At 35.9% G+C, this 60,948-nt stretch overlaps 1 protein-coding gene across 1 annotated transcript; it reads right to left on the bottom strand.

Moving 5' to 3' along the window:
* Positions 1-218: 218 nt before the first annotated feature.
* On the bottom strand, positions 219-46,491 carry COL3A1 (collagen type III alpha 1 chain). Its single transcript, XM_026033716.1, has 51 exons — positions 46,283-46,491; positions 31,064-31,275; positions 30,009-30,047; positions 29,323-29,439; positions 27,723-27,794; positions 24,189-24,254; positions 23,481-23,534; positions 23,247-23,300; positions 22,466-22,519; positions 22,272-22,325; positions 21,577-21,630; positions 20,994-21,038; positions 20,741-20,794; positions 20,016-20,060; positions 19,300-19,353; positions 18,737-18,835; positions 18,577-18,621; positions 18,361-18,459; positions 17,552-17,605; positions 17,304-17,411; positions 16,298-16,351; positions 16,092-16,190; positions 15,579-15,632; positions 15,131-15,229; positions 14,916-14,969; positions 14,751-14,804; positions 14,174-14,227; positions 13,767-13,820; positions 13,450-13,494; positions 13,263-13,361; positions 13,064-13,171; positions 12,506-12,559; positions 11,572-11,625; positions 11,405-11,458; positions 10,729-10,782; positions 10,299-10,406; positions 10,091-10,144; positions 9,519-9,572; positions 8,476-8,637; positions 8,252-8,359; positions 7,841-7,948; positions 7,394-7,447; positions 7,103-7,210; positions 6,362-6,415; positions 6,138-6,245; positions 4,827-4,880; positions 4,462-4,569; positions 3,508-3,790; positions 2,851-3,038; positions 2,415-2,657; positions 219-1,340 (listed from the first exon to the last, which is right to left on the bottom strand). The coding sequence occupies exons 1-51, from the start codon at positions 46,359-46,361 to the stop codon at positions 1,194-1,196; spliced, it is 4,389 nt and encodes a 1,462-aa protein (XP_025889501.1). The 5' UTR covers positions 46,362-46,491; the 3' UTR covers positions 219-1,193.
* Between the last annotated feature and the right edge of the window lie 14,457 nt (positions 46,492-60,948).

Below are 60,948 nucleotides of genomic sequence, written 5' to 3'. Positions count from 1 at the left end.
AAGATGCTGGAGGCAGAGGAGCAGGTAAGACAGTTTTATTATCTGGTGCCAACTTCAAGTCAAAGTAGAAAACTCAGTGCCAGTTTGATTGTCTGCCATATATAGAGCAAAGAAATACAAAGAGCTTTTTTTTGAAAAAAAATGAAAAAAAAAAAGTCAACAAGGAGTTTTTAAAAGATATTTTATTATGTGTCTCTGTAAGGAATAGACCAACAACCATATAAAAGCTTACAAGGATGGTTAACCTTCAACACTACAAATGTGTTAACGTGACAAAAAAATTTCACAATTTTGCACCTTTATTGACTTTTACAGAGTGAAGGGACAAAGTTCTCAAATATGACATGCCAATAACAAGCTATGACAGGAGACATTTATAATTGCTGTTAATCCTTTATTTTTTAAAGCAAGTCAATAACCCTGACTTGCAGAGTTAGGAGTGAAAAATATATTTAGCACCATCATGTTACTCTTTTATACTTCCCTAATTTTAGTGGTCTTGACCAGCAATGACAGGAAAGTAGAGAAGCACCTTTGATAACAGAATACAATCCAACAATAAAATTATGGTGACTGTTAACATTAAGGTATTAAATTCTTAAAATACACTGTACTTTTTCACAGCTAATTAGTACAGAAATATGTAATTTTGTACCGAATGATTCCACTAACCAATAGGTCCAATTTGTTTTGACTGATTTGTTTGATTGTTTTTTTTTTTTTTTTGGTGTGAATCATCAGACACATCCCAGTTTCTGTCCATGTTGAGGTAGTTGAAACAGGGAAGTCTTTCTAGCTATATGGACTGTATCTTAGAAAAGAGGGTAAACTTTGGTACAGGGAGCAATCAGTGCCTTGTAAATTGGCTAACATTCAACTAATAGAACACAGTGTTGTTTTGAGTGTTGAAGTTTTATTATAGCACCACGGAGACATGTTTTGAAGGTGGAATTTGGTTAAAAAAATACAGCAAAAGCATTTTTTATTGTACTTTGTGTAATAGCAAAAAAAAAAAAAAAAAAAAAAAAAAAAAATAACCCTCGATATCAAATTATTTTTTCCCCCAGAAATTTTGTTAATAAATAACTGGGATACAGATGGTCACCTGTACTAGCTGACAAGGTTAAAACAAAGGAGCACAGTTGAAGTGTGAATTTGTTTGCTGGGATATCAGAAAGAGCAAGATCTTTGATTTATAAGAAGCAGACTGGGCCAACGTCCACACCAAATTCCTGATCAGGACCACCAATATCTAAGGGTGCAATATCAATCACAGGCAACCTCATTGTCTTGCGTGTTCTGTATTCAAAGACTGTTTTACCCCATTCACCAGTGTGTTTCTGTGAAATTAAAGAGAAAAATAAAACATGTCATAAAGCACCATAGACCCATATGCAAGTTAATGTACAGTTTACAGGATTCTATACATTCCTTATTATCTTTTATGCCCATTAGTTCCTTAGGAAAGAAAATGTTTATAACTATTCTTCATTTCCAGTCAGCCAATGGACCTTTTATGWGAGGCATTATGGGGTTCTAGCTCCCTGCTGCCCAGAAAAGATGTGTCCATTGACAGCAGAGTACCTGGGAGCAGTGCCAGCACTCAATATAGGACTGAAACAGACTTTATTCTGGGAAATGGTTATTTTCTTTGCACTGCTGTTTTTCCTCTCAGGAAGAAGTATTAGCAGTAATGAGATAAAATTTCATGTTCATATTAAAGAAATGTCTACAAAGTCTACAACTGTCTGCAAAGCATTCAAGCATCTGAAAATGCAGTTCTTGCAATATATGTCAGTGACTGTTATGCTTTTTAAGCTTGTACAACACAATCCCTGCTTCCTGCRGTTTATTTTTTTAAACAAAAACGTTTGCAGATGCTTCTTGACAAGCAAACTTTTAGGTCTTACTGTTCCTGTTCAGTATTTTCTGCTGCTATAAGCAAGGCACACGGACTAGAAATGTTCAGGGCTGAAAAATTACTATTTTTGCCCCTTCCCATAATCATCACCCATGTGAGTGGTTTGAATCAGCTAGCTTTGATTTTTTTTTTTTTTTTCTTTTTTTTCCATACAGGAGGGATTAGTTACCTCCTACTGCGCTTATTTCTCTTAGCTGAGATGGGGTTAGGATCAAAAACTGGTCACTGACTTCACTGTAGGCCTCTAACTGACTTGGACTCCAAAGAGTGGCGATAACTATAAAGCACAGAATTAAATAAAAGCTTGTCTCATGTTCTACACTTGCTACAAGAGCCACACTTTTGCTGTAACAAATCTAAATGCCCTCAATTAGATGCAACTCTGCCCTTCCTTTACTCAGGTCATGCAAAGCGCTCTCATCCATTATTCAGGGTTTAGTACCCTAGGAGGAATTAGTTTTTAGATTATCATTCTAAAATCTTGTTTACTTACAGTACAGCCGTCTTCCAGAACAGCATATGTGAATTTGCTGTTTCCTTCAGCCTTGATCTCACTTTCCACAGAGCTCATTAATTTCAGGGCCTTTTTGACGTTTCCACTGGCTTGATCCATGTAGGCAATGCTGTTCCTGCAGTGGTAAGTGATGTTCTGGGAGGCCCGGCTAGAGAGTATCCTGAGGAATGCCAGCTGAACTTCTGAGACGTCCTCTGGGAGCTCAGGATCTCCATAGCTGAACTGTGAAGTATAAGATGTGAGATCTTTAATGTAGTCATGTCTGGGGACTCCTAGGGTAGTAAATATTTCACCTACTAAATATTAGCATGATTTGATTCCAGAATATTGCTTATTTCTGGGTAAATTACAGTGTATGCAAGTACAGTATATGCACTACCCTTTGGGCTGATTACTGTGGTGCTGTGGACCTTACCTGGAAGCCTCCATTCATAGATTCACCAAACCAAACATGTTTCCTTTCATTGCTTGAAGTGGTCCACCAGTTCTTCCTTGGCACAGTGCTGGGGTTAGCACTGAGGCATGTCTCACCCGTTTCCATATTACAGTATACTTTAATAGCATCCATCTTGCAGCCTTGGTTGGGATCAATCCAATACTCTCCTATGGGTGGACAAAACATTGAAAGGCTTGTTATATGTATAAATTTCTCTCCAAATACAATGTGAGGCCTGTCTCTTTTACAGATTATTGATCCAAGTTAGGAAGCATGTTATTTTTGACAGAAAAGATGCTACAAAAACGCTAAGATGATACACAAATAAACAAATATAATCAGTCGAGTAAGGTGACTGACACTTGAAATAAATGATTTCTACTTTTTATAGTTCTTATCCAGAAAAAAAAAATTAGACATATATTTGCTTATAAGCACATAAGGGGTAGTGTGCATATCCTTTGGTATGCATAGTCACTTTTTCACTTAAAATGGTTATTATGCCTTTAATTGATATCATAACATTTTCAAAAAACCAAAACTTTTTAATAGCAAGTCCCTACATTCTAATACTTAGAGAGCATTCAGCAAAAATCAAGTTCTTCTGCCATTGATATAAGTAAAAACCTAACATACCGCTCTTGAGCTCAGGATGGCAGAATTTCAGATCTCTGCAGTTACGAGCTGGGTTCTTCCGTGACCCATCAGGACTAATTATGTTTTCAATCTGATTGTTAAGTGATTTCATTGAAGACATGATGTCAGCCATGTTGATCTCATTTTCTCTTGGCTCATCTCGATATTCATACCCATAGCCCACTGGACCTTTTTCACCAGCACCAAGGGCAGCTACACCACCACCACAACATGGACCAGGAGGACCAGAAGGACCAGGGAGACCAGGTTGGCCTGGTGGACCCTGAAAAATAAAGAACATGATATTGAGTAAAGATCACAAGTTCAAATTAACAGCCTCGTGGACCCTAATAATAAAACAAATAAGAATTTGCACAGAAATATTTATCTTACTTACTACAGATAAGTAAGGACTTATTAGGCCACTTATTAGGTAAGGACTATTGTTAGAGAACCTGTCTTCCTAAGCTTGGAATTTTCTTTTCCTTATTTTTTTCAAACTGTGACTGGAAGAAACTTTTTCACCAAATTCCAGAGAATGGTCATTTTTTTGGCATTAAAAGTAGTACCATGAACTATGCTAATGACCTTTGCAGTGTTAGTTTCCCTAGAGGAGTATGAAAAACTACATCCCCGTTCTGTGACTTGTGAGACAAAATGGGAATCTGTGGTCTTACGTTGCTTAAGGAACTTAAGAGTTTCTACTTTCCTATTTTACATGTGAAAGGCCAATGATTACATATAACTAGCATAAATTTGAGTAAATCAATAGTTAACATTGACCTATGACTGATTTGTATTTTTGGGGCTTGGACACAATGGGGAGATAACTCCTACTACAGACTTGATCTCTGAGTACAGCATACTTGGAGGGAGATATTTAAGTGGGAGAGAGTCCTACTRTTAGAGGACAAACAAGTATTTGTTTAAGTGAAGTGTACAAAATTTACTTACCGCAGGGCCACTTTCACCTCTGTTACCACGCGGGCCAGGAGGACCAATAGGACCTGGGTAACCACTTGTACCATCTTTTCCAGGGGGGCCAGCTGGTCCTGGGGGACCCTAGAACAGTGGTGAACACATACAATATGATCAAAAAAAAACTTAATTAATGCTTAATTAATTATATAMGTGTAAAATTAATGCTTAATTAAGCTTAATTAATCATTAAAAATGATTTGTGATAGATTCCAAACATTTCTGTATAATTTATCAGGTGTTTCCTTTTTCTTCAGAACTTGCCTGCTAAAATGACCATATTTTTGTGTGTGCAGTCATTCCCAATCTTACAGTTACACCAAGTAGAGAATTTTTCTTACCCTTGCACCTGAAGCTCCTGGACTTCCAATTGCACCTTGTGGACCCAGAGGTCCCTGTGAAGAAAAGATAAGTCATATACTTCTCAGTTTGCTAGTTTGAAACTAGCTGGATGCACCTTAAATAAAGACAATGAAAATATCTTTAAAATTACATAAACTACATAGTTGTAAAAGACTGGATCAGATATAAGGAAGAATGATTGCTATTCTCTAACCAGAAAAATTACCAAATGTTCTCTAAATGAAAAGTATTAATGATGGTTCTCATGCAAAAAGTAAGAAAGTCAACTGACTTCAGCAAGCTTTGGATGAAATATAATCTTCAGAAGAATACATAGCCACAGTCCGAAAATGCTGCCAGTTTTATCATAATGCCCTCAAAGCTATTTAAAGAATTTGGCAAGCCATTAATAATGTTCAAAGTGCACTAAAAATTGCTGTTTATTCATAAATGTATGCACCAYTAAAAAAACTAAAATGCTTAATCATATTACTTTCATGATGTAAATGAAGAAAATTTATCATATTGCATTTTATTCATGATACAGATAAGACAACAAGGTATGTTGAGTTGTTTAATAGGTAAGTTTTACAGTTAACACTTCTTGTCTTTTTGGCTTCACCAATAGAGTACTAGAAGAATTTTGGTTTCTTGGTTCTCATTTACTTATATAAGGAGAAGCTATGCCATCATAATTCTTTTCAATATAAATCACTCTTTAAATTTTGACTTGTCATAACTACCCATGATGTACCTATCAGTTATTTTAGCTATTAAGAGTACACCTTTAAATTATTTTAGCTATTAARGATTGTCCTAAAATGGCAATGACTGTTTATAATTCAGCTGTTCAATTTTTTGTTTTCAATTTCATATCCATTCTGTCCTAATTTTAATTATCAAAAGGTATGCAATAAAAAAAAATAAATATTTGGATTCTGAGTAGGTTTTTCATACATTTAGATACTTACCTAGTATAAATTTCTCATGGAGATAGATCTTTCAACCCCTATTTCTTAGACAATTTTATCAGAAATATCTTATGAAAATGAATTTAAAAGAATACTTCTTGTAGTTAAAGGCAGAAACATATTTCAAAAGGACCCTAGCAAAACTAGCTTTAGCTCCTAGCAGTCTTTTTTATTCATCCTATTTAGGTTGATTCAGGGAACCTGATCTTCTGAATACATTGGAGAGTCAAAATACATATATTTCTCAGTAAATTAGCTAAGGTTAATTRGGTACCTGGAACCCAAACAACAGAAGCTAAGAACACAACCGTAATCCACCCAATTATGCCAAATACTCACAGGAGGACCGGGGAGGCCAGGGGTACCAGGAAATCCTCTGTGTCCCTTTATGCCATTGCTACCTCGTTCACCAGTTTCGCCTTTATCACCACGAGGACCTTGGGGACCCTATAGGAATAAATTTGTAATAAAAGCAGTATGTAAAGAAATAAGAAAAAAAATAAAGCCCCAATAGCAGGAAAGAGTGAATATGCTATATCATAAATACTTTAAATAGAACTTACAGCAGGACCACGAGCACCAGCAGGACCAGCAGAGCCAGGAGGGCCAGGTGGACCCTGTGAAATGATAAGGATAAGATGGTACGGATAAGTTGCCTTTATCTAGATCACTTTATTTTTTATTTTCACATAAGCAGTATGGTCAAAATCCACAGCTGTTCAGAGATGAGAGGGCACTTGAAGCACTAATTAGTCAGCACGAACTTTGGACAGGTCATGGTTTTTTAATCATGTTTTTTAATTGTTAACCTTTTTTAAAAAACGTTCATTTTACTGAGCTGTTTTATGCTCTAAAACACACCTCAGTTGCATTGCACCTCATTCTTTCTGTGAGGTGCTCACTGTTCAGGTTGTGCTCATGTCAGCATTCCTTCAAAATAACTTGAAGTTATTTTGTGCTTAATTATAAAGTGCTTAATTCCCTTAATTACATAATACAGCTTGTGCTGCATGGGCATCAAATGGGATGGAATTTAAGATAAGGCCTTGTGGAATTATGTCTTTTTTGGCATCCTAAATAGSATGTGGGGTTTGAGCTTAATCTACATATAGCAGCAATAAAATTGTGACATCTTTTCCGTTAGTTCCCCTTAGTAATCTTGTAAGAGAGATCCTCAGTGCCAAGAAATTGTGACAGTAACAAATGATGGTAGCTGACTATTTCAAAGCAACTCCTACTACATAAATGGATTGCACAGATTAAAGATAAGCAAATAAGTGGTTAGCCATTTGCTTTGATCCTACCTGAAATCCTCTTTCGCCAGCTTTTCCAGGTGCACCGTTGTTACCTGCAGGCCCAGGGTGACCAGGAGGCCCGGGAGGACCAGGAGAGCCATTTTCACCACGGTCACCCTGCAGATGGAGTCACATTGAAAGGAATWTAATATTTTATTGACCTACAGGATTAAAATGTACACTGAGTGGATCTCAAGAGATGCAAGGAACAAGTCACATGGCACAGAATTATTTACATATCTACATATCTCTTTGTAAGATTTATTAGTCAATATTAAGATATTATTTATGGTTTCTTACTTTGGTTCCTGGGGATCCATCACGTCCAGGTGAGCCTTCTGAGCCAGGATTACCCTTGAAAAAGAGGATAATACAGTTAATTTGTAGGATGAATTATGGATAGATAGCATGTTTGCCAATAAGCTGAAATAATGCTAATCAAAACAAGAGAGTTTTCAAGAGGGAAGAGTTCAAGGAGTATGAGGAGACATCTATATATCACTCTCCTGGTATTTTGTAGGTATTTGGGAAGGGCAGTCTCTTGCTCAGTTCCAAGAGAAACAGTGTCATGGTTCACAGGTTGTAAAAGGCATAGCAGAGAGAGCAGGCTACACCATCTTACATGAGAATGTAGGCCCTCGTTCACCGTGYATTTCAGGGCAACCTGATGAACCTTAAAGCATATTTACTCCCTGAGTCCTCTATATAATTTGTAAGAAAGAAGGAAGATCCAAGATATCCACTCACATCTCTACCAGGTTCTCCAGGTAGACCTCTTTGTCCCATAGGACCCTGTGGTCCGGGAGCACCACGTTCTCCTGGGACACCATTGACGCCTGGTTTACCATCTTCACCCTGAACAAAAAGGGAAAGGATTTCATTGCCGATAATGTGTTTATATGCATGCTATTACACTACACAGCTCTAGTTAAACAGCAAGGATCACAAAGGACTCCCAGTATTATGAAGGGACAGTGTGCCATAATAGTTCAGAAGAGCGATCAATTTTGTACTTATATACATCTTAAAGAAAGATTATAAGCATTAATGAAGTGCTGCACATGCATTACATTTTGTAMCTCCAGACCATTTCTAACGGCAGAATTAGATTTGTTGAATTAGTTTTGAAGATGATTACTTCAACAAAGGTGCTCTCACCTTTGCACCTGCCATACCCGCTGGACCAGCTGGGCCACGCAGGCCTGGTAAACCTGTGTTACCACGTCCACCGACGATGCCTTGAGGACCTGGTTCACCTGGTGCTCCCTGTTTAAGAAAATATCACTTCTATCAATAGTCAGCTGAGCCTCTTACATTCACGTTCTTGACAAACATGCTCACACTCTACTGATACGATGGTTACTGGATAGATGTGTACATACCCTTTCTCCTCGTGCACCTGGTGGGCCTTTTTCTCCTGGGGCACCAGGCTCGCCTCTTATTCCAGCAGGTCCAGGACTGCCAGGAGAACCAGAACTGCCAGGGGGTCCAGGAGGCCCATCCTTACCTGCAGGTCCTGCATTGCCAGGTGGACCTGGATTACCCTAAATTAAAAAAAAAAAAAAAAAAAATAGAGTGAACAATATCATCTGAATCAGTATCATTCACTGGTGTTGATCTTCCCCATGAGAGTCAGCCAGACCAGACTTGATTCATTGACTAAAGGTGCATTTAGGACCCAGCCTTTATGCACTCAAATCTGATTCGGTTTTGTATGAAGAATTAATCTTTTCACATATTGTTTTTAAACTCCTTTTAAATCAGATCAGAATTATTATTATTATTGTTATTTTTTTTCTTCCTAGTGTCTGGATTATGGTTTTCATAACACAACAAATGCACATTTGGGATGCCCAATGTTTGTAATTTCTCCACTCAGGGAAAATTCATTATCCAGGGTTCTGACAAATAAACTTCAAATAGTAGAAGTTCCAGATGATTTCTGAAGTCATTCATGTTGTATACTCCTATTTAACCAAGACACACTTTTAGGGTTGTGTCTTAGAAGTGTGGAAGAACATAGACAATGAAAAGCTTTTCATTAAAACTCTTTGCTTTKCCAGTCAATGGAAAGGCTGCAATGAATTTAATGTTACCTTAAATAATAATTTTCTTATTGTTCATCAGTATTCTAAATTTGCATCTTATGGTCTGTGACCATAAGACAGAAAAATATACTGTTTATTCAAATCTGAAATAATTTTCATGGACTTTGGAAAGCTAATCCTGAGAGAAAAAGATTTACCAAGATGGTAAGTGAAAGATTTGCTGTTCCAGACAAGATCCGCCTTCACATTTTTCTTCCCTACAACCAAGTATACTTAGGATATTCTTGCTTGTATTGCACATAGAGCTTTTTACATTTTAATAGATATGTTTAAATGGATCTGTAAGGTAAGAATAGAAGAATGCCAAGACRACTTACATTGTTACCAGGGGGACCAGGCAGACCTCGAGCACCAGGGAAACCAGCAGCACCCTGCAACATATCAGTGTTATTAGCTGTCAGGTTCTGAAGCTTAGGAAAAGACAAGTAACTTGTACGAATTCATCTCTATACAAAAGTTAACTGTACGTTATATTTAGTTGTTTTGCATAAAACCTGAATTGCATTTCTTGGAACTGAATATGAAATTCAAAACTGTATTTTTTTTTTTTCAAAAGAAGGTTTTATACATCCCTCAACGTGAACTAATGGGCTCAGGAAAACTGGCAAGGATGGCACATAAATCTAATAACACACATTGAGATAAGCCATTTTGTAACTTCAGGTCATTATCACAAAAGCTATTTTGGCACCTCACTTGTGTTTAAACCAGTGGAAGCGAGATCACTAAATACCTCAACCTTAATTACTCCTTGTGGAATACTTTGATTATTCTCAAACACTTGAATTACTCTTGATTAAAGTCACTCAAGCTCTTGTGCTTCATTCACAGCCTGTTGGCTGTACTAAACAGAACCATATATCAATGACTAAGTTACAGAGATACTCACAGGTCCTCCAGGAGATCCACGTTCTCCTTTCGTGCCTTGAGGACCAGGTGGGCCCTATACAAATTCAGGCAGAAAAAGTAACATGACTTGAAAAACAGATTATTTTAGAAATTACAGAATTATAAAAATGTCTTTAAGTTTCAGGTAGTTCAAATGCTTGTACTCAGGCATGGCAGTGACCTGAGAGAGGACTAAAACAAAGACTTACTGGTGCACCAGGACCACCTTGGGGACCTGCAGCTCCAGGAGGTCCAGCCTCTCCTCTTAGACCAGTTGGGCCTCTTTCTCCTTTCCCACCAGGTTCTCCATTTTGGCCCTGTCAAAAAATGAAAACACATACAGGTTATAGCCTATTAAAAGTCTAGTGAGATTATGCTATCTTCTTTTAATCACCTATTGTGACTCAAAAAATGCAACAATATCACTATGATGAGAAAACATGTTCACTCTTCTCACATTTGATCATAGCATTAAATCTGAATGAAAGAAGAGAAAGAACTGCAAATGTTGTGAATGTATGTAGTAAATATGTAAGTTAAAGTATGTTACAGACAATCTTTCTAAGATGGAACTGAATCTAAGAGAAATGAAATACAACCAACAATTATAATTACTGGTCTTTAAGTATTCTTACTTACAGGAGCTCCKGGGAAGCCAGCAGGTCCTGGGAGACCTTGTTCTCCTCGCTCACCCTATAGAAAGCAATACACCAATGATGGAAAATGTTAGAAGAACAATTTTTGCTTATGAAGTCTGAGTGCATTCTCATTCATATTTCTTGGTCATTTYTGTCTTTGGAGGAAAAAAAGGAATAGTTGCTCCTGAGCTCTATAATTATCAAATAATTACTGAACAGATTATCTAGCATGTGACAAACTAACCTCAATTATAATTGTTTAAGGTCTCATTACAATGTATAGTGTTTCCCATATACAACTCAGATTGCTGTTTTACCAGTCTAAAGAATAAATATAGTAGTATGATATTTTAAAAGCTGAATTAACTGTAAGACAGAAATGAAACAAAAGATATATCTCTGCTCTSTCTGTGAACTACTATCTCCAATTCTTGCCTTTTACTGTCATTTCAGCCCACTGTCCCCTTTACAACATTAAAAGCATTGATTTTCTCATGTTCTTAACACCTGTAAAACTCAAGAGTGAACAAGAATAGCATGTGCTTTGTCTGTCTTGAACATATGTTCTTGTTAGGAAAACATATGTTCTTGATAGGAATAATTTAGGAATAAATAACACTGTGCCAGGCTAGAGGAGCTGTAGTAAGATATGATGGAACAAAAGCACTCTTACTTACAGGACCACCACGGGCACCCACTGGACCTGGGGCGCCTGCTGGGCCAGTCTCTCCCTGCAAGAAACACATATGCTTACTACACGTTCCTTCACCGCTATCTCTTCCAAGGAGACAGCCACCAATGCAATTGTTTACAGCATCATACATTACTATAGAAGATACTTTACCTTGTCTCCAGGTGGACCAGCAGGACCAGGAGGGCCGATGGGCCCTACATTACCCTATACAAATAGAAAATGACATATTTTGCATCARTTATGACAATGTTGCTTCATCTATTTGCTCAGTTGAACATGYTGCTAGAGAAATTTAAAGGAAAGCAACACAGTGCCACTGTGTTATTCCACTCTGTGTTTTGGATTGTCACTTTGAGATCCACCATTTTGCCATGTGAGATCTCTCTGATTGATTTCTCATTCTTTTTTCCCCCCATACAAAGCTGACTCAAAACCATCTTATGTTATATTAGGTCTCTTTCAATGAGACAATGGAAGTCATTCATTGCCCTAACTTTTTATACATACATTATACATTTTTATTTATTAATTTATTAAAAACATGCTCTGCATTTCTTCAGGATGGTTTTGACATTTCTTCACTAACCCTCTGATTTTTTTCCTTGAAAATTTAATATGCATCTTATACTTTGAAACACATTTCTTTTCCTTCAACTCAAACAAGCTGCYTTTTTATATTTGTTGTCCCTAAATATTTCAGTGCAATTCCAGATACTTAGTTGCATGTACTTGTTGGATATCTGTCATTACAATCAGCATTTTCTTCTTCAGTCACCTAGATTAAGGAAACTTGGAGCATCTTTCCCATTTTTATGCTGATGTTTTCTCTCCAAAACACTTTCCCACTGTATTGTAGCCTTCTACTTTCAAAAATTTTRTCTTCTCAGACAGATAAAATGATGAAAACTAGTATTAAATTTGTTTTGGTTTGCAAAATCAAATTGGCACTCCTGGATTGAAAGATGCTGGAACTAGTTCTTTACATGACCTAGATAATATTTATTYACTGCAAGTTTACCCGTATTGTAAATGTGTAGCATATGAAACCAATTCCTGAATTGTTAGACCTTGAAAAACTACTCACTCTCTCTCCTCTTGCACCAGGAAGGCCATCAGCCCCTTTGCCACCAGGTTCTCCCTATCAAGCATAAGACAAAGAAAGAATTAAAACAATGCAGAGGAAAGTATCCTAAGAGTATCACAATAACTAGAGTTTCTTATTGTGATCGTGCAGATCTAAAATTGAGRATGACATTCTTCACAGTATTCAGTGTCATATACCCATTATTTTTAAAAAATCATAAAGATATCCTTACCATGGACAAATAGTATGACCTAACCTATTCTTGCTGTTTATTAACTTCTTTAGAAGTGTTTTGATTTACCCCCGCAAAAGATATAGGATAGCAAAGATGTAGCATAGCTTTTTAAATCTGGGTTAATATGTGCTTTTGAACATATATAGCCCATGCATCACTGCTAAACCAGTGATACATCTGCATAATGAGCACTTCTGAAATCTGACCAAAAGAAAAACTTAACAGATTTGGTGCATTTTGGGAGGCTAAAATAGAGAAAGCATAAAATGAGCAGCATGTGTGTGTCTGTGTACGCACATGAATGTGTGCATGAGGGTTGTTACCTTGTCCCCTTTTGGTCCAGGACTTCCAGAAGCTCCCCTTTCTCCTGGCATTCCTTGTAGGCCAGGGAGTCCTGTGCCTCCAGGAGCTCCAGGAGGTCCAGGGGGACCCTAAGGAGTGACAAAAAATAATTAGGAATTCCCTCCAAAAAACAGAAAATGAACCYGAATGCTGCAGAAAAGTATGCATGTCTGTTGGTACCTTGGCACCTTCTGAGCCAGCAGGACCTGGCCCACCTCTTGCTCCAGGAGGTCCTGGAGGCCCCTGTGCACCGCGTTCTCCTGGAATACCGTTTTCACCCTGCAGTAATAAAACACATTACACTCTGTTCTCAGGTTCTTAGTTTATTAATGCATGCACAGATTTATAGAAATGTTGCATAAATTACCTTAGGGCCTGGGAATCCAGGTCCTCCAATTTCACCTTTTGGCCCCTATTTATAAAAAAAAAAAGAAAAGCAATCCATCTATGCACTTCACATCATAATAAAATTGCACTGTAGTTGGCACCCTGTTCCTCTCTTATCCCTAAGAGTTCTCTGCTGTCTGCTCTGCAGAGTGCTGACTGCTGTCTGAACCTGGAAAGCCAATCTGGGAAGAGCTGTCTTCCAGGTGTTTCTACTTCTCTCTCTCTTTTTTCTTTTTTCTTTTTTCTTTTTTCTTTTTTTTCTTTTATTTTGTGGTGTAGAAGAGATGTACTACTTACTGGCTCTCCAGGCTTTCCATTCTCTCCAGCTGGTCCTGGTCCACCAGGTAATCCCTATATGAAGGAACATACCATCTTGTAAAGGTTTATGACATATGGATAAAATACGTATTTTCCTAACCAACTTTTCTTTTTCTTTGCCCCCTTTGGTCAGAAGTGTGTATCTAATTCAATCTAAATCCTTTACAATGGAGAAGACTAATTTGATAGCCAGAGATTTATGCGAAATAAACCATTGAGCCAGTTCTTAATAGTAACTATAAAATACTGGGTGATCAATTTTGACAATTGATTCACCTGTCTTACTTCAAAATGGACAGCATGGGGTCCCAATTAGACTTTTTTTTTTTCATTAGTTCATTAAAAAAAAAAAAGTCAGAAAGCAGTAAACAACAAACACAAAGTACCTGGAGGCCAGGTGAACCTGAGGGTCCTGGTTCTCCTCTCTCCCCAGACGCACCCTACGAGGAAACAAAAGATTTAAAAAAAAAAAAAAAAAGCTGTTTGACCCTTCAGCTGTTCCTCTGAACTTGCTCTGTGTTCACATTTCCATGTCACTTGCATCTGAAGGCTTCTTATCTCAAATGGGAGACAACATTTCACAATCCTAATGTGTCTTGGTGTAGTGGCATATGCTTTTACTCTATCCATTAGATGTAATTCAGCCAAGACATTTATCTCACAGGAATATTTGACACTAGTCTGAACTGCTAGCTCTGACAAAGTTGAAAGGAAGCACTATATATCTCAATTTGAGAAGCTGTGAACTGACATTTCACTTCAGCTTACACCAGGTATATCTATGYCCAGGCTTTTTCATAACAAGCTAGCAAGTATTTATCAAAAAATGAGGARTATCTCTTCTATTTCTATCCTCATAAAAAGATATTTCTTTATATCAGAAAAAAACACCATAATTCACAGTCCGTTTTCATAAGTGATAGACCAGGTGGGCAATAACTAATGTTTGAATCCATCACTTACAGGAGGTCCAGGAGGACCTGGCAGTCCAACATCACCATTCTTCCCAGCAGGACCCTAGAAAAAGTCAAAAATAGACTCTAGTTATGGTGTGGTATCATTTTTATGACAGTGACTAAAAAAGATATTTTGCAATATTATTGAAAAGAAATGACTAATGGAACTTACAGGTGCTCCTGGTGGTCCACCAGGGCCTCTTTCTCCATTCTTACCTGGTGCACCCTTAGAAAAGAGAAAGATCATATTCAAAATACTTGTTGTAGTCAAGATACAGTATTTTAAAGCTGCTACACCATATTATCCCTTTGTACAGCTACAAGAGCTTATTTTAACAATTGTTAAATCAAAGGTAAGCACAAAGTAAGTGGAGAAATCATACCAACCTCATTCCCCTTAGGACCTGGGAAACCCATTACRCCTGGCTGACCACGTGGACCTGCTGGGCCAGGTGGACCAGCACGGCCAGAGTCTCCCTGTGAACCCTGGGATAAGCAGGAAAGAAATGAAGACAGAGCATCCATTAGGCAAAGTAAATGAATACACAAGCCTCAGTGAGCTAAGAAAGGTCAGGCTAGCAGTACTTCCATTCAGAACTAATTACGTGTTTTGGATTTCAATTAAGCTCTTTTATATACMTCATATTTCAAAGAATATTAAATGACAAGATTTACACGATGCTAGTGCAATGAGAAAGCATATAAAGATCTTTGATAATTAAAACAAAAAAAAAGAGACAACAAAACTGACTGTAAGCTCATGGGGGTTGCTGGGGGATCAAGGGGGATCAAGGTCATTAGAAGGAGCAGGATAAAATATTTGCACTGTACATACTGGAGGGCCAGGTTTCCCATCACTTCCGGGGCTTCCTGGAATTCCAGGCAAACCCTGCAATTGAAGAAAAAAAATTATTAATTATAAAATGCATGTTATTATTATATTATAATTATATGTCTAGGTTAAAGCTCTTCAATAAAATCCTCATATCTGGAGGGAAAAATGGAGAAAGCTAGTAAAATCATTTATTAGAAGTTCTTTCCCTTCTCTTAGATTCATTGTAGATGTTCAAGGCATAGGTCACCAATCAAAACAAAACTATTCCTTCATTATTTAAGAAGATAACTCATTTTATATGGTAAAATCAAGAATGAAGCAATCTTCATTGTCCTTTTAGCATCCTTATCACTGCATGGTTATTTATTATGCTATGAACATATGCACTTTACTTAAAGACGGCAATACTATCACTAGAAMAGAAAAATCTTGTCTGATGTATCTGTTGTATTAGCTCACACGAGGAATCTCTAGTCGAATTTATCAGACTTTCTTGGTTAAACTATTTCTTACTCTCATTCCTGGAAGACCTGGGCCTCCGTCTTGTCCACGCTCTCCTGGAGTTCCACTTGGGCCAGGAGGTCCTGGGCTACCACGTTCACCTGCAGGACCCTAAAAAACATGCAAGTAAACAAACATCATATTGAAAGTGAAATTGTTCATTCAATTTAACATGGATTCCACAGAAATTTARTATGGTTTTAGAGAAAGACTCATACCTTTTCACCTGGAAGTCCATTGCTGCCTGGTAAGCCACGGAAACCAGGGGAGCCCTGAAAAAATAAAATAAATAAATATTATTAAAAAATATGCCTTAGTTAATGGCAACTATTTTTTCTAAACTAATTTACTTCAGACATATGCTATGAGTAATGTTATGATGTAACTTTATGAGTTTATGATGTAAATTTATGAGAATTAATGAAAGAAATGCAGGGAAATGAGGTTTCATGTTGGTAAGAAAGTTTAAAGACCTGCTTTTATTTTTGGATATAACTCTTCTGCTGAAATCATAGATAGTCCTTCATTTTATTTCAGCCAGCACTGTCTTAGTAACTTGATGCATAAGTGGTCTTAAAATTCATACCAAAAGCAAATGAAAAAATTCAGTCTTGAAGAATTATTTTCTTCTAATACGAAAAATAGCCATGTAGTATTATTTTGCTAATTATATTTATTATGTTAATTGCTAAAAAGTAATCTTAATAATAAAATTTAATTTACAGACCACTGCTAATATTTATATTACAGTACAGTATACAGCATTGTATATTTAAGATTATTTATTTGTTTACTGTGCATCTCTGCATTCCTATTAGCTTCTACAAATAAAGCAACCGATTATTAAATTAGGAGTTATGAATAAGCCAGTTCTATTTCATTTGGCTCAGATGGGAGCAAAAAATTAAAATTCTAATGAGGTTTTTGCTATTTATCTTGTTCAATACATCAATTTAAAAATAATTTATGATAACACTCCATGCAACCTTATTGAATCCACCAGCCAAAAATGGTTGACAGTAAAGATGATATTGCTATAGAAGACTATTGACTGTCAAAAAACTTGGACTTTTTCCCAATTTAGTAAAGCAGTTTCACATCTGAAGTTTGTCCAGAACATATATAGAGCTAATTTTTCCTTTCAGTGCTTTGAATATCAGATTTTGATATCTCCCTGTTAATTCAAAATATATCTATTGTGCAGCATCCTCCATAGCGGCTCACCCTTTCTCCAGGTGTACCAGGTACGCCGTTCTGCCCGGGTTCACCATTTGCACCCCTTTTGCCTTCTTCACCGGGGGGTCCAGGAGCACCTGGGGTGCCATTTTCTCCCTGGCAACAACATCAAAAACAAACCAAGTCAGAAGTCTTCAAAACTAAGCTCTTGGTTTTGCACAGAGGAGTGATAGGAGTGATCGAGGATTCAGATTGCCTGGGAAGGAGTTTTTGATTACATTTTAAAAATCACTTACACGCTCTCCTTTTGGTCCAGGATCTCCTTTTGCACCGTTCTTACCAGGTTCTCCCTTAACAAGAGAAAAATCACATGAAAATTATGGATTCCATCAGAACATTATTGTAAGATTATTATAAAGTGCTCATATACCAAGAAGGCAATACAATATCTTTTGAAGCGTCAACTCATTTTTATTATTTTTCTATCTCCTACAGAATTAGTAGGCTTTAGTTTAACCTGGTTGTGGAATGTATTGGGATCTTTAAAAATCTGGTCTAGAAAAGAAAGGATGAGAGCTTAAATGTGACTATATTGACTGAGTAATTGACCAAGTAATTGACCTTAGGTATGGTTTTGGGGGGTTTCAGGAACTGATGTGACTTTTTCTTGAAGTCACTGAGTGTTTCTCTGAGAAGGAACTTCATGCAGTGTAAAGTTGCCAGAATAGAGCAAAGTGGGGTAAACAGCAGTACAGCAATATTTACAACTCACTAGGTGTAGCAGGCTATAGGCTCAGGCCTATGGGAATTTACAAATTGAAATAGTTGAAAATGGGATTTAAAAATAACAGACTGTATTTAAAGCAGATATTTTGGATGAGTTAGAGTTTTGATTTTTTTTATTTATTAGGTAACAGAGGAAAGAAAAAAAAATTGCCCTAGGTGAAAGTATGCTATATGTTCATAAAAACAACTGCATATTATTATAAAATAATTTATTAGACCATCTCAAATGAATAGGAGATGCAATAGTATTTCTTAAGGGTACCTGAACTTCTTCCAGTGTATCTGTTTGTACAAACACATAATGATATTTGTGACTCACCGGAGTGCCTTTTGCTCCAGGATTTCCACTTGTACCTGGAGGACCAGGAAGACCACGACCTCCAGGCAAGCCAGGAGCACCAGGAATACCAGAAGGTCCCTGCAGGGAACCAAAAGACATTGAGACGAACAGAGTTCATTGTTGAATTTTGCTTGCTCAGGATCGTAACCCTGATGTGATGTCAACATAAAAGGCAGTGATGCAAAAGGTACCCACCATTTCACCTTTGTTGCCAGGGCTTCCAGCTCGTCCAGGAGGACCCTGAAAAATGAAGGAGTAAAAACTTGATGCTGCTAACCTAATGCCCTTAAACCAAAGGAGTCATAATTCTTTGGGAAGGGCAAGCTGACCAAGGTCTCAAGCAGTGTTTACACACCTGAGGCCCAGGTGGCCCAGCATGACCTTGGGGACCAGGTTCTCCTCTCTCTCCAGGAGCACCACTAGCACCTGCAGGACCAGGAGGACCAGCTTCACCCTAARGGAAAACGAGAATAAATGCATTTTAATCTTGTCTCCAGGGCAAACAATGTTAGCTTCGTTGCTTCTTCTTCTCCTGGGATATCTTTGGATGCTTCAGGAAAAGGACTGTTACTACCATCATCTGAATGCAARGATCAAACTTGCATGACACTGAGGTACATGATCCTAATGCATGATGCGTGTTTCCTCTAATTGCTGAAAGTTTAGTTGAGCTCCTCCCATGATGTGACTTAAAGCCTGGGATCTACCACTTAATTGTGTTTTGGGATGGCTGCCCATGAAGGTCATGAAGATAAGTTTTGTCTAATGTCACACAGGAAGATACATCAGTTCTAGCCTTGCAAGCACTGCAATCATAACCTGAAAAAAATTCATCTACTTAAGATGTATAGTATCTTAATCTGGCTAACTAGAGAAAGGAGCAAACCCAATATTAGTACACATATTTAGCTTGAATACCTTAAAACCTGGAGAGCCTGGAAATCCTGCAGTTCCAGGGGGACCCGCGGGACCCTTAAAAAGTGAAGGAAATACTATTAATATAAGAGGTAAAAGCCATATGGAATTAATCTTATTATGAGTTTTTTTTTTTTCTGAATATGGAAGCACGTGGTAAAATAGCAAATATAAATCACTCTGTAGAATAAGAAGTTTGGCTAGTCTTAACATATCACACCTGCAAATTAGCTACTTTTATGTGTTCAGTTAAATTTAAATTTTTAAAACACGAAAAATATCATTAAAAATATAAAGTTAGGAAAAAATAATCAAAAGTTGATTTTTATATTAAAAAAATCACAGTAGAAAAAAGAAAAGCCAATAGAGCTGTTACAAAGATACATGGACATACTCATGTCTCTGGGCACCTAGAATATTAAATCTTTTGTCCATCTCAGACAGGTGCCTAATAAGCCCATCCAAAAATGTTACCATAGATAATACCTATTCTCTTCATCAGTAAGTTCTCTGAAAATGACTTATGCATTTATTAATTTTCTGATTTATACTGTTGACACTTTTATTTTCCTGGAAAGATTCAAGTATCTTTGCAACATAGCATTGCAAAATATAATTTAGGAAAATGCTTATTCCTAAACCAAAGCATATCAAGTCTCAGGTTTGCTGACATTAAAGAGTACCAGCTAGAAATAAATAGTCAAAAAAGTTAGTCTTACAGGTGGGCCAGCTGCTCCTGGAGCACCATCTTTGCCATGAGCACCCTATGGAAAGAACACAAGTTCAGAGCACTCCCCTTGGACTTTTTAATGCCCCTGACTCTCATGCTTTTGAATGTGGACATTCCAACTTACTTTACAAAGTCATAAGGATTCTTGAACTATGAAATTCTAAATAATAATTAACTAAATATTACTGAAGGAATGTCCATCACCTTAGATTTCTTACACTGTAATGATGAGACAGCATGACATAAAAGCATATCCATATCAGGTTTCTTAAGTAAATAATGGCTACAAAGCCACACCCGGGTGATCATTTCCTGAAGTTTAATATGTAAGATACAAATAGATGCTGCATCTTAATCCTTGTCAATACATACTTTTATCCTCCAAATTAATTTAGAAGTTCTCCCTGTTTCTCTAGGCCTTTCCTTAAATCTTGAACTTTCACTCAAATTGTAATTCATTCATGTAAATAGAAAAYAGAGAATAAAATGGTGAACAAATTGTGACATTAAAATGGGTATATCATGTGCTATCTACTGCCATGTGTAACTGTGGCTAATAAGTTTTCACATGTGATTTTATATATAATCTATGGTTTTCTAATCCTCTGCATAGACTACAACTGTTTTAGGGCATAAATTGTATGAGCAAGAGAATTCTCAACATATTTAAATATATGCTGCTTTTTAATTACAACAACAGTTGCAGTTACTTACAGGTCCCCCAGGATTCCCAGGTCTTCCTCTTTCACCAGATGGACCTCTTGGCCCCTACAAAACACAAGAAAACTAATTTGTAGTATGGCTGCCTAAATACATAAGGTTTAGTAAACAGACRTTGCTCCCATTTGCATTGGTCAGTATTGTTCATTGTTTATAGTCTGGTAATTAAAGGAAAAATGAGCAAGTGTGTTAACAGGAAAGTACCATTGACACTTCCGTTTAAATAGTACAAAATATGTATATTTACCGGTTGGCCTGGTGATCCATTTGCGCCAGGAAGACCAGTTTCACCCTGTAGCATAAAGAAAACACCAAACAATGAGAGAACAATCTTTGCTGAGAGTGTTTTTTGGTTTATTCATGAGGATGATCTACAGAAAAAATATGTCCCAATTCTTTGGGCTTTATGTCTGCTAGTTAGTGCACTCAGTGTGTATTGAGGTCAGTAAGATCTGAGAAATCTGAAAAAAAAGCCAGAACAAAATATGTACATTGAAAAAAGAAAGCCAAGAGGACTTAGTCTTTTTTTTTTTTTTTTTTTTTTTTTTTTTTTTTTCTACTATGCAATAAAGTCAAATGATTAGGACATTCTTTTCATTGAAGAATCTTACATTTGTTGCAATTAGAAAAAAGAGGATGAGATATTGTTCTCACAGTTTAATACCTTTGGTTCTACAGATTCTTTATATGAGACTTATTGTATGAAATGTAAATTAATTTTTGTTAAGAGATTTTTATAATATTGTAATACATAAAGCATAGCTATATAACAAACAATTTACTTCTGATTCTATCTCCTACAAAGATTATACTATTAACGGTTATTTTACCTTTGGACCAGGAGCACCGGTGTCACCTTTTGCACCATCTTTTCCATCAAAACCCTGTGGGATACAAAAAATGTATCTCTGATTACTATTTTTCCTCACACTCTTGATTCCCCATGGCAATTCCCCAAGTTAAAGGGAATCATTTCTTATTCTTAGCTTACATATGAACAATTACAAATGCTTTTAAACTGTAGGAAGATATTTTATGTGTTTTTTTACAGAACTGCAGAAGGAAGTCATGATTGTTTAACAGTGTTACAAGACTAAAGTAGTAACAAAAGATTATTGTGTGTTTTGGCTAAATTGTGAGCTCCTGTCCACACAGCCAAGAAAATAGTAATCAGGATTTCAGCTCCATTTTTCTAGCTCTCTAATCTCTCTTTTCTATAGTAGAAGTAGAAATAGTGATTTTAGAGCACCTTCTCTGGGTGCTACCAGGTAGTAGAATACTTTTTCAAAGAAAATGGTGAATCCTCCATCTCTTTCTGTTAGGGCTGGATGCTTTTCTGGGAGGTGTGTTTTAATCTAGCATTTGGCATGGGGGTCTACAGTTGAGCTAACTAGATGGAATTCAACAGTTTGTGCTGTGGGAGGTCTGACTACGTAGTCCAGAAATTGACCTCTAATTTTTTGATTCTCTCCAATCCCACTCCAATTCAAGTGACAGATTCAGTTATGGTTTTATCAATACTTACTCTTTGACCCTTCATTCCAGGCATCCCAGGCATTCCAGGGTGTCCTTTATGGCCCTAAATATACAAACATAGGAAGGTGCATAAATAACACAAGGGCACAAACCAATGTGCCTTACATGTTCATTTAACTAGCTTAAACTTGGAAAACAAAACTTTCCATGTTTTTTTCATTGTTACTGGGAGCTTTTTCATACCGGCAATCCAGGAATTCCTCTGTCTCCATTTCTACCTGGTCTTCCTGGTTCTCCCTGTGGAAAGAAAGTAAATTTGTTGACCATTAAAGGTGAATTGGAAGAAGTAGGTTAGACCCTCACAACTAGACAATGGGGAAAATTATATTAAAGACAATTTCACTACATTTTCATTTAGTGGTTTTGAAAAGTACCTCCTTATATAAAGTACATTCACTACTTTTGAAAAACATTTGTCACAATTTATATATTAAGTCTATTTTTAATAAGATTTCAGTAACTTTAACATATTTCAAGTCAATATTTAGAAGAAAAAATAGCAACACAGAAAACTGATTTTTCATGGTGAAACACCAATAAGAGATAGGGAGAGTGCCTGTTCTTCAGAACACTCATCTGTGACTTAAAAGATGGTTTTGATAAACAAATTTACAGAGCAAGACTTAAAGGGAGCAGAGAACCACTACTACTATCTGTTTACCTTTTTAATTACTGATTAAATTTGTGCCAGGTCAAAAGCTTACATTTAATACATAGATTTTCCTTAGGAAAAAAAAAGTTTAAATTAAATTGCCAGCTAAAATTGAAGCTATTTTGGAGTGGACATTTACATCTAGTTTAAGCGAAATCCAGTTTCTTATGATCATTTAGGCAAATCTAGAAATCAGAAAACATTAAAAACTCTTTTAAGTGGAACAGTATAAAATCACTGTTGGTATTTTATCATGTAATCAACTTTCACTCTATCCATTCATTACCACTGGGTGAACAGTAGTGAACTTACATCTTTTCCTGGTGGACCAGATGGGCCTATCAGTCCAGGAGGGCCTGGAGGTCCCTTTAAAAAAGTAACAAATTTTAATTTTCTTGAACTTTATTAAAATTAAAAACATATTAGATATTTAAAAGTATTAGAACATTTGATGCACACTGTAATTAACAGACAGGATGAATTGTCAAATTCATATCTGAAAGATCAAGCCTTTGACATATATAATGGCATATAATGTATACATACAGTAGGGCCAGGTTGTCCTGGTTCTCCAGGGGAGCCTTGGTATCCATTAGCACCCTATAAYGCAGAAAGAAACAGCTTATATATAWCCGATTCCATGCATCAATCTGTGGTGCTACCACATCTCATAATGATTTCATAATTATAAGGAAAAATTATTCAGAGCTGTCACRAAATGATCAAAAGATGAAATAGTCAGAATCAAAGTTTTATGAAAAAAATAGAGAATTAAAATCACTTCTCTAATAGGGGATGGGCATCAAAAAACCTCAAACTCTATGTGCTCTTAGATTGTGTACTGGGATTTTCATTTTCCTTCACCAGCTTCCCTTTGCCATTTTGGTGTGAATATACATTTACGTATATTTATTTTGGTATGAATATATATTTATGATTTTTAACAGAATCTCATAAACAGCAGTATACTTTAAGGATTTCTAAGGGCAAAGTTTAGCCTCAGCTGATCCCAAGTGAGCTCAGTGGAGCTGAGGGACACAGGGACATGTGCTTATATAGCGTATGGCCTTAAGTCATTGATTCTTGGTGATACATAGATAGTACAGCTCCAAAACAGAACATGATATTTAACCACACAGTTCTTGTTCACAGTATCTAGATTTTGGAGTTGAAAATGCATCTAGCATTTATGAAAAAGAAAAGGAGAAGTTCTTAAAAAAGGAATGAGATACTAAAAGAATTGATTTTACTTACAGGTGGACCTGCATGACCAGGGGGACCAGGAGGACCACTGGGGCCAGGGGGTCCTGGAAAACCACTCTGTATTGTAGATTAAAAAAACAGTTACTATATTAGTGTACTATGTATATGATGCTTAAATTAACTGCAACAATCACCAGTAATCTTGAAATATAATTTTTAATGTAAATGCTTATGAGTGCAGAGAAAAATCCACAAGGAYACATACTTGGTGTAGTAAAAAGTCCAAAGAGCTCATATATATTGTTACATATATTGTCTATTACTTACAGTCCTTTTGTAAATAGAGTGGTATAAATAAATCAATATAGATACAAATATAAATAGACCATTGAGTTTCTTTTTGCAATATCATACAACTTGCTACTCCAAAAGGAGACGTTTTCAAAGTTGCAAATTTTATTTTTGCTCACTGTTACACTTCTCTAGACCTGGGAAAAGCTAYTTGCAGCTGGGATCTTCAGCAAGCTTAACTGACAGAACAGATATCTGGAAACCTTAATAGGTTAAGCAGAGTAATGAAGTCCTGTTTCCTCGCCATGGAACCATTACCCTAACCCTCCACCCTCAGTGGTGTCKTTAAAGCGTGTTGGTAAAACTCCGTGCTCGTGTACTGATACCAGATGCTGGTTTCTAAACCAATTAAAAATTTTCTCATGTGCATTTAGGAGTTACATTACATATACATGTACAAGTCATTAAAAAAAAAAAAAAATCTGTCGAAAAAGTGAGCCTTTTGGCTTMCTGTAGCCGTAATAGTTTCCCCTTTTAGAGAAAGATGTGTCTTGGCAACATTTCCTGTAAGTGCTTTACAACCTTAAATTCCTTARGACTTATAGGTATAATGAATTTAGACCATATTTTTGCTACTCGTCAGCAAGGCATGTGTTTTTGCCAATTAACTCATTTTCTGAATTTGTACAGTACTAAGCCATAAAAAATAAATGCACCAAAGAACTCAGAGGATGAAACCTCATTATATACATTGGAGGAAAACCTCCAATCRGTATAACTGTTCCATATTTTAGCTGGTAAAAATGAAATAAAATATAACTAAGGAAATTCTACATTTTGAAAAACAAAACCAAAAAAAGTAGTATTTCTACCTCTAGTAACAATAACATCAAAAACATTTGATACTGCAAAACAGAAAACATTTGAAAATTAGCACAATGGCTTATTGCAGATGCCTGTAATTCTCTTAAAAAATGTTTTTATTAAACTCCTCATGGATTTGATACAGTCAAAACAATCATATATATGAGCTATGTGAAAAATATTGTATGTGCTGCAATACAGGCAATATTTGGAATCATATTTTTCATGGATATTGTCATATATTGTCAGAATTCCTGGTTACAGATGATACATTTAGTGAATTTTCATAATATAAGGTTAATTGAAGAGCAAAACCATACTAGTATATGTAGCATAGTATCATAGTATATCTATATACTATTTTAATAATAGTTCACAACTTTCTTTTGTCAAAAAAATGGTGGAAAACTATACAGAATCAGCATAGTAGTTGCAATTTTCTAAGTCAGAAAGTACAGTAAGTGGGAAGAACTCACTTGGTACGAACCAAACCCAGACTCAACATGGTTTGGAATTGTCTACTCAACAATTGCAAACAATTGATTAAATATATGGCTAAACAAATGAGAAATTATTTTGTTCAAAGTGTACACTGAGGAGGTAAACTCAGAGTTAGGAATGGTATTTTCTTGCAATCAGTGTCTCCAGACTGTAAATAAATGAGTATACTTTAGTCAGCATATGYACCCTGGGAGAAAGAGGTAAAGCCAATATGTGAAGGCAATAAGAGTAAATGAAGAGAAACTGAAACTCAAAACCAGTTTCTTCCACCAGTGTATCTGGAGTGCAAAGACACTGTAAATACAGTAATGGAGAGATGTGCAACTAATGAAATACCAGGCATGGTAACAACCTATGGAAAAATTTTGATGTCATAGTTATTTTTTTTTATTACCTTTTCAAACTATTTCAGTTTGGAGTACTTAATTAAAAATCTGTATGATATTAATGATACATGCTATTTAGTCCTATGCTATTTTAGTAGTTCAGTTACTTTGGATTCATGTATTGCATAATGCAATACATGATCTACAAAAGAGCATATGAGATGAAAATAAGAAAATTGACATGAAAAGTATAAAAGAGTATACGATATAGACAATTTTGTTGAAAATATTCTAGGATGCCCAGTTATTTTTTTTTTAACCATCACATAGTGATCAGAACAGAAGCATTTTAGGGAACAATGCCAAAATACAGAGCAACCATGTTTGTCAAATTGAAAGGTATTGCTGTTTTCTGCCTGGTTCAGCATATCTGATATTGARATGCCAGTAGCAAAATGCAGATGATATGATAAGCTTTGGGCAAAAACTGTGAGGAGCTGAAAAATTAACAAATGGATAAATAAGAAAATGAATAGCTGAATGAGACCAAGGCATGAATGACATAGTAGCAAATGAATGAGGTAGAAATAAATGGATGAAAATAAAGGTGAGAAAATAATGGCTTATAGTTGAGCAAAACAGCTGTCATGATTAAATACTATTTACTCCATAAGATAATCTTATGGAACCCTGTGGTGTAATAATTGCTTGGAACTACCTTCAGATGTTACGACAGGTGACTCAAACATTGTTATGCAGTTTGAGATTAGAAATCACAAATATACTTAATATCAAAAATGATAGTAGTTCACCCCATCCTTTACAAAGCAAATTTCCTGAATCTAGAAAAATAATTGTATGTATGAGTATGATATCATTATGGCAAGGGCACTCCGTGTCATTGGTGATTAATGTCTAGAAACTCCAGTGCCTAAGAGAAAAATCAGGAGGTGCATCTTCTACACATGCTTTATAGAGGAAGCATAACTGTTCAGACAACCCCTGTTGTGTCCCCCTAAAAAGCCTGTTTGAAACTTGTATCAGGCTGTCAGGGACGCGTAGCATCCTTAGTACACAGTCTGGATATAATAATAATATAAAGAGTGAAAAACTTTGGCTACGTCTAAGATGAACGGGTTTATTACTTATCTGGCAAATTTGAGGTGTGGAAGTACAAACATGCATGGACTCATTATGAGGAAAGCCAGAATGCAGATGAACAAATAAAAGAAGATTAGACACAATTGTAGAGGTAAAAATGTGGAGGAGAATGAAGCAATTACCAGAAAAATAGAAAAGCTAGTAAGCAAGGAGGGTATACAGGGCAGAAGAGGTAGCACAAGAGAAAGATTAAGAGTAAGGTGAGAAAAGAAAGGGAAAAAGAAAAAGCAGAAAAAGCCATCATATGTATTTACTTTCTGGAATGTATTGCCAAGCAAATTGCCGACTCACATCACATTCCACTTGCAGGTAACAATTAAATTAAAAATTAATGTATTAAATTCAAGTCAGGATACAGATAGACATCCAAGGTATAATCTACAATCAGAAAAAAAAAGTTCTTTTAAAAAAAGAATGGAAAAAGAAAAGATTATCATCTTACAATGGGCTGAGGGTAACCAATACCAGCTGAACCGGCCTTCACATCATAGGAATCATACTGTGGAGAAAAACTCTGTAACAGAAATAAAGAGAAAAAAAAAGAAAAGAAAAAAAAAGTGTTTGCTTCATTTCTAAGAATTTTCTCGCTTTAATAAGACAAACAAATGGAAATAACTCACTTAAATACACTGAGTAGCACTTTTTTTAAACATATAACTGGCAGAGTTCAAAATTATCCATGAGAGAAACCCAGCCAGTATCTTTCCTTTGCAATCAAGGCAATTTTAGCTCCCTACATTTCATTAATTCCCTTCTTATACTGATAAATGAGCCTCAGGTGAGCCAATCGATGTTCTTCTCTTCCTTGCTGGACTCCTAAGCTTTCCTTCCTTTCCATTTTTTTATCAATCTCTTTTCTATCTGACATAGTCTCCCTAAGAAGCTGAGGAAATATTTATCTTTTGTGACAATGGTCTAAGCCATGTAACAATTTATTGTTTCTTCATCTCTTCTACTTGTGAAGGTGTCATTGAATGAAGGTCTAATGAAGGTCTCATTTCAGAGCCTTCTGTATCAGAAGGTCTCTCACCTTATATGTGAGAGACCATATGGTCTCTCACCATATATGTGTCCTTCCGTGAGTTACAGATAAAACTTTTCACCTCCTAACTGACAACACGCACATCTATCATTCTAATAATAAAGGAAACAATGAACAGCTAGGTGCCTAATATATATCTATCCACTATCAGAAAAAAGAATAAATGCATTTTTCTGCTTATATCCACCGTACAGATTTCACCTGAGAGCCAGAACTACCTAACATACTGAGCTCTCTATAAAATGTAGTGACAGCGGTGACCACAGAAATTGGCAAGGAGGTGGTGACCCAGGTTCAAGTCCTTTACCTATATGCAGGAATTAAACACATATCATAGACATCCCAGAATGACAACCCAACCAATCCTTTAGCGAGAACTCATGAGCTCTATTGCTGATGCTGCCCAGCTGCTCAGAAGAAAATTCAAGATTCAATGGGCCAGAAACAAAATACAAGGAGGAGCACAATAAATAGGACTTACATGGCATTTGTCTACAGGCAGAAGACTTATCAGGCTAGTCTTCTAGAATGTTTCTTTATTAAACCAGATTAAACCATTAAGTTTAAATGGAAATACTTTCTCCTGCACATTTCTTTTTTTTTTTTTTTTTTTTTGGTCTGATTAAGCCTGAGTAACATTAAGTTTTCTCAGCATTGGCCTTAAAACTTTTAAGAAATGAGACAGATAAAGATATTTGGTTGCACTCCAACCAAACAATATAGAAAATAAACAAAGATACAATTAAAAAACCTCATCCCACATTACTCAGATATGTTTTTCAAACGCACAAATGAGATGGATACCACTGAGAGAGAGGTGTGGAGGAGATACAAGGACTAAGTTCACTACTGCTTTGTAGCACTGCAAGTACCACCCCAAGGGAGGCCAATATTTGTACTTTGAGAAAGAGGTGAGATGTCTTCTGAATATTGTACTTCACAGCATTGCTTTGTATGCTTATGAGAAACAACACAGTAGCTGAACATAACAATTACTTACACCTCCATTTACACTGGGACATGACTGGCAGATCCCTGGGGGACCAGGAGCTCCAGGACTCCCTGGATGTCCAGGAGGGCCAGGGGCACCATTTCTGCCAGGAGTACCAGGAGAACCCTGCAAAGGCACAAATAAAATAGACATAGTCACTTGCTTCCAAATGAAAGCACACAGGGGACAAATCCTTTCATTCTAAACAAATTATGCAAGCCTATGATAGACAGCCTTCCCCATTAGACCTACCTAAGGTCATRCCTCAACTATTCAAGAAAGGTAAAGAGAGTAGACAAAATTCACACAAGAAAACACTCATTAGCTGCTTGAGCTTTGTCCTGCTGATATTGGATTGAGCACATTATAAATATTCAAGGAGTCAATTGCTGAATGTGAAAGTAACACTGCTAATTAACTCCATACATTCACAATCCATGGAGTCCATGGAGGAGAGAAATATAAAAAAAAAGTGTAACAAAGGAAACATAGTCCGGATTAAATTCTTCTGTGTTTTTCACAGATCTAYTGAAAGTAAAAAGATTACTTCAAAATAACTGCATGGCACAGTCTGCAGATGGTGCAGGTATCAATGAGAAAAGGATACTTCAGCAGGTTGAAAGGAATATGTAGTACTATATAAACTGGCTCTGTACTTTGTTAGGTTTTTTTTTTAAAAAAGCAGCTGCACTTACAGGATCTCCCTTGGGACCTCGAACAATTGATGGAGTAGTCTAGGAAAAAAAATCAAAATTAAAAAAAGCATTTAAATACATAAGCAAGAGGAAAACATAGTTAGACATTGGAATATAGTTTTAACAAATTAATTCAATTTATTATCACTGCAATATTCCAAACCCTTGTATTTTGTGAGATTTTTTGACAGTMTTTCATCTGCATTTTCACAGTGCATTCATAATTAAACACACAATAAAAATATTGTGAATCTATTGAAATAGATTTTTTTTTTTAATATATCCTAAACTTGCAAGCAGTAACAATCTCACAAGGGTCTTCCACTTAAGAATCTTCAATATCCCTGAAGGAATCCATATACTCACATTCAATCTCATGGATCTTTAACCAGGACAAAATGTTCAGGTAACCTGAGTATTTCTACAATGTACATGTCATGATAACTAGTTCAAGCTCTGAAGCAATTTACGTGGTGGAGCCTGACATGCACTAAAGCAGGTTTTTTTTTCTGAGGTTCTTTTGCTGCAACTACTTTTAGATAATGTTAACATCTAAAAACAAGATAATGATAAATTATAGCTGTAGGGTCTGAATCATCTTTCCTTTACTGTGAATTAAGTCAGTAATTACTCAACAAAAGGGAATATACACAATGATGTAGCTGTGAAAATATTCTGATTTTATTTACTTCTGAGTTATTATTTGTTTCATGGAAACAGATTAAACATGACTTCAACAAATAAGCTGCTTGCATTTTTCCTGTGCTTCTTAAAACATGTAATATGTCTGTTGCCTTCTACCTCTTGTTCCTGTTTATCTGCAATAGATATTTGCCCGTCTTCTAAGTAAAGCTGAGTTGAAGCACTTGAATCTTGATAAAGTGAAAGTTCATGTTGCTTTTTTATTTAACTTGGCATAATTTGTCCATCCTAAATATTTACTTGAAGTCAGAAAGTGAAAAACACCCTTGAGTGTTTTTGTAAATGAAAGCTGAAGTTAATACAAATCAAGAAGTATTCAACTCTAACGTAATAGGCATCGAGGAGAAACTTACTCTAGGAGCTTCTGTTGTTGTTTGTGGACAAACCGGACAACATTCTCCAAAGGGAATCTCTGGGTTGGGGCAGTCTAACTCTTGATCGTCACAGATGATGTCATCACAGAGAACGGATCCAGAATCACACACACAGATCTGGCATGGCTCAGGTTTCCAAACGTCCCTGTCAGCATAAACCTGGCCAAGATGGGTACATGTTTCTGTAGTGACTGGAAAGAAAGACAAAATGATGTTTAATAACAGCTCAAATGGATTTTCCAAACAAAGGTGCTTTAAGTGAAACTCTTGGACAGTGCATTTGGTTTGTACCATAATATGGCCTTTCTGTATGAAGTAAAGGGTAAATATATGAAGAGAACTTCATATTGGGATCTTTAGATTACACCCAAGAGACATGGTGAGGAACTATTTGTTTTTTTCAAGGCAGCATCTTCCTAAATCCTGCCATGACTCCAGCTCACAGCATCACATGTTGCTTCGAATCATGTAGACTAACAATCACCAGTTCTGAAGAGAAGCCTAACATGTAGTACATGTAAGTGCTTAGACATTCTTGATTAGGCAAATTTAGTTTCTAAAAAGAACTGACTGGTTTCCCACTTCTCTCATTCCAGAATCATTCTGGTGGATCCTGGGCAAATAACCTGATTTTCTGCTTAGTTAATTGCTGACTGTTTCTGTGAAATTTTGTTTTGTCTTTAATAAAGGGCAATTCATATTAGGCACTTATGAAAAAACATACAGCCCAGCCTTGACAAAAGAAATGACAAATGATTCCTGTTAAACATTTTATGTTCCTAAAGATGACGGATAATATTTATATTTACCATACACTAAGAAGATTGAAATACATTTTAGAAATGAGAATTGCACTAATACAAATGAAATTTTCTTTATAGTCTTTCTAATCACCCATGAAAAGAACTGAATTATTATGAGGCAAAAGATGGGTGGTTCATTGTATAAAGGAAGACTCAGAAAGCATTAAACTATATAAAACAGAATACTTGCAAAACCACACAGAAGAACTTGTTATCCGTATATCCATACAGCACTGATGGGCATAGACCTACTACACTCTAGAGCAATGTGCTCAGCAGTTGCTCCATTTATGTCATTTGCAACTCCACAGGTTAAAATTTTCTACTCATTTACAAGTATAATAAGGTAGCAGTTAGATAAGAACTTAATATTGTGTGTACAAGTGTAAAATATAGTTGTATGAATAGTATACACATTCATATAAGTAGAGTATGTACATAGCAGTACCAGTAAGATGTCTCTCTGATTATTTTTTTTAATGTTCAGATTTTCAGCTCTCAGCATACCTCTCTCTTCCTTTCAAAACTATATGATTTCTTTTACTAAAATTTATAAGACTGCCAGGTTCTTACAAAGGAATATCCAAGATTTTCCATTTTTGTATTTCAAAATGTTCCTAGTTCTTCAGTTTGTTTAGTTTGTCTTTCCCCGCCCCCCCCACCCCGCCCCAGCAGTATGAATCTGCTACCTTAAAGCTAAAAGGACACCTCCAAGGGGGAGCGGAAAAGGGCTGTCATTCACATATTTTTCCACTGTTGATTAGAAAAGGTTCTGTTTTCAAGATAACCACTCTTTTCTGAAAGAGAATCTTTCCTCTGTTACCAGTTTTTCATACCAAAAAATATTCACCTTTCCCTATTTTTTGGACAATAATATAAATGAAAATCAAAGAAATTTTAAAAGTCTCAGAAAATGACTGCTATAATTTTAGAATAATAAGGGAATAAAATATATTTCCTTGCTTTTGCAAGCTTGTCCTTCCATTATTCCACAGTAGATGGCAACATTCAACAGAAAGAAAGACTAACCAGACATCTGGATGTAATGACATTCGTACTTGTTTCTAAATCTCTGGACATTGTTAAATGAGTTAAGAAATAAGCTAGGAGAATTGCAGTCAAAATCGTTGCGGCCCTTGGCAGAATGAAAGTATTAAATAAGTTTTCCAGAGGAAACTTACATCTGGGATGACTTAGTCTGTTGAAGACACCCCCTCTGTGCTCAGATGTAGATCTGTGTGTCAGCATGTTATGACATAATGCATTGTACATTGCTCATAAAGATTAAATATTAGCTCCAAAATACTTTGGAAAGCTGATTTGTGCTAAAGCATTGGCAAGTAATAATAAGCTTATAAAAAAAAAAGCTGACTTGCCTACTTCTAAACTTGTGGTAAAACAGTCCCATACTTGTCTTAACCAATTTTACTTACTGATTTCCAAAGATACACGTTCATCTAGGATTTCAAAAAAATATTAAAACTGAAGAGGTTTGGCTTGTGGCAATTCCAATTCATATTCTACTTCTCAAAGACATAAATATGTGTAGAACTTCATTTCTATGACAGCTTTCATAATAGTTCGCTAGAAGTTGTGTAAATTTCAGATTCATTTCACAAAACATTAAACTTTTTGTTGGAAAGTATGAATAACTTAGCATTTATGCTATTTMCTGAACATTTTACAAAAAGTTTTTCTTGCAAGCCCAACATGAGGGAAAGAAAAAAGRGCAATACAATTATTTCCCCATTGCTAAGCAGAGTAGAAGCAGTTTGTAAGCAGACCRGTCAGGCGTAGCTGAAAAAAATTTCCACTTATTCTCAAAGGACCTGTGAAAGTGGTGTACAAAAGAGTCCAAATATTTACAGTTAAAACCAAAATGATCTTAGTAAGATTGACAGATGTCACATGGGACAGAATTCTGATTCCAGAGAGATCAATGAGAAATTTTGTTGAGTATGCTGACCTGAAAATCYGACCCAGGTTACAGTTGCTTTAGGCTTTGTACCTCTGCAGGCACTCTGATCATGACTTAACCACATTCATACAGCAAAAGGAAAAAGCTTCTAATAGTATCCTCAAAAACCACAGACTTTTCCACTTCATACAAAATAAAATCTCCAGCTATTACATTAATAAAAGATTCACATATCCCATTTGCAGAGCTGTGACTAAATGGTTAGAAATGAAGAACGTCTTGAACCTGTCTACATCTGTCTCAGAGAGGGTCATAGTCCACACACAGATGACTCACTGTCTTTCAACAAAAAATTGTTGGTTGTTTGAGAAGTAAAGCTGAGAAACTACAATCTGCTAAAATCTGTTCACAAACACAGCAAGTCAAGCAGGGTTTCTGATATTATTTAAAGTGAATCAGATCTTTCAAACTACTCAGAGGGAGATTTTGTGAAGTGTTAAAGTGAAGAATCATAAGCCTTTACTCTAAATTTGACAGAATCAAGAGTCTACACAAGACAAGAAGAGACTTTCTRTTGTTTTTCATGGACCATAAATATAAACAAAGCTTGTGATTCCTTATTCTGAGCTGTTTTTGCCCATTTATTTAACAGCATGACTAATTCAAAATATGTATTTCACTTCTTTTCTGATAAATATATCTCTCTTATGTTCTAAAAAATGTTGTACACATTGCTTAAACAATGGACAAAGTACAAAGGAAACATATTACTCAGTTTCAATGGAAATGTTTTAATTTGTCCATATGCTAGAGCAGGCTCACGACTCCMTGTCAGCTTCTGAAACATCGCTGCTTTCCACTTGCTGAGCAGAAAGGAATGCTACAACCTCTACCTTGAAGCAAATGGTTTGGGYTCTCTCTGGTATTATGATGATGTTTATAAGGAAACCAAACACACTCATTCCTTCCTGTGATCAGTAATGGAAACAAAGGAGTCTCATAATGAGCTTGTTGGCCTGCTAAGCCCAAAAGGTCTAGCTTGTTTGAATTCGCTCAGTTAAGTAGCTGCTGGGTACTGGAAAAGTATGGAATAGTTTCCTTTTCACAAGGTGTCAGGCCTAGAGGTGGAAACACAGGGGTTGATTATATGGATTTTTTTAAATGTGGAGCCCGCAGACAGAGCTTACACAAAACTGTCTTAAAATAGCCAGCTAACTAATTTAATCTGTTYTGAATGTTGTGTGAGAACATAAGGATCCATTTGGGGCAACCCATTAAGACATTTTTAGATCTATCAGTTCCGCCAAAACAGCTGGCATTTGATCAATTTTGCCACTGCTCCAGTCCCAGTCATTTTCCTCTAAATTTAGCTGCATAACAAGGAGGAGGAAGCAGCACACAATAACACTGTTTAGCCACGATGCTATATTTTTATGCTGAAGAAACTACAGAAAGGAGACACATACTATGCTTCTGGCAATGTACTGAACACGATGGATTCTGAAGCAAAGTATCCCTATGTCATGTAGGAAAACTATCCTGGCCCCAAGACCTACGCAATCTGACTTTCAGATTAAAAAACAGAAAAAAAAAAGACAGGTATACACTGGTACAAACAACTGCTTGCATTTAAAAAATTGCTACTTGTTCCCTATATTCTTCTAGATAAGGCTACAAATGTTGAAACTTTTCCACAACTTTTAGAAATTTCAGGTTTTGGATTTAAAAAAGGTCCTTATGGTAAGGTAAGTTTACTAATAAGTAAAATTCAAAACACCTTTCTTTTTTTTTTCAGATTATTTTTCTCTTGATCTTACCTTTCTCTTGGTCTAAAAGTCTAATTCATATTAAGTACTCTGTATTTTTATTTTCACAAAACTATTGTTTATCCCAAAGGTAATGTCATTTAAAACGACTGAGTCTGTCCCAGYATTCTCTGGCACAGTTACATTTCACAAGTTCCTCTACTCAGACATGCCTGTTCCCATTCTTGCATGATATTCTTCAGGAGACTTCTATGCCACTGAGCTTCTGTYACTCATTATGTCAGATAAGCATTGCATCAAAAAAGCGAGCAGTGATATCCCACAGGTGATATTACTGCTCAGTAGCCTTCCTAGCTCCAACTGATGTCCAGAAGGAAAAGGTATGGAGGAAAAAGCCTCGCCTTTCARAACTGTTGATGAAAAAACAAAGGAGTTTGGTTGGTTGATTGGTTTTTATTTCTAATGACCTACTTCAAAATGAGGCAGGGGCAGGATAAAGCAGAATGCTGTAAATACGTACTGGTTTGCTTGCTTTTTTCAGGTTGCTCTGAGAACTGTTATGTCTGGTTTTAAATGTATRAAAGTAATTTTGAGAAAAAAAGACAGATGCACTGGAAAAAAATCCAGCGGTTGAAGTATTTTTGCTGCATTATGGACAGCATTATGGGGCTTGTTTTGTTTGGTGTTTGCTTTTAAATAAGAGTGGAGGATATTCCTGACACCTATCCTGTACTGAGGTGTTTTTCTGTTTTTCATTTTCTCTGAAGTTCTCCTTGAATATATTGAACTACAACTTGGATGATAATACATTTGTTTTTGCCTTTTTATTAGAAGTAGACTTGTTTAGCTACAGTCTATAGAATGTACCTCAGTCATGCCTGATTAATGGTAAACACTGTCTGACCAAAATTTGGGTGAGTTGCCTCTGATTTTACTGAGCTTTGGATCAAACCTAAAGAGCATAATTTCCAATCATTCCAGTGGCAGCTGAAGATCTTCAGTCTCTAAATGGATCGAACATTTTAGCAAGGGCAACATWTTGCATTAGAGAAGGCCACACAGAAAACAAGAATCTTAAGTCAGTACATTCAGTGCCTTTAAGAGAGAAAATTGTGTAATTTTTCAGTTACTTTGCCAAATATTGGTAAAAGGCCTATGATTTTATTCCATCTCCCCTGTTCCTACATTACAATATATTTTTGGCACATCATCTTTTGTGCCATTTGGTGTCACTCTAACAGGCTGAAATCAGTTTACTTGCAGCTATTCAATTGCAGTGCTGGCATAAATTCTCACTATTCTGTAGTAATCCGATTTAAATGTGCTCCTTGTCTTTACAGTGAATGATGCCAAATGGCATAAAGAGTTGTGTCTAAACAGAAATTGACATAAATTCAAAACTCTYATGTGATTACTGATGATTTTATGGATTTGTTTATTAGTTTCTTTAAAACATACATTCTGTCACTTCCTGGGAAGTCAATGAAGACTTCTGCAGACAGTATCATATTGTCAAACTAATATTAATTTTATCCCATTAGAAGCTGGCCTAAAGTATTTCTAACAAGGAGCAATAGTTTGATGCTCAACATTAATAAGATCTATTAAGCAGAAAAAAAGTATCAAAATGCAGCATAATATTTGGTCAGATGTTAAAAAGAAAAACTCCTCAAGGCATATGTTAAAGGCATGTACTCCACATTGACGATCTTAGCTAGGACTACAAATAGATTATAGCATTGGAAAGCATTTCTTCAGCAAATCTGACAAAAAGAAGGAAAATCTGGAAAAGACATTGTGTTCAAGCAGGTTTCCCAGACCAGTCTGACAGATTCAAAGTACTGTGAAAGTGACATTCAGATCCTTTGTTACTACATGAAAATGAACATCTTAAAACTGGTAGTTTCTACAACTTGTTCTATGTAGAACCTCATGTAAAATACTGTAGAGCCTAAACCACTGCTACTAATTAAAACAAGTTAAACTTAACTTGTTTAACTTGTTAAAGTTTGTTGCAAACTGTTGCAAGACAAAACCCAGACTATGGGAGAAAAATGTATAATTTTGGTTTTCTTTGCTGAACTTTCCAATTAGAAATTTTTTTATCCGTAATTAAAATTTAAGAGGAGACATATCCTTCTTTTTCATCATTGCTGAATGCGAGGACCAAGAACTTTATGCAATGCTGTTTCTATGCTTTGTGTTGGAAGAAATCAGCTTGATTCAATACTTCTTTCCCGAGACAGAAACAGATGGGGAATGTTATAAAGCAGTATAGTACAGATGGTAACACCATTTACATTTTCAGATACTTTGGACAAAGTCATGCACTGTGTAACACCATGGCTGTTATGGAGGTCAAATCTTACACTGACGTAACTCCTCACCCAATTTTATCCAATTCTGTGTAACTGTAAAAGTTGGAAGTAAATGAAAGATTTGGTCCTTGCACTTCATATTCCAAAGATGGATTAAAGAGCTCTGGCATATTATCAAAAGAAAGAAACATATCTTTGACCGCTATTACACTAAATTAATTTGTAATTAAGAAGGTCAGGGAGAGAAGGGGATTCTGAATGCATAGCACATAGCTAACCTAGTCTCATCTTCAAAACAATTTGTATTCATTCACTCCTTACTCCAGCTTGTATTAATTCACCCCACATCCATCTTGGACATGTTTCTGGATACAGATGGCAGTATTTGGAATTCTTCTTAATCTGGCTCATAGTGGAAATTAAACAGCTATTTATAAAGCAACTGGGTACAACATTCTCACTAGCGACTGCGTACAACATTCTCACTAGCAACTTTCTCAGGCTACCGAAGTGCATGTTGTGATTTTCCTTCTYGGGGTACCAAACACACTCCTAAATTTTGGGGCCACCATCTAAGTTTCAATTTCAGCCCTATTTTTTCCAGTATTAGAATGCAAACAGTTTCCCATCTAATGCCCTAGTGAGGTAGAGAGCCCCACTTTTGGCAGGGTGAAGCCTGCTCCTGCAAGCACGGAGCTGATTTTTTATTAATCTCAGAGGTCGCAAGTGTTGGCACCGAAGCGCCTGCCAGAGGCCTGGCACCCGTTAGCCCTCCCAGGGCTGCACAGCAGCAACGCCTGCTGACACACACTGAGAATAACCAGCCCTGCGGAGCAGGGGAAGTCTACAACATCTTCAGCAAATACAGCCAGATTTATCAGGAGTTATCTTTTAGAGTCCTTAAAAGGCATGAATGGAAGAGTTTGAGCCAGAGAAATGTGATTAAGGAAGAGGCTTTGTATCTCCTTTTTTTTTTTTTTTTTTTTTTTACTTCTGCACTGAAACAAGTTTGCTGCATTGCTTTTTTTTTCTTCAGCTGCTCCAACAGGAAAGGAATCAGTTGGATTTGATCTCCTCATTTCTCTTTTATGTATTTGTGTAATCCTGCTCATTCTCAAAAGAAAAGGGAAAAAAAAGGCCAAAAAAACAGGGGGAGACTCTAAAAGGAGGACCATCCTGCCAATGTCTAAACCACCAACAGTCCTGGAATAGTGTACAAAGCACCAAAGCAGATTTCAATTGCTTTTTTCCCAAGGAGTGGCAATTCCCCCCCACCACAGTCTATTGTTTGCTTTCACTAGAATATTCCCCCTCCAGCAACTGGCACGGGACAGCCACTGCTCAGCGGGGGAACAAGCAAACACCAAACAGCAGATCTAAAGCCAAATACTGAAAAACATATACATTTTTTTAAAAGAGCCTCTCATGAACACAGAAGCATTTCTACATTCACTGCTTACAGCTAAAGGGAAACATGGGGGATGCAGTTCTTTCTGCCTTTGATGCCCAGCATGACTATTACAGTGAACATCAAAGGAACAATGAATGATCCTTCCCATATTTTCCATTAGCTCTGTTCAAGAAGTAGTCATTTCTGTCATGCCTGCTTGAAAAAGGAGCTGCAACTTTACTCTTGCATCCTTTCCAAAAAGGAACAGCAAGAAAGAGGAGAGGGAAAGAGAGAAGCAGCACAAAGGTAAAGAATAGGGGAAAATAGATGTTCACAGACCATGGCTGCTAATGCACTGATTGGGTGTGATTTTCAGTGCAAGCAAATTATGTCCAGAAATTTTCCAAGAATTGCTAACATTGAATCGCTGTGGGAAGTAGCTTCCAGCCACAGAGCATTGTGTTAGATCTACCACAGCAAACTTGCACAGTCTTCTCGTGATTCTAGTGTCCATCACACTGCTGGAGCTGGGAGCAAAGCTGAGCCTAAAGCTAGAACAGTCGCCCACAGAAGTTCTGCACACATGGAAGTAAATCTTTTACTGGCCTGGCAGGAGAACAGAGGTTTCAGTGCCACCCTGCAGTGTGGGATCCAAAGGAAATTAAAGCAGAAACAGCAGTAAAGAAGAATGCTTTCAGGACTGGTCTCCAGTCGGTGGACACCTTCACGCTTCTCTGGTTTGTATTGAGAATCTTTCTCATACCAAAACAGTCATAGCCTTAAATCCACAATTTTTATCCTCAATTTCTTTAGTGCCATTGGGGTGTCCCTTTAGATATAAATGAAAGCGTAATCTTTCCAAATAATAAAACATATTCATCCTTAAAATATGCATCTTTCCATTTTTATCCCATTCTTCCCTATTGAATGTGCCATGCATGCTTTCCCTTCACAGAATACTCATGCGAGTCAAAACAGGACAAAAACGTGCAGGCATTACCTACAGGGGGTCCCATTTTTCTTCTCATTCTGATAGCTCATGTTTAAATGAAGGGTTTGACGTAAATGAGGGAAAATGGAAGGAGTCTCTTAACTAATCTGAAAGGAATCTCCTCTGCTGTATTTTCACTAAACAAAGCCAGAAGTCCCAGAGCTGAAGTTTACCCAAACTAAAGCCAACAAATGATTGTTGTTGGAGGGGGTTATATCGTGTTTTTCATTGTCATCTTGACATGAAACAGGCAGAGATTTCAACTTTGACTTTTCAAACTCAGAGGCAACAGAATTGATTTTGAAGTAAAATAAATAAAATCAGTGGTTGAAAGAAGGGCTAGATTTTTTTTTGAGCAAAATGAACGATAATTTCTATGAAATACAAGATGAGAAAAACAATTATTTGAGAATATAAATGCAAAATACAATCTACTATGCTACTCTGTGAAAAATGTACTGCTCTAAGTCAAGAAAGTAACTCTTCCTTGCATCCTTCCAGTATTGAAGATGGAGTTAGGAAACATCTTTATCATCATTAAAATTACTGAAGAGCATTCCTGATTCTTATGCTGTGTTGTAAGTATTCTAATTTGTTACCTTGCTGCAGAGATTATTGGTCCATCATCCAAACCAGAAGCAAAGGAAGGGTTAATCTTTGAAGGTATTATACAGTGCTAGAGGAATGTGAATAGTGCTAATGTTCTCATCCTTTCACATAAAAATGAGAATCTACACATAAACATGAGAAATTTATTTCTCTAACCACAACGTATCTGATACTGCATAGGAAAAGATTAGGAAATTTTGAGGGAATTCTTCAGAGATTTTCCAGGGAGATGTCGTTTCTTGTCRGAGAAAGGATGTAGAAGACAAAGATTTACAAAACCTGTGCAAAAGAATTAATGCAAGAAAGCAAATCCATACAGCTGTTCTGGAGCAGTAACTAAGCTAAACCACTGATACCCGTACCTACTATCAACCACTGAAAAACCACTGGAGAGAGTCACCTTGTGGCATATATATATGCCACAGAGAGAAGTCCAGATTGGACAGCATGGCCCTAAACAACCTTGACTCCAGCAGAATCCCACATGGGACCTCCAGGAACAGCCATAGGCTGTGGCACGCATCCAGACATGCCAACACTCTCCTCAGCAGAGTCCAAAAGAACCAGTGGAAGGGCTCTTCAGAGAATGGAAACAGAACAACCCTCTTGCGTCACGCCTGAAGAACGAATAACATCCATACTCAGTTCTTTGCATATAAGACACATTGCTAAGCAAGGGACAGCCTGGCAAAGCACTGCTTTAACTACTTCAAGGTAAAAGGGTAACTAAAATGTTTGCATTTTTTTCTTCCACTTGTGTTTTAAGTTTACCCACATCTGCCAAAACTCCAAATCAGAAAATCTCAAGACATGTAGGTGTCAGTCTCAGAAGTATGGAAGCCTTTTCAGCTGTGAGTAGATACCGAACCCTCAACAACCGCAGAGCAGTGCAACGTACAAATTAGCAAGCTGCCACAAGGAGGAGAAATGAGATAACWGCTTGGTGTTAAATCAGCAAGCATTTTATTCTAATCTTTTCATACTCCAAMTTTCTTTTCTAGGTATTGCCAATGATAAAACTGGATTTTGCTTCACCACATAAAATCTCTACAGTTATGCTGAAAGATAATTCATTCATTGACGCCCACCAAAACATGTTAGTAACAGCACATTTCTGTCATTTTCAAGAGTTTTCATTTCCTTAGCTGTAATTTTTGCTTTGTTTCTTAAAAAAAAGCATGACAGAGACATAAAAATCTGAAATAGATATGACCATTAATTTTCACTTCTGTGGGTTTTGAAGAATCATTACTTTGAATTAATGAATGGAAATATCCAACTGTTACGACAGTTGTGGTTTGTACTCTTCTCCAGACTACTAACCCACCGTAAAAGCGTTAAGAGTGAAACCCTGTTCGTGATGCCTGATCTCCAGAGAAAGCACACTTCTCAAAATGTTGCTTCCCCCTATTGGTCATCTGAGCCTTTCAACTCCGAAGAGATTGACTACTAACCCAAAATACCAAATATCAGTCTGCATCAACTCSGTTACTGATCTATAGTATGCTTTCCGTGTTATGAAGCCAGGTATGCCCTATCTTCTGAACATTTCTGATTAAAGTAGGGTTTGAACAACATTAGCACGTGATCAGGACAATGACATAATCAGGATCCATGGTTTATCAGCCAATCTGTGTAACAAAAGGGTAGCAATTCATTCCTTTCTTACTCTTGAATGGCATTAACTAAAACTAACATACAGCTGAGTCACTGGCCTACTTCAAGCCTCAAAACTTTGGCAGCAACTGGAAGAGGACATAGGGCCTGCTTCTAATCTATAACACTAAAAAGAGAATAAATAATAATTATATTTTGACTGAGGGATCAACAATAATAGCAGGGCCAGAGACAACGCCCTTCTATCTCTGCAGTAAAGCAACACATGTTCCAAACTCACCTCCACATCCAAAAACTCACTCTGCATAGTCTTAGTCTCAAAACAAAAATAAATAACGAAAACAATGAAAGGCTAATTCTTAAGGCTAATTTCTTCCAGGGTTATGTGGTCTAGAATGTATTTATGAAATTTGTCGAATTTTCAGAACATGTATATAACTACTCAGTTATGGTGTAGATTCCACAGGCTTTCATTTAATCAGATTTTTCCAAATTAAAAAGRGATTTATCACTTCTCCTAAAAACAACCTTGCTTGCAATGTACTGATATCAATGATTTAGCATATTTAGATATGTAGGGGGCAAGAACACAAGAGCTTGAGGTTCTATCCTACCTTCATGTAATCCAGGCTCTCTCTGATAGCGTAACAATCTTTTGGCACATAGTGAGGGTAGCAAACATATATAATCCAACTTAACCTATAAGAATCTGGAGGAGGAGTTGTCTGTATCACCAAAAGAAACATGAGGGAAAGCAGTTCCCATATTTAATGAAATCATCATTAACCCATTAGATAATTTATCAATTAAAAATATATATGCACAGTGTTGCATATAGGTAAATGGTAAAAACACCAGGTTGGAACCCCACTGATACACCATACACATATAACACATGCAGCACAGACCCAGTCCCCACATGGGTGCCCAAGTGAGTGGGGATGCCTGAGAAGCATCACCGGATTGCATAAAACTTGCACTCCTTCCAGGAGTGCACTCCTCTTTACCAACCCTATGAGTCTCAGTTGAATGGGACAAATGTAGGCTGCTTGACTAGCAAATGCTCGTAGGAGATAGCATTGTCTGCATAGCAGATGGATTTGTTTCCCAAGGAARTTCTCAAAATTCATTATGTTATTTGGTAGCTTAATCTGCAGGATGTAAAATATACTCTCAAACAGGGAAACTGAGTATACATCCCTCCAGTTGATAATTCTTGAAACACAACCATCAGCCACTAGGAGGCATTTTATCTTGAACATGATCAAGGCTCAGCAGTACCTTACACTAAAAAACTTAATACAAATCAGAAAACGTAAATCGAGCCAAGCTCTGCTGCTAGCTGTTATAGCAGACAAAGAAACACATAACCCCAAGGCACATGTGACTACTCTAAACTTAGCATATACCATTTCCTTAATATCTCGCCAAGTCTTGTCTCCTGGCAGGCTTTTCCAAGGAAAATTTTATATTGACTTACATTTGATGCGAACCATATAAACATTTTTCTTGACAAGAGAGAGCATTTTAGCATGTCTGGAAATTCTTTTTTGACTGATGGAAAATTCAGCTTCCCAGCCCATCACTGCACTGTACATGAATTAGCAATATTAATAGTCTATCCTTTGATTACTAGCTTCACTGTGAGAAAAAGATATTGAAGTGCACAGAAAGGAACATTTCAAAGGGAGGACAGAAYATGATATATTAGGGAATAACTTATGTTTTATCACCCTTTCACTTTGTTTCTGTAAAGTAGTATGGAAATTAGCCCAGTAAGGAAATGTTGCTACAACATGAATCAGGAATGTGGCAGAGAAATGAGAATACTCCCTCACACTTTGCATGTATATTGTTTTACCACTCCAAATCCATCTCTTCTTGAGTTAAATACATTTTGCACTTCAGAAATGTTCACTGATCCAACAAAAGTGAGGGGAAAGAGACCTGGCACTCAGAGACTTTGCTTGTTGGGCCAGATGAAACTGAAGTTCTTTTTTACTGCAGAGTTCCTTAGTTTTCACTCCGCTGAATATATATAGGCATACAATATTTATACATATATGAAGATAATTTCTTCTGTAAGTAGAGAAAGAACAGCATCCATTTGGTCAAATTCTGTGCTTTTTCCTTCACTGAGAATTTCTGAAGATACGATTTAAATATTGAAAAAGYAGAAACAGAGTAGCACTACAGCTTACAGCCAATTATATGTTTTTCTCTATGGGCTATCACTCCATGTACTTCTTCTCTTTTCAGACACTTTTCAGCATTTAATCTGTGTCTATTCTTGGTGAGAAACAGTGGTTTTCCAGCTTCATCTGTTTTTTTTTCTTGTTGCAGATCATGTTACCTGATTTGCTCATGAGCAGAGCATTCTCACCCCAACTGCTCCCCTGCCAAAAGCCTGCTGGTAGAATCATAGTAATCTTCTAGGCTGAAGTCCCTTTCCAGGTATGGTTGGGCAAACATATTTACCATGAAATAGCTAAAGAATTTATTTTCATGTTTTTTATTATATAACGTAGAATAGGATGTGAGTTTATAAGTGTTTGGCTTTCTTTTATTGCAGTATAGTTTGTTAGGCTGCCACTTATCAAGTTATTTGTGAAGTTATTAATTTTTTTAATAAATGAATAAATACATTATAGATCTTTTTTTGTCTACAAGGAAGAAAAATGTTGTATCTTAAGGAAGGTCTTGTTTAAAATGTCTGGCAAGCAGGAGCAGAGCACGTCCAAAAAAGGTCAGATGTACTTGTGGAATGTCGTCTGTTTAACTTAAATATGCATAACACACTTATCTTCACTGTAAGATGAAGCTGAATACACAGCACATTATTGTACACAAAGTTTTGTTTTTCTCTTAATGTTCCTTTTTTTCCTCTTTTTTTTTGGTGTTCTCTCTGTTTCTGTAAACATATGCATACACACATTCACACAGACTCAGATACCATCAGCTGTTAACCAGTCTCAAGAGGGACTAAAACAGTCTGCAGATGCACGACTGAAACTATTTTAGCTAGGGGAATTAATTTAACCTCCTGTTTTATGTCAAAAGTGAAAATCTAATTTCTTATAAACTGACTTATTTTTATGTGGCACTCATAAAACTATTTCATCAAAACTTATTAGAATTTTAAGACTGTTTTCCAGAAAGAAAGAAAGAAAGAAAGAAAGAAAGAAAGAAAGAAAGAAAGAAAGAAAGAAAGAAAGAAAGAAAGAAAGAAAGAAAGAAAGAAAGAAAGNGAAAGAAAGAAAGAAAGAAAGAAAGAAAGAAAGAAAGAAAGAAAGAAAGAAAGAAAGAAAGAAAGAAAGAAAGAAAGAAAGAAAGAAAGAAAGAAGACACCAGGGAAAAACATACTGCAAGTTTAGAGGAGTACTCCGACCATAAAGCTAAAAGCAAAAACTTACTGCTTGTGACAAATAACTTCCAGACTGTGCAGAACTAACATTTAAGATGTTATTCCAAGATATTAAAGAAATAGTTTAAAAACTCCCTGGAGTCTGTAACATGAAAACAAGTAAGAACAAGAACGAATGCAGCTGAGGCAGAGAGCCCTGTACAGTCTATTTAACCAGAGAAAAAGCAAAGCACAGAGAAACCTTTGGGATAATAATACATCCTCCTGCAACTTACCCCTTTAACATTATCTATGTTGCTGTATTAGTGAAGAAAAAGTGTTCTGGTGAGATTTGTGAATACATTTCTTAAAAGCTATTAAATGATTGGTGAAAATAAAAATAAAATAAAAGCATTAAATCATAAGAAGCTTGAATTACTCACCGTCTTGTTGTGCCAAAATAACTGAGGGTTGAAACACGGCAAGAATGAGCAAAGTTACTTTTTGCACAAAGCTCATCATGTCTAAATATTAGACATGAGACTCTCTGTGCAAAAATAAAAATGGGGGGGAAAGAAAAATCTATTCAAAGTAGCAACATCGGGTGTTCCCTGCCCTTCCAGCACCGGGCCATGTACAGAACTCAGCCACAAGCATTCCCTAGCTTTGGCCTTAAATAGGAAAAAAATTGGCTTCCTTTACTTTTCCACCCCCTTTACTGAAATATGAGAAGAGGACCCATCCCCTAACTGTAAATGAATGATTAATATTTCTCTTGGCTTTAAAGAAGAATAAAGTCAACTACACAAGATAAACAGCACATCTGGAACTTTTGTGTGTATATGAAATGCACACTGAGGCCATATATGAACAGTTAGCATATGCAGTGTGAGAGTTACATGCATGTGAAATAAAATAAATTAAAAAAAAAGTAGTTCCGTGGTAAAGCATGTTTCAAGTAAATGAGGAATGAGTAGTTATGGCCCAAATAACATTTATAATTCTTAGGACTTCCTAAAAAAACTAAAAGGTACCTRATGTGGCCATAGAAACTGAAAGCATCTCAGGAGTTGAAGAGCAATCATGGATATTTCTGCTGATGAGCAGTCAGCAATAATGGAAGTGAGGCACTAAAGTTGCAGCACATCTTTCCAGGGCTTTTCTCACCAGGTCTGCCTCACCTCATGGCTGTGTGTAACCTGAGCAAAAAGTAAACGTGAAATATTTTGCGCAGAAGATAAGATCCCAAATCCTTCACAAACTTTTTTTTTCCCAAATAATTCAAGTTAAAACTGTCATTACAATATTAAATGCAGAACAAGTACTACCTTTTTCTTCACTGGTTAAACTTCAAATAAAAAAATCTCTTGAGACTATTATTTTTTAACTTGAGTTCTTTCTTTATTCCATGCAATACTTTACTCAGAATAAGAAGGATCAAAACACAAACTTATCTTCCAAATAAGATTGCTTAAACAGGCTTTGTTAGGAATATTTTTGTGACCATACTTTTATTTAAAAACCTGTGAGGCTTCAAAACTAATTTAGAAAGTTTTCACAGAGTTTATTACTGCTAAACCAATGATCAAATTAATTCCTCATTCAATTAATTGAAAGAGCTCAATTTGGTCCTACTTGTGGACTGTAAGAGCACTCATTCATTTATTCTTAAGTATTTCTGAAATCACAGTTACATAGAGGGGTCATTTCTCCTATAAGAAATTTATGTTTAGAACTGTCATCCCATAAAGGTGATATCTATGCATTTAAAATAAAGAAAAAAAATTTAAAAAAAGTACTTAAAGCAGCTTGAGGTTATCTTTATATCAGATAGGTACAGGGCTTCATTTCAAAACCTGCTTATCTGAAACACATGTGCTCTTAAATGGGAAAACTCTTCTGCCAGGGTCATTTGAGGCAGAAGCAAGCATGAAGATGTCCAAGTTAATTTGATGTCACTTATATTCTGAGATGCTCATCTGTGTCTTAAAAACTTGTAAGATGCAAGTGGTTTGGTACATTTCAATTACAATTTTCTATGACAATTACATACCTTTTATCCACATGAATGAAACAGTCTCTRATTCTCCATATTGACTGTGTTGGGTGGTAGAGTTACTTTTGGTGTTTTTGGTTTTCATAACCAGTATTGTGTTACTTAATAAGTTAGGTTATTTGATCTACAAATTCAAGTAGCTACAACAACCAAATGGACAACCCTCTCCTATTAAGTTATCCTAGCATGAAAGAAAAAATACTTTAGATTTTCATACATATATCTGCAATTTATTTTTTTTCCCAAAATGGTGCTAGCAATATAAATTATAACAATAATACATGTAATAATACCTGGACTGATTTGGTTGGCTCTCCAAGAAAAACACAGGAGTTTGTAGGCTTGTCCAATGACCAGACAGAATCTCTTTGCTTTCCTTCAGGAGGAAAGAAGGAAGCAGTATTTCTGTTCAGTATGAGAAGATATTTATGACTAAACTGTAGCGATWTAACTGCTTGCAGTAAGTTCCCTTGCAATGTACTCAAAAAGGTTTTATCTTGATATAAAAATATGTCAGTTATAGCTTCATTCTTTTTTTTTTTTTTTTATGCATAAAGTGAAGATTGAAATATTAAATCAAAACTGTACTGAAATCACTGAAAGACTGAACCCAGATTCAAAATGTTTGGTCTGTGAGACTAGTTGAACCAAGAGACTGTATCCAATTCCTTCTTAGCAATGGAATGATTTAGTTACTTAGCAAAATTGCTTTAGAGCTGGCTTTTATTTGAACTCTGATTACCCTATTAATGACTACAACTTAGCAATGATTTCATATACATAAAAACTAATGAATATTTAATGTTTACATTTAAACATCTAAAGAAAAATAAGGGAAATTAGATCACAGTCTTTGTCTCAAAGTCACCTTCAAAATTAACCTTTTAACCTATTTGACTTTGCTAAATATTTTTCTTTATTTCTTTAGTTTTTCCTCCCTTATTTTCAATTACACGTTCCTTTAATTTAAAGGAAATTAATTTTGGATCATTCCATTCAAATTTAAATTCTAAAAGCAGTTCTGGATTGTTCCACTTGGACATGAAAGTAGGCCCTAACTTCACTACAAGTCCAGAATTATCCATTTTATACGTAATAATTCCTGTCAATCCGAGTGCTGGAAATTACTATGGTGGCAATTTTGAGACTCCATATAAAAATTGCCAATATAGCATAATGGATAAATTCCATAAAAAATAAAATAATCTATGGACTGTATCTTCCTTGGATCCTTGAGCATGTTTGCTGTGGTTCAGCATACATTGAAAGACAATAAACAGCTACCAAATTCTCTTTAGTGCTATGGTGCTGGCTTCCAATAACCAGTATTTGTCATTACACCTGTGTCAGGAACATGATATTTATCTTTCTTTCTACATGATTTTAACCAGAGTAAATAACTTCATAATTCAAAAAGGGGCATAGAGTTTCACAGAAAAAAAAAAGGGGCATAGAGTTTCACAGAAAAAAAGCTGCAAATAGTGACAAAAAAAAAAAAAAAAAAAAAAAAAAAAAAAAAAAAAGGAGTAAAAATATGTGCATTTAGATAAATTCCCCAAAATATCACATCACTGAAGTCTGCCTTGAGGATTCAAAGTAATCTTGCAAGGAAACTCTTTTCTCCCCACCAATACTACACTTTCAGGGAAAACAGACATATTGCTAATTAATGCATCTATGATATTGCTTTCCCTTCAAAATCATTAAAAAATCTGACCTAAAACAAAGCTGATGCATGATCACTAAACAAAAAGATGAACTAGTTTTTAACCATTTATCTTTATAAGCTAGAATTAAAACAAATTATGACAGGAATGATGATTTATAGGACACTTTCAGGAATAAAGGTGGTCATATCAATGGAATTGTTCTATTTATCTCCCAACTTTCCATTTCTCYGAAATTATTTCCTAGGAGGATGGGAAATTGAGACACAGTCTCTTATTCACATGTATATTATTTTGAGCTTTGTGCACCTTCAATGATTTTCATGAGTGAAAATTCTCCTTTTGCAAAACCTCTGCAGATATGAGGTACAATTTTTCATCTTAGTCACTCTGGGAACTAACTGTGTTACAGCACAGCTGTGAGGGCTCTTAAAACAGAGCCAAGAATATGACAGTACACGGGTGAAGCAGACAGCACCCACAGCATTTTCTCTTCATAGCAGCAAAGACAYAAGCCAAACTAGTTTAATGACCTTTGGGTGTATCAAATGCTGGGGAATTCAAAATCTGTGGACAGGGTGTGGATTTTTGTATTGGACACGTACGTACTCTCTTAGCCAATGATGAAATGTGTTAATTTAGAACATTGGCACAAACCTTTTAGGAAGATGCTCCTCCTTTTTACTGAGGTGTCAAACTTACTCTGCAAGAAATATTTTTCTGCTTGTTTCAAACTCAGATTTCCATTGCACATCTGAAAAAAACAGACTTTCAATTTTTAAAGAAATACCACAGTCCTATCCAACTACAAGCTTTCACTCTCTATGACTTGTCATTKTTGGAAGGTCATACATTACTAATATCCAACATTAAAAACCTATTTTTGACTATTTACCAACAAGCTTCTTTGGGAATGGTGACCTATGTTTAGCTTTACATGATCACATACAGTGATATTCTGCTTTACCTCTAAATATAAAAAGCTAGACCTGTCAAGAAAATGGTCTGAAATTGAGTTAACCTAAAACCTAAAAAGTGGGCTTCTCTTCCATCCCAGAGTTTGTGCAGAAAATGTGCATCACATGGATTCGACTGCCACTCCATTGGCATTRCACAGACTTACGGCTGCATCGCTTTAGATCTGTTTTCAGGAGGAGTACGTGTAGTTCCCAGCAGAAGTCCAGTGTATCGAACCTCAGCTATTCATTCATCTCAGACCTCAGTACAGAAAGGTTCCAGAAAACAAGGGTTCTGGCTTCAGGACCAGCAATCCAGAACATTTTATGAATGCTTACTTTTTTAACAATAAAAGAAGAAAAATAACAACTGTAATTTACAGTTAAGAATTATTTCAAATGATTGATTCTTTGCTTTTTTTTGGTTGTTGTTCTCTGATTTGCTGTTTTTCTAATGAGTCAGTAAGCATTTTTTTTCGAGTTTATTAAATCATAACAAAAGGCCATCCATACTCATGACTCATCCTTTAGAAAAAAARTAGAAAGCCACAAGATTAAGTGTTTTAACTCTTAATCTGTTCAGAATTAACATTTTTCAAAGTAAAAGAACTCAAATGAATCTATTGAAAAAATATTAAGAAACTGAACATGTGCAAATAGATCACAGAATATGATAATAACAGATTTTTCCACAGAAAATGAAAWCTCAGTGAAATAACTGTCAGTCTTTAATGGCATCATTTGAACAATTTTCACTTCCTGATCACACTAAGTAGGTATGAATTTATCTTCTGGACCACAGGTACCTTAYGTGTCCTACAGAGCACATGGAATTCCTAGAACGGAGAAAGAGGATCCAAATGATTTTCTGGAGTTCCTGGATGTAAACCAAGCTGGGGCAGTCCTGCTGCTATTACTCGTGATGGGAGTACTGTCCTAAGCATATTAAATCACCACAGTCACTATCTTGAGATGGTGGTGATTTGGCTGCCTCGAGGTCAGTACTGAATAGCATTAGGGATAATGGAAGATAAAGAAAGCATTTAAAGGAAAATTAGAAATAGGTATGTGGGCATACTACTGATTTGAAATCATTAATCAGAGGATGAAGATACATATGGACCTGCAGTTTTTGTTTCAATGTTACAGAAAAAAAAATCCCAGTTCAAATGCATCTACTCTATTTCCAAAAAAAAAAAAAAAAAAGAACCCGCTAGGATTATGATAGGCAAATTTAGGAAAGTGTTATTAGGCACTCTGAAGATGTGCCAAGTAAAAGCAGCCACATAAACACCCCAAAGGAGTAATAACAAAGTTGTGCTGTGCTCTAGTGACCAAGACACATAGTTAGCAAGAGTCATCTGGAAAACAGATGAAAATACTGCATAATCACACMTTCATTCTTTTTCATCCCCACAAGTTTTGTGACACCAAAAACAGTTACAGTGATGTGAATCCAACCGGTACTGGTGTTCACTATTTTTTGTATGGAAACACCAACCCTTATTCTGTCCCCTCATCTTTCCAGCATTTCACCAGCCTACGAGCGTATCCTCATCACTGGCCAAGGAYGCTGTAACACAACATGGGATTTCTACGCAGAATGGGGATCTTCAGTTTCAGTAATACTTTTCCTGAGGCTGTCCCTAAGGCTTCTGCTTTCTCTYCCACCTCCCTAAAGAGCCATGCCTACAGCAGATATCATACTTTTTTAATTTAATAGATTTACAACATCCATACATCCCCATTGATTAACACAGTTTCATTTTCCAATAGTAGCAATGTTGCCAGATTTACACTGCTCTAAACCAGAYTTGGGTTGCTCTCCGGCAGTCTTTATGGCAAATGCTGCACAAATTTATTTTCTTCCAGGAAAAATACTGCAGAAAAAGTTCATTTGATCTATTACATATCCACCTGCGGGGTCCATGAACATGACACTCACTTTAAAAAACACATGTATATAYACATGTATATATTCTGTCATTCAACAATACTTAAAGTCCAGCTATCTTTTCATTTTGAAAGGAATTTGATAGCAAAGAGGAAAAGTATGCTCAGAATGTCCAACTTTCCATGTATAATTTCCCTAGTACAGCTCCCTCTTGATCTGTAATACTAATTCTATTCTCAAAGTAAGTCTTTTCAACTGAAACACTCTTGCCACTTTTCTTTGAATCCAAAAATTTTTATGCCTAATTTGATATCCATTTACTCCAGTAATTGTTTCCTAAAGATAATAGACAGTGTCTGTTTCCTTTCCTAACCATCGTGTCTCCTGGAAAAATGGAAGTAATTATAATTAAAAATAAATTTTAGTGGAACATGTTATAGCTTTTTCCTTAATAAACAGCTTTTACAGGATTCCTCTCAGAAGRTCACTTTCTACACACAAGAAAATTAACAGAAATGTCTATTTTAATTAAACAAATCCACATTTGAAACAAGAAAACAAACAAACATAAAACTTCTCTTTTCCAAAAAGGAAAATAATGAATAGTCAGTTATGATATATTGAAAATCTTGACCATAAGACCAATACTGTAATTATGGAAAAGTATAACAGCCATTATTTGGGGGAAAAAAAAATAGTATGCCTTTAAAYGAAGAAATGTTTAATCCCACCTTCCCAGCCACAAATGAACTACTTGTCCTCAAAGCATATTCCATCAAACTCTTGCTAGAGATCAGTCAAGTTCCAGGAGCACAATATTGAAGAACATCTTGCATATAGCAAATTACAAGAAGCAGATGGGGAAAGAATCTCAGTGAATGCCAGTATATCTGATTAGTATTTGTTTTAAGATTAAAGACTTAGTCTGGGTCACTCTTTTCTGATGACAAAAGTATGTTGTTTTCTGCATTTTTTCTACTCGAGTCAATTCTGTAGACATTCTGTAGGAGAGAAGATACATTTTGATTGCAAATAAACTCCTCAGTAAGAATTCAGGAATAGTAAAAAGTCCTTTWTTCTGAGCAATTCGTTGGCATGGAATGAGCGCAGATTTCCCATGCAGCTTCCCTTCTGGCTCATTCTCATTCCCTACAAAGTCTTGCAGARTTTACAGTCACCTGGAAACAAAGGGATACACATATACGGGTGACAATTTGACCTGCTGCTCATCTTAGGTTCTCTGCACAACGGACAATAAAGCTTGTTTCCATTCCCAGAGTTTCTGGTTCTGTCTTTGATTTAGAAATTGCACTTCCTAATTTATAAAGGCCAGAGGTCAGCATTATTATTTTACTGTCTTTCCCATAAGCTGTCTTACTGTGTCTCTTTGCCACTGCAAACAAAATCACTGTATATTGCTATTTTTTCAACTCTCAAGAGCTGGATATCAACCATGACCCTTTTAAGTAGAGGAAATATTTGTTTTTGAAGAACTAAGGAAGATTTAAAATGACATTATATATATATAATATTTATATGATATATAATCTCTTTATATATAAATATATATAAATATATATAAATATATATATTTATATAAATATATATATAAATAATCTCCAGGCCTCTTAGAACTTTACAAAGTCTCATCTTTGTATTAGAAAATGGGGAACTATAAGATAAGGACGTTATTCTGAGACTGTAAAATGGAGGTATGAACAGAATCATGGTCTTCTGATCCAGTGCCATATTTACTAAATTAGAATGTATAAATTTTGCCACATATCTCGAATTTGGCCCTCACTAGCTAAATGACATTCACACTTATGCTTAGAAATATAACTGGCATTTCGGTCAAGCTCTTAATATTTTTACAACCACAGCTGGCCCCTAAAAAGTGAAATAGTAAATCCTTTTGAAATATTATGCTGCTGATTCATTGCTCTTCTGATAGTGCCCAACAGGGAAGACCTTCTGTGCTTTTGGCTGGAGTTCTAAAGGCAAACGTGACATGTCTTGAATACAGGGACAGAGAGAAGAAATTTTCTGAAAATACGTTTAATATTCTCATTAAAAGTAGTTAATATCGACAAATTTGCATGAGTACAATGTACAGCAAGCTGTATTTCTGTGGATGTTGTCAGCTAAACCAAACATTGAAATGCAAAAGAAATCAACAAAATAACAGATTTCATTGACTGATAAAAACAGACAAAAAATAAATAGAAATGGATAGTACTTTCTATCCCTATAACTCATCTCAGTAAAGAGCGTTCCTTCCATTTCCATGATTCTGGATCATGGTGTTAGGGAAGGAGCAAAGTAAAGGAAACCGTAGGCTATTCTTTGCGAAGAAAATACTGACAAGATTACACATTTGTCCTAGCTCACGAAACAGAAGAGCTCATTACCCTTTCAGCAGCCATGTGGCCTTCTCTAGCAGGCACCTCACACGCAGCGCCAAGCTGCACCAGGCTCATCTCTACCAGCTGGGGCCAGCAAGTCAAAACTGCTCTGAGGGCCTCTGCTCGGGTAATTTACTGCAACAAGTTGTATCACGACACATCTTCTAAGTCTTTTGCACTATCTTGTAGTTTTTAAAYTATTACACAAAGGTGAAAAAAGCTCCAATGTGTTTATGCCACCACTGTGTGTCCCTTAAAACTTAATAGCAAAGAAAAAGCACAGGCAGGATCATGAACTTMTGACGGGACATAACTGTCCCTCACCACTGTCCTCCAAGTAAGAGCTGCCTCTGCTGTTATACGTTAGCATATCTGAGACACACGCTCTGTTTTGCCACATGAGTATCACATGAACTGTATGACTACAAGCACATAAATAGTCAAGATAATAGTTAAGAGTTAGTGTACGCAACATTATTTGACCTACTCTCCATAGGTTCATAGCAAATACTAGTGTTAATGGGCTTATTTCATTAAGTCTTGCAGTACAAAACACATGCACATATCTGCCAACTTACAACATGGTAATTTTAGTGGACAAAGCACTTTTTCCCTTCTAGTTTAAAACAGCTTTCTAATGAAGATGAATGAATAACATTCAAAATGTTTAGTATTGCTTGCAATTATATGTTTTTGATAACCTGTAGATGAAATGGCATATACAACATTTACATATATGGCAACATACCTTTAAAACAGAAAAAATTAGAATCAGGTAGTTTTTAGCAATATTCTTCAAAACCTTTATGAAAGCCTTATTTTTAAATAAATGAAGTTTGGGAAAATCAATGCATTGCTTACAGTGAGTTGAATAAACATGTACATTGAACTCCTGAATATGTCAAATATAATATAAACATCATAAGACTAATTATGTCATTTCAAAGAGACCTACCACATTTTATCTTAATGATGAGTCACTTCAGAGCCTCTCCAAGTTGCAGTTACTGTAGCAAAACTGACTTGATCTTTCTGAGAAGACGAGTTCAGACCCATGCAAATTGTGTATTGATGGTAGGTTCATTGAGAACTACATGTGTAATTTTTATGCATGTCCTGCTTTCAATGGATCAAAAAGCTCCCTCAGTCTGGACAGTCAGTAGACCACACCTATGCCCAACATTCCTCTTTTTTTTTTTTTCCTGCTCTCAGAAGACTCCCCCTTGAGAGGAAAAATAAAATAATAATAATAATAATAATAATAATAATAATAATAATAATAATAATAAAAAAAAAAGTTACTGCATCAGTTTGCCCCTTGACAGGATACCTAGAGGGAGTAAAAGCAGCTCTATACATTTCTCCTTAATTCCAACAATAGGAACCTGTGGCCCTTTCTAAAAGACAAGGCTTGGATTTAATATGTACCTGCAGGATTTAATATATATCATTGSATTTCCTTCATTAGAGACTGTGATCTGGTTCTCATTCTTTTTATACATCAGCTGATTAAGAAAGAGCACCACTTAATGAGTTGGAGGGAAAAAGAAAAAAAACCCCCAACATTTAAGGTTAACGAGAAATATTCAAAGCTGCGATAGCTTGGGTCGCTCCTCCCTCATCCCCAGAGGGATGAAAAGCAATTYCACAGTCAGCCAGTAAGACACAAGCTAGACACTTTGCATCAACAAGTCACTACTTGGCTGACCCTGCAGGCGCTCAGCTATCTTGAGGGAATYAATAAATAGAAGCTGCTCTTGTTCTTTTAACCTCTCAGACACTCAAGGTCATTACAATAACAATTTACCCTTTTTTTTTTTTTTTTTTAATTCTACTGTTTAACATATTAAAATTTTCAAGACAGCTAAATCAGTGTTTCCTTATATGATGCTATTCCTTTGCAAATGTGTTTGTAGCCTGATAAGAAAAGTTTGCCTCAAAAGGCTCACAGTATCAAAATTAGCTCAATTCTTAGCCCATTAAGTTTCATAATTTTACTATTAATTTCAGAGATAAATATCTCTTTTTAATTACAACTTGTAATTATTAGGCCATAAATACTGTAGAATGCTCCCATCAGACTTGGTATATTCACAGACACAGCAGGCAGTGTCAGCTCTTTGCTGTGCTAKCAAGCGGTGTGGAACAGATCTTATTGCAATGACCAAGAAAAGTGGAACTGGGACTAGGAGACTCTTAAATTTCAGCAAGAACCAAATCAGAGAGCTACACAGGCAGATGATAAAACCCAAGCTGTGGACTCTCTGAGTGTGGAGAACTGCAGCCTCAGGCTGGGGAGGGACATGGCAGGGACACAGCAGGGCTGGTTCCAGACCCCACTTAGTCCCAGCAGCTCTGGCTCTGCCAGCAGGGAGGCACTGGAGGGGGCAGAGACACTTCTGCTCTCATCTTGGGAATTAAATAACCCTAGAATAGAAAATACTTCCTGGACCTCAAACTTTGCAACTTATTGCATACAGAAGTTTATGAATTGTAAAACCTAAGCTCTTTACTATATTTTCATTAACTAAAAAAATAACACACATATTGGCTGTACTTTTCAATCCCTTTGAGTTTTATAATGATGAAGTTAAATATTTGAACAGATAATCTTTTTTTCCTATGAACAGTCAATAACACCTTTACATATCAATGCAGTGTTAGGCACCTACTTAYACCTTTTTATCATTTTAGTATGTTCTTTCTGACCAGACTTCTCGGCTGAATTTTCAACCAGTGCTACAATATAAGCAATTTCCAGGCCTGCCTAGAAATAAAATGACCTTACAGTGAATCTGGTTTCCTACATAACATCTTGCTGAAGAACATGTGTTAAAGGTTCCTGTGATATTTTTGGAAAAATTTATTCTCAAATTTTGACAGAAAAATTGGATGGGGTATTCTTTTACAGGGTGCTTAAATGAAAAACAAACAACAACGACACACCACTTCACAAATTTATCAGGGATAGAAAATGTATATGCAGTTAGGAACTATTCTAATGCATCTGGATAAACTTTTTTTTTTTTATCAGGTGTTTCTTAAAGTAATGTGTTGATTGATTAGATCATGCCTAGTTACTGAAGTTMTAATTAAAATCAGGGTAAAAGTGGTTTATATATTCATGTCAGGATTAAATATTTTTGCACTAAGTATTTCCATCGCGTATGGAAGGGGGGAAGTGATTGCAAAAGCTCTTGCACATTTCTCTGGAATGTTTGGATTGCACTTGCATTATCCCATCCACATCTGCCTTTTCCATTTTGTAYAGAGTTTTACACACCATTCTCTTTCATTTCTGTCATCTGTGTTCCTATTTTATGCTCTCTATTCAGATAACACAAGTAAAGATGTAACTGATATTATTAAAGAAAACACCACTAACACACCATTTCCTGCAACCTTTTCTATAAAAATATCCCTGGTATTTTCTAATTGGAAAATTTCATATTATGGGCGACTGAGATTTCTGGATGAAGCCATACTTCATCTGCAAAATTAGCTTTTGTCTATGCTGACAAATGCAGAAATATCAATTATTTTAAGCTTAACATTTCTTTGTGCCTAATAACACTCATATCTCGATCTAAAATTAAGACAAAAATCCTCAGACTTTTGTTCAAAGTTCATTGCACTGGTCTCCCCTCGTACAGTAATCTTCAAATGGCCAAGTTAAATAATTTTGTCATGAGCATTTTTTTTCCTGACATAAAACATTTTACTGTCTTACGTACTTCTATGAAACTGGTCATTATTAAGTATCCTTTTAATAACTTTAGTTAGTTCATCACAAATCATTTTCCAAGCTTTTTTCTTAGCTCTGTAAAATTAAGCAAAAGAACCGTATTTAGACACAACTCTTCCAGCACATCTGAATTTTTCCCAGTAAGTGTATCCTTGCCTTGTATTATTTCCACATTTTGCTATTGTACAGAGTATCTCCTTTACTTTCTGAATTCACATGCACTGAAAGCACAGAGCACCAAAGTCCCAGCAAAGTCACTAAAACTGTAGACTTCGTCAAAGCAAACAATGTAAAGTTTATAAAATCCCTGAAAATTGAAACATATGAAAAATTTGTTGTTAATTAGGCTGAGAGGACTGTGCAGAAAAAAATTTGGATCTTCAGTGTTATGTTTATCTGTTACTGAGGCTTTAGTGTTTACTTTACATCAGTCTGTTTACAATGGCTTTGTGGACATTAAATTAGATAGCAAAAAGAACTGGAAAAGCCTGGGAAAAAAAAATGAACAATTGACTTTCTTATTTCTGGAAAATATGCCAGTAACTTTCTATGTTTCCTACATTTTCTATGACTATAAAATAGATATTATGGATATGGTAAGGTAAACAAATTTCATATGTTGAATAAAGTAAATTCTCTCTGAATCAATTTTTGTAATTTTATTTTTTGTGCCTTTTTTTTTTTTTTTTTTAATATACACTCCCATACAAGATAGTTCAAGCTCCTTTTCCCAGAGGCTGAAGAAATATATTAGATTTTTTCTTTGACCTCTTAGATTTATGYCCTAACTCAATTATAAACATAAGACATTTCCATTATTATAGCAAATATATTAGAAGATAAAATTCAAAGTTACTTTCTTCCTGATTCACAAGAAATACTTGAACTAAAGTCTCCCACCTTCCAGGTARACATGCTCAAGGTCAACAAAGTATTTGGGATCAGTAATCTCAGTTCTTCCCTCCAGATCTGTTCCACTTGCTCTCATCAAGACAAAACAATCAAGCCAACCTAGAAATTAGTGTTGYGAGAGTTTGTGGGCAACAGAATTTAAAATACAGTCATGGAAAGTGGTGTTTGTAGTAAAAAACCACTAGTTAGTACTGTAACAAACAGTAGAGTACAGAATGGTAAATTAATGCAGTGTTTTTATTTATTTTTAAGAGTAAAAAGTATTAGGAAATCATATAGTAAAGCATATAGTAAATATGCTCTAGCTCAACCTGACTCTGTGCTATGGGTATTTTGTTTCTCCAAAACTTTTCTACCTGCCTACAAGAATTGAAACATTTCATACTCAAGCACACAACATTAGACAGAGAAATGGAAAGGGGAATACTTTGTTTTTCAGCAAGAGGAAGTTAATTATTAGAATGTTGCCCTGACTGCTTTGAACAAAATCTTCTTTCATCAAACTGAAAGATATATTTCTGGAAGGTTTGGCTGCTGGGGAAATACTACTTTGTTCCGAATGTCTAGAGTTTTACCAAAATAAGATGCTTTGGAATTGCTTGTACATTCTGCTGTCATAATACTGCTACTTCCTAACGCCTATATACTGGAAACATAAATTGAATGGTATAGTACTGTATGGTATACCAGTCAGAACTCTCACCTCTCCTCAAATGTCAGAGAAGAAAAGAGCTACCGATATAGAATATGCTATGGCTCATTCTGTGATGATATGGCTCAAAATGGGTAAATGACTCATTAGACATTACCATTCCCAATTCCTACTTGTTTATTTTCTCATACTACTGTAATCAACAATCTAGTGTAGTTGCTGCTGTTTAGCGTGTCAAGTAACATATTTACAATTAAGACTTCTCAAAGATGTTGATTTAGAAATCAAGAATAAAGCAAAGTTTCAAACTCACATGTCCTATGAAATACAGTTAAATTAACCTTGATGAAAGTAAGGCAAAATAATGTAGTCCTGAAGGATCATACTTCTAAGCCCACATGCTTTTTTAAAGGATGTGAGATCCAGCCTAAGAGAAATATACCTCATGATGCCATGGGTAGCCCTACATAGAAAATTCTTATCCACAAAACATATAAAATTTTCAAAGAATAAGATATTTATTAACGTCAGTATACAAGCACTATTTTTTTTAAAATCTATTAGAAAGAATACCCAGATACTGGTCCTGAAATTGAGCACTGAAAGTAAACAGTGTTACAAATTATCATAAGGTTACTTATATATCCGAAGTTCTTTAATAGGGTAAAAGGCAGTAAGGCATTTAATACTGAAAAGCATTAAATAGAGTGTCAGTGTAAAAAAATGAAAGGTGATATCGTGCTTCACTTCTCTTGGCTCCAAGCAATATTACAGTAAGTACTGATAGGTTAGAAGAGACGTAAACAATTCTAAATTAGAATT

This window comes from Nothoprocta perdicaria, unplaced genomic scaffold (genome assembly GCF_003342845.1).
Source record: "Nothoprocta perdicaria isolate Ctin4 unplaced genomic scaffold, notPer1 scaffold_132, whole genome shotgun sequence".
Taxonomy (NCBI): Eukaryota; Metazoa; Chordata; class Aves; order Tinamiformes; family Tinamidae; genus Nothoprocta; species Nothoprocta perdicaria.
Note: the sequence above shows the minus strand (reverse complement) of the source record. Positions and strands in the feature narration are given on the sequence as shown.